The sequence below is a fragment of the Lithobates pipiens genome, unplaced genomic scaffold (genome assembly GCF_037356315.1).
Source record: "Lithobates pipiens isolate NorthernLeopardFrog02 unplaced genomic scaffold, aLitPip1_a1.2 Scaffold_16, whole genome shotgun sequence".
Lineage (NCBI taxonomy): Eukaryota > Metazoa > Chordata > Amphibia > Anura > Ranidae > Lithobates > Lithobates pipiens.
Genome location: NW_027507748.1, coordinates 494,462,265 through 494,534,353, shown reverse-complemented (window position 1 = coordinate 494,534,353; position 72,089 = coordinate 494,462,265).

Here is a 72,089-nt window from a genome sequence, read left to right as displayed (position 1 = left end):
AGTGACCTGCCAATGTGGCAGATGGAATTTTAGTTCACAATGGAAACCAAGTGCGATGATCAGCACTCTCTCCAGCTCCACAACTGAAAGCCCTACAGAGGTACGGACAGATAGCTGGAGGAAGAGACTGCAGGAGCCTGGCATTGCACCTGCAATTTACTCTTTGCAGGCTCCTATGCAAAAAAAAAATACATGTGTTAGTAGGTGATGGTCTGCCATACACATGACCACTGCGAGCAGCCGGAACTTGCCTAACAGACTAAACATTTCAGGCCACATGGGACCTTGATCTGCAACTCTCCTCGATGCGTGGGTGGCAACTGGAAACCAGACACCCTCTCCACCCTCCTGGCTATGTGGCTTTACCTGCTCCCTCCCAGGGGTATCCAGATGTGGGCTCTCATCCTTCTCTGGGTCAACAGCCAGGTTACATCAATAATAGCTTCTCTCTCCAGCTCTACTGCAATACCTGGATAAATGCACATGGAGGCCGCATGTAGATGAACTTCTTTACTAAAGAATCTGGATTGGTGATACAACCATCTTGTGTTTCAGACCCACAACATACTTAACCACTTGCCTACAGGGCACTTTCACCCCCTTCCTGCCCAGACCAATTTTCAGCTTTCAGCACTCTCACACTTTGAATGACAATTACTCAGCCATGCAATACTGTACCAAATGAAATTTGCCTCCTTTTTTTCACACAAATAGAGCTTTCTTTTGGTGGTATTTAATCACTAGTTGTTTTTTTATTTTTGTGTGCTATAAATAAAAAAGGACTGTCTGTTCATAAAATTTTACAAATTTCTAATTTTTATTCATAAATTTTGGCCAAGATTTATACGGCTACATCTTACATCTTTGGTTAAAATAACCCTAATTAGTGTAAATTATGGGGTCTTTATGACAGTTATAGAGTCTACAAGCTATGGTGCCAATCATTGAAAATTTATCACACCTGATGTACTGAAGACCTATCTCATTTCTTGAGACACTAACAAGCCAGGAAAGTACAAATACCCACAAAATGACCCGATTTTCGAAAGCAGACGCCCCAACATAGGATCTATGAGGCATAATGAGTCTTTTGAACTGTTCATTTTTTTCCAGAAGTTTTTGGAAAATATGGGAAAAAAATCAAAATGCATTTTTTTCCCACAAAGTTGTCAATTTTTAAGATATTTCCAACACATAGCACATACATAGCAAAAATGACACCCCAAAATACATTCTGCTACTTTTCCTGAGTACGGCGATACTACAAGACTTTTACACAGCCTGGCCACATACAGAGGCCCACCAGTGAGGTAGCACCTTCAGGCGTTCTACAAGCATAAATTACACATCTCATTTCTCAACCACACCACAACTACACTTTTGAAGGCCCTGGAGCACCAGGACAATGGAAATGCCCACAAAATTAAATAATTTTGGAAAGCAGACACCCCAACGTATAATCTATGAGGCATAATAAATCTTTTGAACTGATAATTTTTTCCAGAGGTTTTTGGAAAATGTGGGAAAAAAATTAAAATGCATTTTTTTTCACAAAGCTGTCAGTTTTTAACATATTTCCAACACATAGCATGAACATAGCAAAAAATTACCCCCCAAGATACATTCTTCTACTCCTCCTGAGTATGGCGATGCTACATGTGTGATACATTTACATAGCCTGACCACATACAAAGGCCCACCATTCAGGTGTTCTACAAGCATAAATTACACATCTAATTTCCTGACAACCTATCATTTTTGAAGGCCCTTCATATTTCTAACACATAGCATTTACATACCAAAAATTACACTCCAAAATAAATTCTATTGAGAAAAGGGTAAAAAAAAAAAAGTATTACCTGTGGTTTTAATATGCAAATTCCAGGCAGGTAGTGTTGTGGTTGGGATTCGAACAAGCATCCCTTCTTACTGCTAGGTGAGAGTGCTAAACACTACACCACTGTGCCACCCTGTGCAGCCATATTGGATTGGCAAGACCAGCTGGAAGATGTATAGTGGCCCTGGCTCTTGGCACTCCAGCACTAGTAGTTGGGGGATTTGAAGTTCTTGTGCTGGCATTTGCGCATGATGCTGAGGCCTGGGAATATGAGGGGTATATTGCTGGTGGCTGCCTAGTTTCCAGAGCGCTGTTCCCTTTTAGGAGGGATCTATTCTTCCTCTGATTCGTTTGTCGTTTGCCGATCCACTACTATCAATCGGTTCTAATGCTGAATTTGATTTACAATCGGAATTGGCATTTGAATCTGATGAGAACTGTTCCTGCTGCTCTCATCAGTCATGGAGAGGATCTGCAAAGCCCCCTTACTTGTATATAATCTTTTGGACATTTTTCTGATGGGGTGTGCGACGGGTGACAGGTGATGGTCACTGATGGGTGACAGGTGATGGTCACTAATGTGCAACAGGTGACGGTCACTGATGGGTGACATGTGACGGTAGCTGATGGATGACAGATGACGGTCACTGATGGGTAACAGGTGACGGGTGACGGTCACTGGTGGGTGGCAGGTGATGTGTGACAGTTACAGCTCGGTGACAGGTGACAGTCACTGATGGGTGACGATCACTGATGGTTTGCAGGTGACAGCTGACATTTGACAGTCACTGATGGCAGTCTCTGATGGTGACTGGTGCACTTTATGGGACTGATAGGTGACAGATGAGGGTCACTGATGATGGTCACTAATGGCGGTCACAAATTATGGTCACTGGCGGTGGTCACTGATGGGTGACAGGTGCACCACTGACGAAAGTCTCTAATGATGACAGGTGCCCTTTATGGGCATTGATGGGTGACAGGTGCACTTTGTGGGTACTGATGGGTGACAGGTGTACTTTTATAAGCACTGATGTGGTGACTGTTGGGTGACAGCTGTTATGGGGGGGGGGGGGCGATGTGACAGGTTCTCTTTACTGTGGTGTTGGTGCAATACACTACAATACATAGATCGGTAACTCACTGCTCCTAGCTCTTCTCTCCTCACACTGGGAATGGTGTGTGAGGAGAGAAGAGCTGGTAACAGCTAGTATCCAGTCTATGTTTACATTTAGTGAATGGATCACAGCCGATCACTTGGTAAACAGCCGCCAGCCATTGGTCGCTTACCCTTGTCGGTGACAAGCAGTGTTCCTGGGGACACGTTGCCACCGATATGACCTTGCTGTGCGTTCCAGATCGCGCACATGCGCAGTCTTAAGCGGGGAATACCGATTTGTGATCAGCAGTGACGTAATCGTGGCTGATCACATGGTGAACAGCCATGCCCAATGGCTGTTCACCCCTGTCGGTTGACAATCTGTGTCTCGGGGACACACTGACAGTGCAGGGCTGCATGCCCGCGATCGCTCGCATACCCTGTGCTAATGGAGCTAATCATATGATGTCAGGCTGCTGCAATTTGGTGGTGACACAGGCTGCTGCATTTGGTGTGACACGGGCTGCATTTTATGTGACACAGGCTGCACATAAGTAGAGACTCCACTGGGCAGCAGCATGTGTCTCACCAAATTGCAGCAGCATGTGTCACCATCAATTGCAGCAGAATTTGTCACCATCAATTGCAGCAGCATGTGTCCCACCAAATTGCAGAAGCATGTGTCACCATCAATTGCAGCAGCATGTGTCCCATCAAATTGCAGCAGCCTGCCTGTGTCACATCAAACCCCCCTCCCCCGCTACTTACCTTGCTGTGTGTTGTATTCTCCAGCGGTGTCTTCTGTGGAGAGGTCCGTCCTCTCATATTTCCTCTTTCCTCTCTCGTGGGTGCAATTGCAGAGAGAAAACAGGAAGTGACATCAAACTTAGATGTCAATCAAACCACCCGGCCGTAGTAATATATATTACGAATGGGCGGAAGCTACTTGGCGTTTCAGAAAGCAAAAGCCCGCGAATGAAGCGCCATGTCGTGATTGCATAGACATGGCGCTTCCCATAGGTGCACTGTGTCCGGCATCGGACTATGTCCAACGTCCGAAAACAGTGCACTTAAGGCCGGTTTTTGTAGTATATATATATATATATATATATATATATATATATATACAGTGCCTTGCGAAAGTATTCGGCCTCCTTGAACTTTTCAACCTTTTGCCACATTTCAGGCTTCAAACATAAAGATATAAAATTTTTATTTTTTGTGAAGAATCACCAACAAGTGGGACACAATTGTGAAGTGGAACGAAATCTATTGGATTTTTGAAACTTTTTTAACTAATAAAAAAATGAAAAGTGGGGTGTGCAAAATTATTCGCCCCCCTTGCGTTAATACTTTGTAGAGCCACCTTTTGCTGCGATTACAGCTGCAAGTCGCTTGGGGTATGTCTCTATCAGTTTTGCACATCGAGAGACTGAAATTCTTGCCCATTCTTCCTTGCAAAACAGCTCGAGCTCAGTGAGGTTGGATGGAGAGCGTTTGTGAACAGCAGTTTTCAGCTCTTTCCACAGATTCTCGATTGGATTCAGGTCTGGACTTTGACTTGGCCATTCTAACACCTGGATACGTTTATTTGGGAACCATTCCTTTGTAGATTTTGCTGTATGTTTGGGATCATTGTCTTGTTGGAAGATAAATCTCCGTCCCAGTTTCAGGTCTTTTGCAGACTCCAACAGGTTTTCATCCAGAATGGTCCTGTATTTGGCTGCATCCATATTCCCCTCAATTTTAACCATCTTCCCTGTCCCTGCTGAAGAAAAGCAGGCCCAAACCATAATGCTGCCACCACCATGTTTGACAGTGGGGATGGTGTGTTGAGGGTGATGAGCTGTGTTGCTTTTACGCCAAACATATCGTTTTGCATTGTGGGCAAAAAGTTTGATTTTGGTTTCATCTGACCAGAGCACCTTCTTCCACATGTTTGGTGTGTCTCCCAGGTGGCTTGTGGCAAACTTTAGATGAGACCTTTTATGGATATCTTTGAGAAATGGCTTTCTTATTGCCACTCTTCCATAAAGGCCAGATTTGTGCAGTGTACGACTGATTGTTGTCCTATGGACAGACTCTCCCACCTCAGCTGTAGTTCTCTGCAGTTCATCCAGAGTGATCATGGGCCTCTTGGCTGCATCTCTGATCAGTCTTCTCCTTGTCTGAGCTGAAAGTTTAGAGGGACGGCCAGGTCTTGGTAGATTTGCAGTGGTCTGATACTCCTTCCATTTCAAAATGATCGCTTGCACAGTGCTCCTTGGGATGTTTAAAGCTTGGGAAATCTTTTTGTATCCAAATCCGGCTTTAAACTTCTCCACAACAGTATTACGGACCTGCCTGGTGTGTTCCTTGGTCTTCATGATGCTCTCTGCGCTTTCAACAGAACCCTGAGACTATCACAGAGCAGGTGCATTTATACAGAGACTTGATTACACACAGGTGGATTCTATTTATCACCATCAGTCATTTAGGACAACATTGGATCATTCAGAGATCCTCGCTGAACTTCTGGAGTGAGTTTGCTGCACTGAAAGTAAAGGGGCCGAATAATTTTGCACGCACCACTTTTCAGTTTTTTATTTTCTAAAAAAGTTTAAATTATCCAATAGATTTCGTTCCACTTCACAATTGTGTCCCACTTGTTGGTGATTCTTCACAAAAAATAAAAATTTTATATCTTTATGTTTGAAGCCTGAAATGTGGCAGAAGGTTGAAAAGTTCAAGGGGGCCGAATACTTTCGCAAAGCACTGTATATATATATATATATATATATATATGTATAAAATATATGAATGAATGAATAAATAACTTGTATAGCGCTACATATGCAAATTAAATCGCCTCAGGGAGCTTTTGCTGCCAGTGTCCGTCTGGGTTGTCAGAAGAGATGGGTCTTAAGCTTCTTCCTGAAGGCCAGATAGTTTTCCTCCGAGCGGATGGCTGCGGGTAGAGCATTCCATAGCTGTGGTCCTCGTACTGCAAACCTTCATTTGCCTTTTAATTTGTAACGTATCTTGGGGATGTGGAGGAGGTTCTGGTTAGTTGACCAGAAAGTGTGACCTGGGGTGTAGTGCTTTATTTTGCCGTAGCGGTATTGCGGGGCTTTTCCTTGTGCACATTTGTGAATGAGGCAGAGGGTCTTGAATGTAAATCGATCCTTCACGGCTAGCCAATGGAGGGTCCTCAGGGACGGGGTGATTGATTTCCATGTTTTTTTTCCAGTTACCAGTCTGGCTGCTATGTTCTGGACAGTTTGTAGACGTGAAATTTGGTATTTTGGAAGCCCAAGGTTGAGGGAATTTGCATAGTCGAGTTGGTAATTGATGATTGTTCCAACTACTGCTGCTGTATCTCCTTCCGGGATGAAGGGGATGAGTCTACGCAGTAAGCGAAGAAGGTAATGGGATCCACTGACTACTGATCCTATTTGTGCATACACAATGAGTCAAAGATCTTTTATGCATGTTTGAGTCAAAGATGACTCCGAGGCTTTTGGCTTTAGTGCAGGGGGTGATGTGTTGTCCGAGGATGGTGAATGATGTGAACATCATGCCAGGGTTTTTGTTTTGGTTTGCGTGAGGGAAGAGGAGTTCTGTTTTGGATTCGTTGAGTTTAAGGGAGCTCTCTGTCATCAAATTGTCGATCAATGAGAGACAGTTTTCGAGTGCCTGGCATTGGTCTTTTTTGTTGGTGATGCATAGGTAGAGTTGGATGTCATCCGCGTAGGAGTAATAAAGTAGATCCCGGTTGCTGATGATTTTGAGGAGTGGGTAGAGATAGATATTAAAGAGCATGGGTGACAGGGGTAATCCTTGAAGGACTCTGCATGTAATTTTTTGTGCTTCCAAAGTGAACGTTCCTAGTTTCACTTTCTGAGATCGGTTTTCTAGAAAGGATGCAAACCAGGGTAAGTCTGAGTCTACAACTCCAGCTACTTCTGTGAGACGAGTGGGCAGGATTTTGTGGTCTACTGTGTCAAACGCTGCACTGAGATCCAGCAGCACCAGGAGACACGATTCTCCTTCATCTGCTGCTTGGGATGCCACTCGAGGGTGTCATCCCAGATTTTGAGGAGTGCAGTTTCTGTCTCGTGGCCAGGGAGGAAACCCGATTGTAGTGGGTCCAAGAGTTTATGGGTGTCCAGATGGAGTTATAGCTGTTGTACTACTGCTTTCTCGATAATTTTGGAGAAGGTGTTGAGGCTTGTGACAGGTCTGTGGTCGTTTGGGTCTTTGGGATCGAGGTTAAGCTTCTTTAGGAGGGGTTAGATTGTGCCTTGCTTGAGGGATGTCGGGACAATTCCTTCTTTAAATGACTGGTTTATGAGGTATGTTATGATAGGTGCCAGGATGTCAGTACATTCTTTCAGAAGTTTTGTGGGAATTATGTCGTTTGGCGATGTGCTGTCTCAGTGGTTTCTGATGATGGTTTTGGTGGTGTCAATGGTGGTTGGGACCAGAGTAAATCTCCGTGGTTGTAGAAACTTTGTGTGTTTTTTTCTGCTTGTTCTGGCCGAGTGGGGTTATTTGCTATGTTATGCTGAATTATTTCCTGAATGGTTGCAATTTAGTCAATGAAAAAATCAGATAACTCACTGCAGAATTCTTGTGTTTTGTTTGCTGGAGACTCTAAACAGGTGGGGTTCATAGTCTGGGCGACTAGTTTGAAGAGTGCTCAAGGGCGGTTTATGGCTTTTGAGATGGTTTTGGAGACATTTTCTTTTTTTGCTATGAAGATGGCTTTGTGGTATCTTGTGGTGAGTGATTTGTAATTTGTGTGGTTTTCCATTGTTGGGTTCCTTCTCCATACTCCTTCGGCTCTTCTGCGTTCTTGTTTCAGTGATGTAAGAGAGTCATTGAACCAGCCCAAATTGTTTTTGTGGGTGGGTGCTCTGCGTATTGGTGTGACTATGTCTACTGTCTGTAATAATGCTGTGTTAAGGGAGTTGAGTGTGTCTTCAGTTAAGTAGTTTTGGGTTAACGCCGCTATTTTATTGGATAGTGTAGTTTTGAAGAGTTGTGAGTATAGTTTCTTCTGTGATCTTGTCCAGTGTATTGTCGTTGAGTGTGTTGGTATTTGGTAAGTATCTATCTATCTACACAGTGTCTATCTATCTATCAATCTATCTATCTATCTATCTATCTATCTATCTATCTATCTATCTATCTATCTATCGATCTATCCTGTATATATATATATATATATATATACATATATATATATATATATATACATATATATATACATATATATATATATATATATATATATATATATATATATATATATATATTATTATTAATCCCCTGCACACTCCACAACATATACTCCCCCTACAACCCAAACTAGCTTATTAGTGACAATTGAACCCTCGTCTATTTTGAGTGTAAACGTGTAAACCTGTAATTGAATACAAAGGTGTAATCTTTGCTAGCTAACTGAATATATATCCAAATATTTTTACAATATCATCTATATTTAGACTTTTCTGTTTTCATCAGTATGTAAAATGTTAGTGTCGCTTTAAAGCTGACAATGTAAGGATAGATCTTTTATTCAATTTATTTTACAGATTTCTCTACTCTCATACCAATTTCTGAGCACCTCAAGTCATCACAGTGTTTCTTTCCTTCTCAATCAATTTTTACACACATTCAGTTAAAGTAATGTTCTCTTCCCTGGGGTAAGAGGGAATGATTCTTAACCAGCAGTGGAGATTTTCCAGCATGTTGAAAAGCCTCAGAGACTAACACGGTTGATTTTCATCACTTCATAAAATGTATAACTAATTTTTCACTTCAAGAATACTCCTCTTGCTTAGATCAGTTACATCTGTACTTAAAAATCAGGTTTATAGTAAGTTCTTATGAAGCACTGTAATATGTGTTTTTGTCTACATTATTTTATGCAGCAACAAGGAAATTTTACAAATGTTTCAATATCTAAATAACTTAAGTCAGTAAACTTAAAGTGCTCAGCCTATTGTATTAGGGTGTGTACGCCAAAGCTCAAACACACATGCTTGTACATATACAAATATACAGTATATATATATATATATATATATATATATATATATATATATGTATGTATTTACAGTATCTCACAAAAGTACACCCTTCACATCTTTGTAAATATTTTATTATATCTTTTCATGTGACAACACTGAAGAAATGACACTTTGCTACAATGTAAAGTAGTGAGTGTACAGCTTGTATAACAGTGTAAATTTGGTGTCCCCTCAAGATAACTCAACACACAGCCATTAATGTCTAAACTGCTGGCAACAAATTTGAGTACACCCCTAAGTAGGGATGAGCTTCAAGTTTGAGTCAAACTCATGTTCGATTCGAACATTGCCTGTTCGCCGAACAGTGAACAATTTGGGATGTTCGAGGCAAATTCAAAAAGCCGCGGAACACCCTGTACAAGTCTATGGGAGAAATCTAAAGTGCTGCGTTACATCAGAGGAGGGCGGGGTCACCCACACATCATTGGGGAAGCCAGGCTTTCCCCCCTGCGACAGAGGGGGGCGAGGTCAGGTGACAGGTGGCCCTGCCCTCCTCATATAAGAAATGTCAGGCTGCCGGGATCCCCACAGTGTCTCTGCCAGTGGAGACAGAGGATGGATGGACTGCGCTGCGCTGGACTGGAAGGAGAGATCCCCCGTGCTGGATCAGATCAGCCATCACTGGACCCCGGAGAGTGGATTACCACCGCTGGAATCTTTTTTTAATTTTTAATAAAGGAATTTTTCAAAAGTGTGTTTGTCTTTTTTAACATTCTTTTACACTTTCTTTGTGAAACGGTAAGGGTACTTTTGTACCCCCTTACCATTTCAAACAGGGGGGGGCCAGGATCTGGGGGTCTCCTTGTTAAAGGGGGCTTCCAGATTCTGATAAGCCCCCCGCCTGCAGACCTCCACAACCACCGGCCAGGGTTGTGGGGATGAGGCCCTTGTCCTCATCAACATGGGGAGAAGATGCTTTGAGGGGTCACAGACCCCCAAAGCATCCTCTCAATGTTGAGGGCATGTGGCACCCTCTCGTCCCCCCCTCTTTTCCTGCGGCCTGCCAGGTTGTGTGCTCGGATAAAGGGTCTGGTATGGATTTTTAAGGGGAACTCCATGCCATTTTTTTCTAAACCCAGGTCCCCAAACACTCTTTAGGACAATAACTTGCATATTAGCCTTTAAAATTAGCACTTTCGATTTTGAAAGTTCGAGTCCCATAGACTTTAATAGGGTTCTAAATTTCACACAAAGTTTAGGTTTTTTCGCAGGTGCTGGTGCAAACCGAATCAGGGGGGTATTCGGCTCATCCTTACCCCTAATTGAAAATGTTCAAATTCGTCCCAAAGTGTCAATACTTTGTGTGGCCACCATTATTTTCCAGCACTGCCTTAACCCCTCTTGGGCATGGAGTTCACCAGAGCTTCACAGGTTGCCACTGGAGTTCCACTCCTTCATGATGACATCACAGAGCTGGTGGATGTTAGAGACCTTGCACTCCTCCACCTTCCATTTGAGGATGCCCCACAGATGCTCAACAGGGTTTAAGTCTGGAGACATGCTTGGCCAGTCCATCACCTTTATCCTCAGCTTCTTTAGTAAGGCAGTGGTTGTCATGGAGCTGTGTTTGGGGTCATTATCATGTTGGAATACTGCCCTGTGGTCCAGCCTCCGAAGGGAGGGGATCATGCTCTGCTTCAGTATGTCACAGTACATGTTGGCTTTCATGGTTCCTTCAATGAACTGTAGCTCCCCAGTGCCAGCAGCACTAATGCAGCCAAAGACCACGACACCCCCACCACCATGCTTGACTGTAGGCAAGACACACTTGTCTTTGTACTCCTTACCTGATTGCCGCCACACACGCTTGACACCATCTGAACCAAATAAGTTTATCTTGGTCTCATCAGACCACAGGACAGAATAGAGAGTGATATATTTCAAGCATTTTTTTCTTTTAATTTTGACGATTATGTTTAATAGCTAGTGAAAACCCAAAATTCAGTATCTCAGAAAATTAGAATATTGTGAAAAAGTTTAATATTGTAGACTCCTGGTTACATAGTTACATAGTAGGTGAGGTTTAAAAAAGACACAAGTCCAACAAGTCCAACCTACAGTATGTGTGTGATTATATGTCAGTATTACATTATATGTCCCTGTATTTTGCGGTTGTTCAGGTGCTTATCTAATAGTTTTTGGACACTATCAATGCTCCCTGCTGAGACCACCGTCAGTGGAACGGAATTCCACATCCTTGCCGCTCTTACACAGTAAAGATCCCTCGATGTAGTTTAAGATTAAACCTCTTTTCTTCTAATTTTAATGAGTGGCCACTTGTCTTGTTAAACTCCCTTCTGTGAAAAAGTTGTATCCCTATTGTGGGGTCACCAGTAGGGATGGGTCGAAGGGACCCCTGTTTGGTTCGCACCAGAACTTTCGAACACCTTGAAAGTTCGGACCCAAATAACGAACCTCATTAAAGTCAATGAGACCTAAACATCTAAAATCAAAAGTGCCCATTTTCAAGGCTTATATTTAAGTAATTGGGCATGCAATGGTTATAGGGGTGCCGTGGGGGACATGTATCAATAAAAAAAAGTTTGTGAAAAACATAATTTTTAAATGAGCAGTGATTTTTTTATTTTTAAAGTGAAAGCCTAAAAATGTCCCCTTAGTCTACCTGTAAACTGGCAGATCTGTACCATGTCTAGAATCTGCTGCAGCAATAATGGCATTTATAAAGCAAAAAATTAGATTTTCCCTGCAAGCTGCCTTTATTTTGCTCAGCAACAGCTGGGGAGACAGTGTGCATGATGAGGCCACAAAGTAGTGCACTGGGAACAAGATTAGACATTTTTTGGATACATTCTGGTGTCACTTTGACTTTGTATAGAAGTAACGGGTTCGTAAAAATTTGTCTTTGGGTGTCGTTGGCGCCTTCCCACCATAATCCTATACAGGTACGCTTGATGAAAGCAAGAATTGGCCTTGCTGGAGAAAAATTGCAATGATATGTACCTGTCTAACAGGTGCAGAAAAATTACTCTTTGGGTGTCGGGGGCGCCTTCCCAAAGTAACCCTATAGAGGTGCTCTTGATGAAGGCAAAAATAAATTGCAATGAGATACATATGGTTGGTGTTTTTGCCATGTTTTATGTCCCTGAGACACAGTTTGCAGATAGAAACAGTGGGATCTGCTGCAGATGTGCTGAAAAAGCCCCAGACAGCTGAGCTTTGGGGAGTGGGCCAGAAGATAACAGATGCAGAATGTGATGGAATAGGGTGGCTGCTCTCTACTGTTTCTTGATGCCGGCCTCCTTGTGGTTGTGCTGCCTCACCTTCAGTTTCCTTCTCTGCTCTATCTGGCACCCAAGTTGCATCAGTGACCTCCTCATCATCATCTCCATCTCCTCCATCTTCATCATTACCACTGAAGACAACTTGGCAATACGCTGTGGCTTGGGGAACATGAATGCCAATTTGTCTACCAGTGTTCCTCCCTCTCTCTAGGCTCATGTTCCTGTTATCCTCAACCTCAGAACCAACATCTGAATCCAGTAATGGCTGGACATCATCAAGGGGCAAGTGGCTGACGCTGTGGTCAAATAACTCAGCTGACTCGTCAATGGCTGATGTTGAAGCTATGGCAGGAATAGATGTGGACAAGGAGGCAGGTTTATCCACTCTGGAAACTGTAGGGGACTGCACACTTGTCTCTGCTTGTGTGATAGAGGATGAGGAGGATGAGGAAGGTTTAGTAAGTCAGTCCACCACCTCCTCTGCATGCTGTGGCTGGATAGCACGGCAAACTCACTAAACAGAGGAAATGATGCCCTGCCTGAGGACTGACCACCACGTCCACCTTTGCCTGTGGACACATGTGTTGCTGGCCCCCTTAGAGTGCCAAGGGAATGTCTGCCTTTCCCTATTGTCCTCCCAGACATTATTGTGAAGGAGGGGGCGGTGCTTATAAGCAAATGTAAAGAAGAAGTTGAAATCTGAATGTAGATGCACTTTAATCAATATAAAGAGGTGTTTGGTGCACTTTAATGTGAGTACTCATACTACACAGACACACTCCACAGATACACTATAATATACTGCAATATAATGTACCAAACCTACAGTGACGCACAGAACTATATGGCGTTAAACTGGCAGTAATGCACACAGAACTAATGGTGTTAAACTGGCAGTAACGCACGCAAAACGATATGGCGTTAAACTGGCAGTAATTCACACAAAACTATATGGCATTAAACTGTCAGTAAAGCCCCATACACACTATCAGATTTTCTGAGGATTTTTGTCTTCAGATTTACCAAAACCATGTAGTGCAGGGGCCTGCCTGATTGCATACACATTGAAACTTCTAAGGTTTGACCTCATATTATATGGTTTTGGTAAATCTGAAGGAAAAAATCAGCAGAAAATCTGATAGTGTGTATGGAGCTTAACGCACACAAAACAATATGGCGTTAAACTGGCAGTAATGCACACAAAACAATATGGTGTTAAACTGGCAGTAATGCACACATAAGTAAATGACGTTAAACTGACAGTAACACACACAGAACTATATGGCGTTAAACTGGCAGTAACGCACACAGAACTATATGGAATTAAACTGGAAGTAATGCACACAGAAGTAAATGGCGTTAAACTGGCAGTAATGCACACAGAAGTAAATAGCATTAAACTGGCAGTAACGCAAAAAACTAAGTGGCGTTAAACTGGCAGTAACGCACACAGAAGTAAATAGCGTTAAACCGGCACTACACTGACGCTACCTGAATTGTCCCTACTCTAGCTATACAATAATGTAAAGATTACTGACACGGTCTCACTACACTACACTAAAACTATATGAGCTGTCCCTACTCTACACTAATGCATGTATGAATGACACGGTCTCACTACACTACAGTAAAACTATCTGAGCTGTCCCTGCTCTAGCTGCACACTATGCAAAGCTGAATGATGGTCCTCCTCACTACACTCACACTATCACTAGACTGACAGTAAACTAATATTCTACACTGACAATTAGGGATGAGCCGAACACCTCCCAGTTTGGTTCACACCAGAACCTTCGAATGCACCGAAAATTTGTACGAATTTTAGAACCCCATTAAAGTCTATGGGACTCGAACGTTCAAAATCAAAAGTACTAACTTTAAAGGCTAATATGCAAGTTATTGTCCTAAAAAGGGTTCGGGGACCCGGCTCCTGCCCCAGGGGACATGTATCAATGCAAAAAAAAGTTTTAAAAATGGCCATTTTTTTCGGGATCACTGAATTTAATGATGCTTAAAGTGAAAAAAAAAATGAAATATTCCTTTAAGTATCGTGCCTGGGGGGTGTCTATAATATGCCTGTGAAGTGGCAGGTGTTTCCCGTGTTTAGAACAGTCCCTGCAAAAAATTACATTTCTAACGGAAAAAAAGTAATTTAAAACTGCTTGCGGTTTTAATGTAATGTCTGGTTCTGGCAATACGGATGAAAATCATTGAGAGAAATGGCATGGGTAGACCCCCCCCCTGCCCATTACCAGCCCCTTTGGGTTTTGTATGGATATAAAGGGGAACCCCGTACCCAAATTAAAAAAAGGAAAGGCATCGGGCCCCCAGGCCCTATATACTCAGAACAGCAGTATACAGGCAAACAAGACAGGGACTGTGTAAGTTTGTTATGTTAAGTAGAATCTGTTTGTAATTTTGAACTGGTAAATTTTTAAAGTGTAGCTCCAGTCAAAAAATTTATTTTTAAGCTTTTTGGAAAACATAGGGAAGGGTTATCATTCCTGTATCTTTTTTTTGCCGTCCGTCTTTTTTCACCTCACTTCCTGTTGTCTCCTTCCGTTTGCAAGTAGGAGATGTTTGTAAGTTGGATGTTTGAAAGTAGGGGCCTGCCCCATATGCTCTGCAGAAATTTGGGCCTAGGGTGTTAGTGTTGCCACAACACTGTAAGCTCTCTAAGTGACTCTTGGTGGGCGCTGGAATGCTCTGCTGTGAACTATTTTATCAAGAATTGTAATTACATGCCATTGTTGAACAATGGTAGAAAAATTGGGCCTTTGGTGGTGGTGGTGGTGCTGATGCTATAACACTGTAAGTCCTCACAGTTACTCTCGGTGGGCACTGGAACGGTCCCTGCTGTGAAATATTATATCAAGAATTGTAATTACATTAATTACCTGTTAAACAGGGGCTGAAAAATTGGGTCTTAGGCACTGGTGCCACAACACTGCAACACCTCACAGAAACTCGAGTTGGAGAGCAGGAATGAGCCCTGCTGAAAAGTATTGCATCAAAAATTGTAATTACACGCCCCTGTTAAACAGGGGCTGAAAAATTGGGCCTTAGGCACTGGTGCTGGTGCCACGACACTGCAACCTCTCACAGATACTCTAGTTGGAGTGCAGGAATGAGCCCTGCTGCAAAGTATTGCATTAAAAATTGTAATTACATGCACTTGTTAATCAGGGGCTGGAAAATTGGGCCTTAGGCACTGGTGATGGTGCCACGACATTGCAGCCACTCAAAGATATTGTAGTTGAGTGCAGCAACGAACCCTCCTGTGAAATATTGCATCAAAAATTGTAATTACATGCTCCTGTTAAACAGGGGCTGAAAAATTGGGCCTTAGGCACTGGTGCTGGTGCCAATACACTGCAACCCCTCACAGATACCCTAGTTGGAGTGCAGGAATGGGCCCTGCTGCAAAGTATTGCATCAAAAATTGTAATTACATGCCCTTGTTAAACAGGGGCTGAAAAATTGGGCCTTAGGCACTGGTGCTAGTGCCACGACACTGCAACCCCTCACAGATACTCTAGTTGGAGTGCAGGAATGAGCCCTGCTGCAAGGTATTGCATCAACATTTTTAATTACATGCCCCTGTTAAACAGGGGCTGAAAAATTGGGCCTTAGCCACTGGTGGCGGTGCCCAGAACCAAAAATGTTCTTCCAAGCTATCAGCAGGATCATTGAGGAGGAAGAGGATAGTCAGTCAGCATAACAGGATAGTTACTCAAAATCAGCATGGGCAGTCTTGAAGAGATGTGACATTTCAAAAAAAAATTGTGATGTGATGTGATCAGTTACAAAGTCTCCAGCAGCATTGAATGTGCGTTTCCGAAAGAACGCTGGATGCAGGACAGGCCAGTAGCTCAATTGCATACTGTGCAAGCTCTGGCCAGTGATCCATCCTCAAGACCCAGTAAGCCAGAGGATTTTCAGTGGGAAAGGTGTCCAAGTCTGACCTTGCCCCTAGGTATTCCTGCAACATGTAAATCAGACGCTGGCGATGGTTGCTGGAACCGATCATACCTTGGGGCTGTGGATTAAAAATTGTCTGAACACATCGGCCAGACGGCCACCTTCTCCACCGATCCTTCTATGATTGACCGAAGCCTCAGCAACGCGTTGTCCAGGACCAGGGATTTGTAACCTCCCAGTCTCTGGGAACGCGTTGCACAGACCTTTCTGTAAGGCCTCCCGGAGATGTCTCATTCTCTGCTCCCTCTGCAACGGCAAGATAACATCCGCAACCTTACCCTTGTACAGTGGATCAAGGAGAGTTGCCAGCCAGTAATGATCCCTCTCCTTGATCCGCTGAATACATATGTATATGTCTGGTCAAGCATGTGGTGCCCAAGTGGGTGATGTTTTGGCCATGTGAGATATGCTTGAGACATATGTTGCAAATAGCAGTGGTGCGATCTGATGCACTCTTCTCAAAAAAGGCCCACACCAAAGAACTTTTGGAATAACGCGCAGAGGCAGCACCCTGCACAAGCGGAGCTCTGTGGTGTGATTCAGTCAGTGTGCTGCCTTAAGCTGGTCCCTGGAGGGCATCCTGCCTCGTTGAAGATGTGCCTCCTCCTCTCTCCTATCACGCACCCACATGGAGTCAGTGACCTCATCATCTCCTCCCTCTTCCTCACTGGAGCAATCCTGGCAATATGCTGCAGCTGGTGGAACATGACTGGCAGGTTGCTGTCCTTCTTGAGCATCCCCTCTCTCGGGGCTCACGCTACTGCCTTCCTCTAGCTGGGTATCATCATCAGAGCTTTCAAAACACCGGGCATCCTCCTGAAGCATGTACACAACACTGTGCTCAAACAGTTCAGGGGACTCCTCAGGAGGACATGGTGGGTCTAGGGAAGGAGTGACTGATGCCATTGAGATGAGGGAAGAGGTCACGTTGGCAGCTGCTTTACCAGTACCCTGAGCCTGGGTGAGGGAGGATGAAAAGGGCTTGGTCATCCACTCTACCAAGTCTTTGGCATGTTGCGGCTCAACACATCCAGCTGCCGAAAATAAGGACAAGCGTGTCCCATGGCCATGTGCTGATGGCGATGCACCGCATCCACGACCAACACTGTTGCCTCTAGACACAGAGCCTGCTTGCCCTCTTTTATTGGCTTGTGACTGTCTGCCTCTCCTTTTTTGTCTTCCAGACACACTAATGGCCTGCAAGGAGATGAAAACACCAGCAATTTGGGTAGCTTTAGGTGCACACTGAGCAGATGACACAGTACATCAACTGTAATTACTGCAGCTGCCTGCCTGTGGTATAAGATCTGAAGAACACAACCAATTGGGGGTAGCTTCAGGTGTACACTGTGCAGGTGGCACAATACACCGACTGTAACTGCTGCAGCTGCCTGTGGTATAGGACCAGAACAACACAAGCAATTGGGGGTAGCTTCAGGTGTATAATGTGCAGGTGGCAAAATACACCGACTGTAACTGCTGAAGCTGCCTGCCTGTGGTATAGGATCTGAAGAACACGAGTAATTGGGGGTAGCTTCAGGTGTACATTGTGCAGGTGGCACAGTACACTGACTGTAATTGCTGCAGCTGCCTGTGGTATAGGACTAGAACAACACGAGCAATTGGGGGTAGCTTCAGGTGCAAACTGTGCAGGTGGCACAATACACTGACTGTAACTGCTGCAGATGCCTGTGGTATAGGACCAGAACAACACCAGCAATTAGGAGTAGCTTCGGGTGTATACTGTGCAGGTGGCACAATACACGGACTGTAACTGCTGCAACTGCCTGTGGTATAGGACCAGAAAAACACCAGCAATTGGGGTAGCTTCAGGTGTATACTGTGCAGGTGGCACAATACACCGACTGTAACTGCTGCAGCTGCCTGTGGTATAGGATCAGAACAACACAAGCAAATGGGGGTAGCTTCAGGTGTATACTGTGCAGGTGGCACAATACACCGACTGTACTTGCTGCAGCTGCCTGTGGTATATGATCAGAACAACACCAGCAATTGGGGTAGCTTTGGGTGTACACTGTGCAGGGGGCGCAATACACCGACTGTATTACTGCAGCTGCCTGTGATATAGGACCAGAAAAACACCAGCAATTGGGGTAGCTTCAGATGTACACTGCGCAGGGGGCACAATACACCAACTGTAATTGTGCTAGGTTCACAAGAAATTAAGACACTGTCCATGCCTATCTGTCTCTCTATGAACGTCGCAACACACTACACAAGGCCGCCGTGCAGGTGGCCTTATCTAGTGTGGGGCATGTACTAAACCCCCTGAGCTATAATTGGCCACAGACATCCTGCCTGTGGCCAATTATGGCTATCCTCGCTGCGGGCGCTGTGATTGGCCAAGCATGTGGGCCACAGTGCATGCTTGGCCAATCATCAGCCAGCAGTGCACTGCGATGCATTGTGGGCCGTGAGCGCCACATGAATATGGCGCGAACGGCCCACAAAGTTCTGGCTTCGCCGAACATGCGTTCGACTCGAACACCGAGCTCATCCCTAATGACAATTAAAGAAAAATAGCACAATATAGCACAATAACTAACTAATAGCACTGAAGACAGCCCTGTTCTATCTCTCTCCACGCTGAACTCACACTGGAAATGGCTGCCATTGAAAGAATACTTTTATACTGTGGGCCATGATTGGATAACGTCATGATGACAGTGTCCAATCATGACTTTGACAGTGCCCTATGCTCTGATTGGCTGAAGCTTTCACTGCTTCAGCCAATCAGGGCTTGCAATGCACTGTTCAGCACTGCAATGCATTGTGGTCAGTTCGGGTGGCCCGAACAAACGGTTGAACGACTCATTTGTTTGGGTGTTCGGCAAATGTCCGAGCAGCGAAAGTTTGGCCTGAACTTATGCTTGGGCTGAACTGTTTAACCATCCCTAGTCACCAGTACAGTAATTGTAAATTGAAATCATATCCCCTCTAAGTTCAGTGCTCACAACCTTTCCTCATAACTAATATCCTCCAGACCCTTTATTAGATTTGTTGCCCTTCTTTGTACTCGCTCCATTTGCAGTACATCCTTCCTGAGGGCTGGTGCCCAGAACTGGACAGCATATTTTAGGTGCGGCAAGACCAGAGTCTTGTAGAGTCGGAGAATTATCGCTTTATCTCTGGAGTTAATCCCCTTCTTAATGCATGCCAATATTCTGTTTGCTTTCTGAGCAGCAGTTTGCCATTGCATGCCATTGCTGAGCCTATCATCTACTAGGACCCCCAGGTCCTTTTCCATCCTCGATTCCCCCAGAGGTTCTCCCCCCAGAGTATATATTGCATTTATATTTTATCCATCCAAATGCATTATTTTACATTTTTCTACATTAAAGGGGTTGTAAACCTTTGTGTTGTTTCACCTTAAAGTGGAAGTAAACCCATCGATTTAAACAGTTAAAAAAAAAGGCATGCTGGGAATGCTAAGTGCACATTGGCTGTGCTCTCAGCCAAACTATCAAACCATCCAATGGCTGGTGTCATAGCGAATCACATGTGCAGCACCATAGCAGTTAAAGATTAAACAGAGGCAAAGATGGCAGCTTCCTTGGCTGAAAACGATAGGGGAGTTTACTTCCACTTTAATGCATCCTATGCATTAAATGTATCTGGTGATCACTTTCAGGCTGACTTCCATTTAGAGTGGTGTTAAGGATGCCTTTATAGGATTTAAAACATGCTGACTGCCATTTCTCCAGATTCCAATGAAATTGAAGGTCAGATTCCCAGGCCTCCATGAAGGACGTTTTAGAGGTAGGAGAAGTAAGTGACAAATAGATTACTGAGATCCCCCCTCCCCCCTCTGGTCCATGGCCTGACTGCACCACAATTCATAATCCATAAATTTTGGAGGTAGGGGGTTGTCTTTACATAGGGAGTGTAAGAAGAGGGATATTTGGCGGAGCCTATATTGTTCAGAGTGGGGGAGGACAAGCTTTTTGATGCAGTGCAGTGCTTTAGGGTGAAAGGGCCGGCAGCTGTGAAAAAATGCCCTATCCTATAGAGTCCTTTATCCACCCACCATTTGAAGGCTAAGCCATTTTTCCCAGGGGGGAAGTTTGGGTTATTGTATATATGAGTCAGAGGTTTATAGGCTGATACTAGAGTCGGTGACGAATGTAAGGAGTCCCAGAGGGCAAAGGAGTGAGACAGGGTAGGGACGAGGATCGGGGGTCTATTTTTCCACGCTAGCGTTTTTGAGGTGCTTGCATCACATCCTGTACACTTCCTGGTATTTTGTGGGTGAAGAGACTGAACAAAGAGAAAATGGAATTTACTGAGCTGCTGTTACTTTTTGTGCTAATGTTTTGGGAACATATCCTGAAAGGAACTATTGGATCCATCCTGTCCTACAAACACTCCCGCTTTAAGAGGACAATTTGTGTTGCTCTATCAGGATTTGAGAGAGCACCCAGTTAAATTCAGAAATTACACATGGATGAGCATGGCAACATAAGTGATAATATCCCACCCCCACTAGTTCCAAATCCCTAACCCTAATCCCACTTCTACTAGTTCAAAATCCCTAACCCTAACCCTAATCCCAACCCCGCTAGTCCAAAATCCCTAACCCTAATCCCTACTCCCACTTCTACTAGTCCCAAATCCATCACCCTAACCCTAATCCCACTTCTTCTAGTCCCAAATCCCTAACCCTAACCCCGCCCCCACTAGTCCCAAATCCCTAACCCTAATACCACTTCTACTAGTCCCAAATCCCTAACCCTAATACCACTTCTACTAGTCCTAAATCCCTAACCCTAATCCCACTTCTACTAGTCCCAAATCCCTAACCCTAATACTGACCCTACTAGTCCCAAATACCTAACCCTAATCCCTAATCCCACTTCTACTAGTCCCAAACCCTAATCAAACTTCTACTAATCCTAAATCCCCAACCCTAATACTAATCTGATTTGAGTTAGGATTGTCATAGAGGAAGCATAAGGTTGGGCTTTCTTAAATTAGTATAGGGCTATCTGTATGATTAGCATAAGGTTCATGTTAACGCAGTGTTGTGTTGGGATTATGGTTAGCAGTGGATTTTTTAACGTTTTAAAAAAAGAATTCCTATTTCCTTTACCAGATTTGACTTTCTGCTTGACATCTTAACCCCTGACTTGTTAAGACAGGATACCAATTTTAGGGTGGCAATATCACCATGTGAACATTTACTTATAACACTAAGGTAAGTATATATGAATAATTAATAAGTGCCCATTTAAACACATAATAAAATGGGCATCAAAATATTTGTCAAAAATTATATATTTATTATTGTATATATATTAACAAAAATGCACAACATGTGCAAAACACAAAACGTTTTAAGATATACCATCAACATGGACATTTTTACGAAAACGGTCTATTGACCAATGTAAAACTTTACAAAAAAGGTATCAAACAAAAACTGTCACAGATTATGATAGGTGGGAGGAGGATGGTGTGTCTCCTCTAGAGGTGTGAGAGGGGGAGGTTGAACATGTTGAAAATATTGATGCATTTCGTAAGCTCCTCCATGAAAATGAGGTTGGTTAAACCTTTGGGACATGATTTGAAATCTGGGAGCTGCAAGAGATGGGTATGTGTGTGAGCGTGAGGTACCTGGACCATCGTACCTGCCTGAAAACGGATTAGTAATGTTTCCCTCATACAGTGCATCTCTATTTTGTGCAGATTGCTGCTGGTAGTACTGAATGAGACGCATTACTTCAGAGCACATCTCACATTGATAATCAGATGATAATTTGGCCATTTGAGGAACCAGGCTTCTGGCAACGTACTCCAATTCTGATCCATCTTTTTGTTGTTTGGTAAACAATTGTTTAACAACTTCTAGGAAGTCCTCTGAGAGTTGCTGCTTTTTTAGTTTCCTTCATTTTTCTCTGTTGGGGGGAAATGTTGCTTCTGGTGTTTCAGCTTCAGTTTCATTTATTTGCGAATTGTCTGCTGCATCTAATTTGTCGATCTCCTCTGCATCCTCAGGGTCCTCTTCACTTTCAGAATCCATATTACTTTCTGTACTGAAAATAGAAAAATAGACAATTTGTAAAACTTGGTAAAAATGTTGTTATACCATGCACTCCTAAAAATAAAAATGTAATATTAGACAATTCTATCTAAATAATCAAATTTATCAAAATGTTGTCTCATCTCTATGACGGGCTTCAGGAACATGAGCTCCTCATAGTGACAATACACTCTCCCTTTTCTCTTTCCACCAGAACCACTCCGTATCTTAGTTTGTAAATTGTGTTCTCTCCTATAGTTATCCCTCATAGTCTTCCACCTTTTCTTTATTAGTCATACTGAAAAAAATAATATTTTTTGTTTTTATTACAGATATCTTGCCACAGAAAATACCTATACATCATTACACTATGAATTCAGAACAGTAATATCGACAATGAGAGAAATTGTGAAGCTAACATGTGATGCTATTTGGACTTTGTAAAATACATTCATGCCCATTCCAAATAAAGAGAAATATCGATTCAGAATATTTATTTATTGCTATATTGGTTAAAGACAATAAAAACATGTTTACTTTGATGTTGTTTCTACTTTCTTTAGCTGTTCAATAATAACAATAATATACATAAACTTACAATGACTTTGGTTTGGAGATTTGGGACTACCAGGACTGGGATTAGAGTTAGGCCTCTTTCACGCGAATGATCCGTTCAGGACCTGTCATCTTCCTGCTCAGCGGGGATCGACGGAGCGATTCCTGCTGAGCAAGCGGGTGTTCACGGGGCGGATCATCACAGATCCCTCCCGTGTTAAAGAGACCTTAGGGTTAGGGATTTGGGACTAGTAGAAATGGGATTAGGGTTAGGGATTAGGGGCTAGTAGAAGTGGGATTAGGGTTAGGTTAAAGATTAGGGACTAGTAGAAGTGGTATTAGGGTTAGAGTTAGGGATTTGGGACTAGTAGAAGTGGGATTATGGTTAAACGTTTGTGTTTTGCCACTATTCTGACTGGAATTATAGTTAAACTTTTGTGTTTTTGCATTATTCTGACTGGAATTGGGGTTAAACCTTTGTGTTTTGGCACTATTCTGACTGGAATTAGGGTTAGTTATGGGGTTTTGGATTAGCAGGAGTGGCAGTGAGAATCACACTCCCGCTTATCTGACAAGGATAATGGGATTGGTACTCACTTTTGGCAAATTTTTGTTTTTTGTAAGGTCATTCCAGTCCTCAATATGACGTTCAGCAATGGAATACCATCCTAAAGACATTTTGCTGCGATTGGCATACCAGGGATTTTTGGTGTCCCAAAGTTCAGGGTGGTCCCGCACTAACTGAATAAACTCCTCCAGTTCTATTGCTGCTGAATTTAATCTGAATGGTCTTGCCACATTTTCTCCACTATCTTGCATCTGGTTATCTGCAGCATCCATGTTCTCTTGTCTCTCCTTAACACCTCTCAACAGAATTTCCTGGATTCCAGCATCCTACACTGCACGGCGGTCAAGTGACCTTCCCACAGTTTCAGGGCGGTTTTCAGCACCTTTAAAGTGCTTCCCATTCATTTCAGTGGATTTGGGCGTTTTTTAAGCTTTTTTTTAGCTCTACAAACAAGCTCCAAAGATGCTGCTTGCAGGGCTTTTTTCAATGCCTCGACAGCACAACACCCCAGTGTGAAAGCATCCATTGAGATGAATGGTAGGCAGTTATAAGGTGCTTTACAAGAGCTATTTTCTCCTCAGTGTGAAAGCAGCCAAAGGCATTTGAATGGCTATTGAAGTTAACCATCCTCACCTGTGATCTGTTTTCTTGTAATTAGTGCATAACAGGTCAATGAGTTTCTGGACTCCTGACAGAACCTTGCATCTTTCATTCAGTGCTGCACTGACGTTTCTGGATTCTGAGTCATGGGGAAAGCAAACAAATTGTCAAAGGATATGCGGGAAAAGGTAGTTGAACTATAAAAAACAGGAGAGGGATATAAAAAGATATCCAAGGAATTAAGAATGCCAATCAGCAGTGTTCAAAATCTAATCAAGAAGTGGGAAATGAAGTGTCCTGTTGAAACCAAACCATGGTCAGGTAGACCAACTAAAATTTCAGCCGCAACTGCCAGAAAAATTGTTCGGGATGCAAAGAAAACCCCACAAATAAATTCAGGTGAAATACAGGGTTCTCTGAAAACATGGTGTGGCTGTTTCAAGATGCACAATAAGGAGGCAGTTGAAGAAAGATGGCCTGCATGGTTATGTCGCCAGAAGAAAGCCATTACTACGCAAATGTCACACCGTATCCTGCTTACAATATGCCAAACAGCACAGAGACAAGCCTCAAACCTTCTGGCACAAAGTCATTTGGAGTGATGAGAGAAAAATGGAGCTTTTTGGCCACAACAATAAACGCTACATTTGGAGAGGATTCAAAAGGCCTATGATGAAAAGTACACCATTCCTACGGTGAAACATGGAGGTGGATCACTGATGTTTTGGGCATGTGTGAGCTACAAAGGCACAGGAAATTTGGTCAAAATTGATGGCAAGATGAATGTAGTATGTTATCAAAAAATACTGGAGGAACATTTGCATTCATCAAAAATTGAAGCTGAGCGTGGGACGTACTTGGACATTCCAACATGACAATAATCCAAAACACAAGGCCAAGTCAATCTGTCATTGGCTACAGCAGAATAAAGTGAAGGTTCTGGAGTGGCCAGCTCAGTCTCCTGACCTAAATATAATTGAGACACTCTGGGGAGATCTCAAAGGTGCAGTTCATGCAAGACAGCCCAAAAGTTTACAGGAACTGGAGGCTTTTTGCCAAGAGAAATGGGCAGTTTTGCCATCTGAGAAGATAAAGAGCCTCATCCACAACTACAACAAAAGACTTCAAGCTGTCATTGATGTTAAAGGGGGCAATACACAATATTAAGAACTGGGGTATGGTCATTTGGCTAGTTTCTGTTGTCATTATGATTTGTCATTTGTCATTTGTCATTATGATTTAAAAAGAGTAAACACAGTTCATTGATAATAAATGGCTTCAGCCAAACACTAACCATGAGTGAAAGAAAAGTTTTTGTTTTATCATTCATATTCTCTGAAAAATGGCAAACAAATCATAAATTCTGCCAGGGTATGTAAACTTATGAGCACAACTGTAATTAGTTTCCTTTCCATGTATGTGGCAAATTCCACCATTGCTTCAGCTCATTCCTGGTATAACGAGCAATTGGAGGAAGTTATACTGCAATATGTTGGTGGGAGGTATATTTCCAGATACTTGAGTCTTTCTGTTACCCATTTAAATGGAAAATTTAGTTATACACAGAAATTCAAGCTTCTGGGATTGTTAAATTCGTTGCCTCAGATTTTAAGTTAATTTCAGAATTTGATAATTATGAATAGCAATCAAATTCTTTGATTAGGTTAGGTAGGGATATTTCTGGGTTGGTAATAGAGATTGGCTTTATGTTCGGGTCAAACATGAGTTTGACTCAAACACTGGCTGTTCGCCCATTCGCCGAATAGCGAACAATTTGGGGTGTTTGCGGCAAATTCGAAAGCCGCTGAACACCCTTTAAAAGTCTATGGGAGAAATCAAAAGTGCTCATTTTAAAGGCTTTTAAAGGCTTATATGCAATGTATTGTCATAAAAATTGTTTGGGGACCTGGGTCCTGCCCCAGGGGACATGTATCAATGTAAAAAAAGTTTTAAAAACAGTAGTTTTTTCAGGAGCAGTGATTTTCATAATGCTTAAAGTGAAACAATAAAAGTGTAATATTCCTTTAAATTTCATACCTGGGGGGTGTCTATAGTATGCCTGTAAAGTGACGCATGTTTCCCGTGTTTAGAACAGTCCGAGTGCAAAATGACATTTCTAAAGGAAAAAAAAAGTAATTTAATAACAGACATACGCTGGCTATAATTGTCAGTCCAGCAATACACATAAAAGTTCAATGATAAAAATGGCATGGAATTTCCCCACAGGGGATCCCCAAACCAAAATTTTTTTTTAAAAATGGCGTGGGGGTCCCCCTCAAAATCCATAGCAGACCCTTCAGGTAACGGAAGCACAAAAACCAGTTGTGCTGCAGTTCTCAAAAGCTAACAAGGAACATGCTTATAGGAGGAGAAAGCAAAGCAACAGAAAGTTTAGCTCATTAATGTGCTTCTTCTCCTTTTACTGTCCAATAAGGATGAGCGTGTGTTGGTTCAGAATCAGGTTCAGGTCCACACCTGGAAGTCAGCTGGTCCAATGAGCTGCAGGTGGAGTATTCCCTGCCCTACAGCTACTGTTAAAAAGGAACCGGGATGCTTGTGAAATCATTGACCCAATATTGCTACATGGTCATATTAGGGCCAGTTCACACCAGAACACCATGCAGGAAACCTGCCTTCAGTGCACATTTCCTGAACTGTGTTCATAGTGCACTGCACTTGTGATCTGCAGCAGGTGTCAGTGTTAACTTAAATGTATCCGAAACACAGGTCACAAATGTGGTGTGTTTGCCTGCGCTGGATTGCCATTACCATAGTACAAAGTACAGAAGTACCATGCAATCTGGTTGCCGTGTATTTTGTAAAGTAATGGATGCACTACTTTTGGTGCAGCCAGGCACATTAAATTGCATTGTACCCTGATTGCAAGTGAATCGCATAGGAATGCACAGCGTGTTCCTGTGCGATTCATGGTCTGAACCAGCCCTCAGAGCTGTCATTCCCTAGCTACTATACGATCTGTGCTTGATTGGCTGCACTGGAGGACAGGGAAGATGCAGCTGCACTGGGGTCTCCTTAACCACTTCAGCCCCGGAAGATTTTACCCCCTTCCTGACCAGAACACTTTTTGCGATTCTGCACTGCGTTGTTTTAATTGCAATTACACGGTCGTGCAATGTTGCACCCAAACAAAATTGACGTCCTTTTTTCACACAAATAGAGCTTTCCTTTGGTGGTATTTGAGCGCCTCTGCGGTTTTTATTTTTTACGCTATAAACAAAAAAATGTATGAACAGACAATCTTTCTGTTCTCCCCTCAGAGAACCGGAAACTGTGTGTTTACACACACAGATCCCGGTTCTCAGTGTGCCCTGAGCGATCGCAGGAGCCGGGCAGTGGGCGAATGCGTGCCTCTGGCGGCACGCATGTGCCCCCTAGTGGCCATCTATGGTACCGACGTACTATGACGGTGATTCGCGCAGCCGGGTCATGTTGCCGCAGTATATATGTGGTGGCTGGTTGGCATGCAGTTAAAGAAGACTTGTCACCTGCCCAGTGCTATCACATCGCATGTTAGCCCCCTAGTGATAACAAAAGAAATAAAGTAAAAAAAAATTAAAAAGTGTTAAAGAAAATACATTTTAATCAAATAAATGCAAATGTGTACGTAGGTCAGACATTTATATCTAAACAATGTGTGCATCACAAATGTGAGGTATGAACATCAGAGTGAAATCAAAAATTCCAGGGCCATAATTCAATGTAAATTCTAAACTGATTACCTGTAAAGACTTTTAAAGTGTCACCTATGAAAAATGTTAGATACCATGTTGTCATTTTACAGGTGCATACATGGACTTGACATGCTTGGTATCTATTTACTTGACGCAACCCCATCTTTTATATTTTACAAAATAAAATTTATTTTTGTGTATTTTATCCTGAAATTTTGCGTTTGACAAATGGCTGTGAAAATATTGAGCAACATAAAAAATTGCAACCATTTTATTCCCCGTGACCTATGCTTTCAGAAGATATATAATTTGTGGGGATGTTCTAGCAAAAAAATGCTGATTTTTGCATATGTGTGTGAAAAATGAATAAATTGGATGCAAGTGTTTTTTAACCCTAGTCTAAGCACAGGTGCTCTTTAGGTTCCTATCTTTGCTTTTTGCATCACAGATCACAATTCCTCATGATGAAGAAGGAGGATATTAAGAATTCATTTGTACTGACCATACTGCCCTATACTTTGTTGCATTTTTCTAGCAAAATACATGAATAATGGAAATTTCATAATTGTTAATGATGACTATTTCCACCAAGGTACTAGGTTTCAGTGTATCAAAGCTCATTGAAATGGAAGTATTAAACACATTCTAGTAAATTCAATTTGTGTTGCAGTACATTTTTCCGGAGCATGCTATAAGAATATTTATTCTGCTATATAAAAATACTCACAAACTATATATTTTACCAAATGCACTGTAACAGTTAAAAGGAATTTAAAAAATGTAGCGCAGTACAAAAATGGACGCTAACATATCCCAATGGACATGCATTATCACATCACTGCCATTTTGGCGCAAAAGTACTTCCGCAAACTTCAAAGACCCAACAAGTAAGGTGAGACAACTTACAATGATAGTTGAGGAGAGCTGAGAAATAGTGCTGTCAGATTCCCTAGAATAAAAAATCCCTGAAATGAAAAAAATGAGTGAATCAACTTGCCAGCATGTTCTCAAAGGTGAGACATCAGTTTTGGGTTTACTAACCTTGTAAAGTAATAAACTTAAAGTGTGAGTCAACATTGTGTCTTAAAAGGAAAAATGATGCAAACATGTACTACTATTTTTATCTCACTAAATTTAAAATGGATACATTGAAGTCTTTACAAGAGATCATATGTGCAATTTATTCCATAATTAGCAGACAACACTATATAAATGCCAGATTCAGGTAATTTAATCTGTACATCTATGTCGATCCAAATTAGGCCAAAGCTAGCCATACACGGTTAGATTTTTTTTGTTCAGCCTGTGGAGGTACAGATTCTTTCATCCACGCAAAGAAGGTAGATGGAGAAATAAATGGAGGAACAGTGGCACCCACCACAATCAGAAGCTGATAGGCTGGCTGTAGGCACTGATTTATGCAAAATGTGTGGGCTCGACAAAATAATTATGTGGAGCACACACACGGATCTAAATTTCAGTCAGTCTATGGCCAGCAGTTAGCCACCATTTCCACATAGCTGTTTCCAATAACAATGCAACTAACTACCCACAGTTATTGACTTTGGAATGCTAAAGGTCGCCATAAAACCAAAGACACATGTCGAGCAAATGATTATGTGATTTTAAAAACACCAAGTTTGTAGAGGCTTTTAGAGATTGTATTAAAAAACCATTACATGCAAAATTGATATTTTTAAGAACCTTATGATGGATTCCAATTCCCTTTTGGATTCATTTGTTTTACATTATGGAGAAGTGCTACAACAAGTATATAGGGAGATGCTGAAAACTCTCAAGTGAACATGGTTACGGATTATTTATGGAACATTAAAGCAATTTATAGTGCATGGCGAAAATATTCAGCCTTTTTGGTGTTTTTCCTGTTTTTATAGCAATACAATCTGGAATTAAAATGTGCCATAAAATTGGCATATTATCTGTCACTTGATGATATTATAAATGCAAAACACCTATTCTTAAATACAAAGTAGGCAATATCAAAGGCAAAAAAATCTCCAAACAGATCTGAGACAAAGTTGTCTATGGGCATTTAATATTTGTACTCTTGTGAGTATCCCTTTTAGATCTATTTTAATGCGCTCAAATAAATATTTGGCAATGCATTAGGTGCTTGTGCCTTCTTGTTTCTTTGCTTTTGTAGTTCCAATTTGGATTCCCCATCCATGGAACACTGCATCCGCCAAGCATTTGTATTTGTCATATAGTCCTATCCAACTGTGGAGGACCTCTTAGCGTTGGAAGTGATTGTTTTGTGTTGTAGAGAAGTAAAGATTAGGGTTCGGTTATAAAAAAACAATATTCCAAAGTTTGACTTGATCTCAATGGACCACTATTAAAGTATTTGTAAATCCAGTAGATTAAATTGTAGAAGAAAGACAGCATACCCAAACCATTTGTACTTTTATAGATTTTACGTTGTTACTCCAGCTATTATCCAGCAATTACATGACCGCACAGCCTCCTTCTTGTCCTCCCTCCTCATAGCAGGAGGGGTATATACAGCAAGCAGGTTGGCATAGTGTGATACTACACACAGTGGGGCAGTATATTACTCATCAGTGTGCATGCGTCCCAGAAAGAGGATCTATGCTCCTACCTGCTGCAGCTGCAATACCTCAGGGCTGGATTGGGGCATGACCACAAAACTGACTACAGGAGTGCCAAGGGCACAAATTGATCACACCAGCATAGATCTGTTTCTGTATTTGGCATGGTCAGTTTGATAGAGGAACGAAGGGGCACTGCAGGGCCACAAGATTTAGTGGCAGGGCCACAAGGTACCGGTATATAGCATCAAAATATTGTAAAAGATTTTTACCGGCTATGTTTTTGAAGAACTATATGCATAACACAACACATTTAGGAAATCTTGAGTTTTGAGGTAACATACACTTTAAATCCATTATAACAAATTAGAAAGAACATGGCACAACTATAAACTTGACAAGAGAAGGTCGCCCACCAAAACTCTCAGACCAGACAAGAAGGGCATTAATCTGAGATGTAACACAAAGATAACATGAGTGAGTTGCAAAGATCCACAGTGGAGATGGAACTATCTATTCATATGACCACTTTAAGCCATACATTCCAAACAGTATGGCTTAATGGAAGTGTGGCCATAAAAAAGGCCATTGCTTAAAAACATAAAATAAGAAGAAAACGCATTTTGAATTTACCAAACAGCATGTGGGAGACCCCTCAAACACACAGAAGAAGGTTCTTTGGTCAAACAAAAATTTTACGTTTTGTCTATCATGGGAAATGCTTAATCCCAACACTTCCCATCACCCTGGGAACACCATAGCCACACTAAAGCATGGTGAAGGTAAGCATCATGCTGTGAGGATGCTTTTTATTCTTTTTTTTTGGACGGTATTGGAAAACTGGTTTGAAGGAAAGATGTATGGCACTAAATACAGGGCAGATCTTGAGGGAAACCTTTTTTAGTCTGCCAAAGTCTTCAGACTGGGATGGGGGTTTACCTTCCAACAAGAAACTGACTTTAAACACTAAACATATTACTAAAGCTACACTTGAGTGGTTTCAAAGGAAATATTTTTACTAAATGTTTGTGTAACAATAAAAATAGTTTGCACTAAGTGGTAGGCATGTTGTGAGCATCACATGGTACAAAGTCTAAAAAAAAATCAATTTTTATTCCAGGTTGTAGGAAAAACACTAAGTGGGTCAATATTTCCATAAGGCACCGAAAAGGAACTTTTTATCAATCTGGTGTCCTTAGGTCTTGTCTCTAATCATTTAGATATTCATAACACGTCCATAGTCAGCTGTTGAGTATAGGCAATAATATATTTTGTATTGTACATCTGTATGAATTATTTTATCCATCAGACTTAGTTGATAGTTCCATTTTCTTGACTATTCTGAACAAATATACTCTTAATCTTTTTCATTAAACATAAAAAGAAGATTTGTTTGATAGAACAAGGTTGGAATTCTGTAAATGGCATGATTCTTTGTTCTGTATGTAGTGGCAGTTTGCTGTTCAAGTGCCAATGAGATTTGTTCTGCCTTGCTGTTGAATTAAGTTTGTGAGAATGCTTGACAGCTGTTATAAACAGAGGATGCCAATTACATGCTAGTATTTTGAAACATGCTTTAGGAAAAGTAGGCTTGTTAAAAAAGATTCTGTCTTTACTGGCCAACGGGTCTTGCATTTACCATTGATTGTATCATCTTTTTAAAACACTTCTTATATTTGTACCAAATGTGGATTTTATTATTTTTTCATAATTCTGGCTATTGTAATTGCTAGTATTTACACAATAGACATTTATTTATACTGAGATGGTCATAGATGCTCAGAAAAGTAGTGGTAGCTCCATAAACCACTGCCCTCACCTTTTCATTTTGACCCTTTCTGTTGTTGGTAAACCTAAAGATGATTTACAATTTTATTGTAAAAGTCTGGTAAACACAAATTCCAACATTATGAAAAATAAATAACACCATATATTTTGGCTAAGTCCATAAACAGGCCCTACAAAATATTCACTTGACAATTTTTAAATATCCTTTAAACCAGATATAAGAAAAGGTTGTTAGTCTAAATGTGTTTATTCCACAAAAGGATCAATATACATAAAAGTTTACCAAGACTGAAATGAAAGCAAAACATCAAAGAAGCAGTAGCCATTTGAATGATGGTGACATTGTCCAAAAATCAAATGACAAACATATATAGAGCACCTGTGTTAGCAACTTCAAAGATAGATGCGTGCCATTTGTGACTCAAGGCCATTGTGTGAATATCATGGCCATAAAGTAGGCTATGAAGAAAAATGTCCCACCAGTCCAGTTTAGTCAGTGCTTTCTCTGACTAAACTGGACTGGTGGGACATTTTTCTTCATAGCTTACTTTATGGCCATGATATTCACACAATGGCCTTGAATCACAAATGGCACGCATCTATCTTTGAAGTTGCTCACACAGGTGCTCTATATATGTTTGTCATTTGATTTTTGGACAATGTCACCATCATTCAAATGGCTACTGCTTCTTTGATGTTTTGCTTTCATTTCAGTCTTGGTTTCCCTTTTCCTCAGGTTCCCTCACATCTTGATGACCAAGTTAAAATGGAACAGTCTGTCTTGGAGTCATCTTATTTATACATATGCCCAAACCATTGTAACTGTGAAACCTGTATTATGCCTTCTAAAGGAGCCACAATCAAGATCCACCTGATGGTCTGGTTCCTGATTATGTCTTATTTAGTCTTTTGTTCCACTTACCTGAGACAGTGTATTTTCATTCACTAAAATCTACTTTTGTGTTTACTGGAAAGTGTTTATAATTAACAGATGTAGGTAGGTGCAGTGGAAAAATAGAATTACAATAATTCTTTCTCATAAAACCTTTATTTGAAGTATATTATCATTTAGTTTTGAATCTAGTTCTTTTGCTTTCTTTTATAATTTATTTTGGAGGTTATAGGGTATCAATCTAGACACAATGAGGGGGTGTTGTGGGTAATAAGTGTAATGGTTTGTTCTTTTGCCTTGGAGTACTGGCTTCTGGGTCCATACTCTACCAGGGACTCTATCTACCTGAAGTTTTCATGTTTTCCCCATTATTTTGTGGATATTCCCCACATCCTGCATCTTCCTTTTACATTGTGCTAGCAAATTAAGTGATAGTATATGGGAGACCATATAGGGTGGTAGGGATGATAGCTTGTGACCTCCTTAAAGGCACAGAGCTTGATATAAATGGTTCAATGTAAAATGCCACAGTGCTATACTGTATATATGTCAACATATATACTATAAAATAAATTATATTTAAATTAACAGATGCACTTTATTACATTTACATACATCCAGGGCTATTCCAAATTATATCTAAACCCAAGAACAAAAGAATATATTTACTAGTACCTAAATATGGTAACAGAGATGAGGAAATGGGGAGTTGCTTGTAGTTCAAAACAGAAGTGCAGCCTAGGGTGACAGCACTGCTTCTCCACTGATACAGTCCAGTGATGAATAGTTTCATCCTGAGACAAGAAGTATGTTATTTGCAGAATCGCCTGTTGAAAATAAAGGAAAAGGAGCCTGGCCTACTATGCCATACTTCTACTTGACAAGCATCTGTGTGTCTCAATTTTGGTTTCATTTTATTTAATACAGTCAAGAACAATGCAATTGTGCAAAGTGTATATATGCTAAATATAACAAGACTCTTGTAGCATATTGTAAATTTCCTATATTAGGACTTCTGGTAACATGGCAGTGTTCTAAAATGACTATTTATTCTCAAAAAAATGAAAAAAATTACATGGTAAATATGAAGATTTTACATGCAATTTTTAATGGGTTACATGCCAAATAAGAGCTAATCACCTCTTTAAATAAACCATAGACAATAAAGCTAAATATATATATATATTTGGAAACTGGATTAGTTATAGATATAACTGGGACAGATTTTTTTTCCTCAAGAAGTCGAATTATAGCCTGAGAGCTATACAAATTGAGTGATGCTGAAATTGTGTGAAAATACATGAGTCTTATGCCCTGTACACACGGTCGGACTTTCCAACAGAAAATGTGTGTGTGATCGGATCTTGTTGTCGGAAATTCCAATCATGTGTGGGCTCCATCAGACTTTTTCCGTCGGAATTTCCGACACACAAAGTTTCAGAGCAGGATGTAAAATTTTCCCACAACAAAATCCGATCGTTTAAATTCCGATCGTGTGTAGATAATTCTGACGGACAAAGTGCCACGCATGCTCAGAATAAATTATGAGATGAAAAGCTATTGGCTACTGGCCTCTTTATAGTCCCGTCGTACATGTTCTACGTCACCTTGTTCTGAATGATCAGATTTTCTGACAACTTCGTGCAACCATGTGCATGCAAGACAAGTTTGGGTCAAAATCCGTCTGAAAAAATCCAGATTTTGTCATCGGAATGTCCAACTGTGTGTATAGGGCATAAGGTAGAGACATATTTTTTTCCAGTTAGCCATCCATGCTGTTGGTAAAATTCTTGTGAATCATTATGGTGCTGTTTCTTGTGGTCATTTGGGGAATTGCAAAAGGTGGTTGAAGCCAAGTAATAGCTATAGTGTATAATAATGCTTATAATGTATACACAACTCATTTTCTGTGCTTTTGGAGCAATAAAGGGTAGCACATCGTGAAGCGGGGCATAGAGGATTTCTGGCTTAGTGGTAAATTATACAGTGATGATTATCACATTTTGAACATCTCTCCAATGTGACTGAGCAGTCTGGCAACCTTCTAAAACATACAACGGAAATAGCTGAATTCGTTTTGTGTATATTTTTACATTATTAAAAAGGTTTTTCTAACTTAGATGCTACGGTACACCTCTATGTGTGATAAAAATAACCTTTTCCAACAATCTATCTCTAGATTTCTAAAAATATCCTCATCCAATGCTTTCATAAATGTTGTTTTATTTTCTGTAATGATGTTAATAATATAGGAGTAAAAGAAGGAGATACATGTTGGTCCCAGAGCTTCTTTGCTTTGTTTTTCATTGACAGTGCCTAGGAGATTAGAGATGCCAGTTGGGGCTGTAATGAAGAACTGTCTAATTTGCTGATATCTGATATGTTTAGGTCAGGCATATCCCTGCTATAGCATAGAGAGGAGAGTGGGATACATTTACCTCCAAGGTAAAGAGAATGTGCTGTGGAGACTGTTGCTGTATACACTAGTTAATTACAGTGTATTGTAGGAAGGGGGTGGGTGATTTCTAATAAATGTTTGCAATGGTGAACATCATAATATTAGCATATACCTATGCTTACAGCCAACAATGTTCATCAATGTCATATTTATTAAATTTGTAACAATGGGTTGATTTTGAAGGCCAACCAATTGAACTATATATTGAACTATATATATATATATATATATATATATATATATATATATATATATATATATATATATAATCAAAATGGTGGGTAATGTAGAACTGACAAGTAAACACAAATATTGTAATATAAGTGGAACAGTCAAAAAAAGAATTCAATAATGCTTTTACATTATTTCTGATGGTTTGTATGTGATGTTTCCAGCATAGCTTATGACAAACTATGCTGGAAACATCACATACAAACCATCAGAAAGCCATTTTTTCTCCACATAATATCCGGATGAGCGTTGCCCCGCTGTCCAGTCGGTCTTTTTGCATCCAAGATGCTGTTTTGGCACTTCTTCCATTGGAGGTTTGTTTAGTGGCCATCCATAATACTCCTGGATTCAACTTTTGAGGTCCTGGACCCTTTGGAGTTCCATGTATCCACTGTTTTCGGCACCCTGCCTGTATGACTCAGTCATACGTCTATTTCCCAAAGACAACCTCTGGATATGACGCTGAGCACGTGCACTCAACTTCTTTGGTAGACCATGGTGAGGCCTGTTCTGAGTGGAACCTGTCCTGTTAAATGGCTGTAGGGTCTTGGCCACCGTGCTGCAGCTCAGTTTCAGGGTCTTGGTAATCTTCTTATAGCCTAGGCCATCTTTATGTAGAGCAGCAATTCTTTTTTTCAGATCCTTCAGAGAGTTCTTTGCCATGAGGTGCCATGTTGAACTTCCAGTGACCAGTATGAAAGAGTGAGAGCGATAACACCAAATTTAACACACCTGCTCCCCATTCACACCCGAGACCTTGTAACACTAATGAGTCATATGACACCGGGGAGGAAAAATTGCTCTTTTGTTGCCAGTGGTTTAGACATTAATGGCTGTAAATTGAGTTATTTTGAGGGGACAGCAAATGTACACCATTACACAAGCTGTACAATCACTACTTTACATTGTAGCAAAGTGTTGTCACATAAACATTTACAAAAATTTACAAAAATGTTTGTGAGATACTGTATATGTATAGCCATGGATAAGTGTCACTGGCTATATATATAATACAACAGCTTTCAAAAGACTGCTATTTATAGCCACACATAGAATCATATGAAGAAGAAAAAAAGAAGAAGAATATATTTTTGGAGTTCTGTCCGATTTTTATTTTTTGTTTCTCCACTTATTTTGTGTTATACCAATACAAACAAAAGAAACAAACATGAGAATGCCTAAACATTTGTAATTGCAACAATTTTCTGGGTGAAGTGGTGCATTATCTGACAGAAACACAGAGGTGCCCATATTTTTGGCCATGACTGTAAGTATATGGTAAGAGCCATTATTGCTTATTACATATGGAAGTAGTGCTTCCTGCTTTCAGTGTTCCACTATGTGTCAGGGACTCATGAATGGCACTCTATTTTGTATGTAGAGCTGAACCTCACACAATGGCAATACAATGTACTCTCCATGTAACTAGTATCTTACCTTATCTTGCCGATATTAAGGTGCATCTCTAAGCAAATTATTTTTTGTTTGGGGGGCTGTACTTTTATTGACCACTAAAAAGGAAGTAAGGTGAACTCCAAAATTCTAGTGTTGTCCCTAAAACAAGAGGTAAGGGGAAATCCTCCATTAGGGATACCTCTTTTGGGAACAGCTGTCTAAAGAGATAATCCAATTCCCATAGTGTCTCTGGGAAAGGAAGCAAAGTTAAGTTTCTACAATGGTGCACAGATAGCAAAAATAAAACAAAACTAGGAGTTTTCCCCTTCCCTAAGCTCTAATGCCCTGTACACACGATCAAAATTTCCGACAGAAAAAGTCAGACGGGAGCTTTTCATCATATTTTTCGATCATGTGTATGCCTCATTGGACTTTTTAAGTCTAAAATTCTGACGGACTTAGAAAGAGAACATGTTCTATATTTTTCCAATGGAACAAATTCCCATCGGCAAAACCGCTCATCTGTATGCTGTTCCGTATGCTGTATTCTGTACCAAACACAACGCATGCTTTGAAGCAAGTACGAGATGGTAGCTATTGGTTACTGGCTATTGAACTTCCTTTTTCTAGTCCTGCCGTATGTGTTGTACATCACCATGTTCTTGACGGTCGGAATTTGGTGTGACTGTGTGTATGCAAAGACAGCTTGAGCGAAAACCCTTCGGAATGCCATTGGAATAACCTTCAGCGTTTATGCCGATGGGGAAACTGGTCGTGTGTACAGGCAATAAGACTACAAAAAACAATTTGGCTGCACATACTTTAAGCAGAGGGGTAGAGTTATTGCAATGATTTAAACTGTTCTATATTTAATATAACAACAAAAATATGGATGAGCCAGCATGCTCACGTCTGCTTTACAACACATTTTATATTCACTAAAGGTACTGCATTCAATTAATTTACTGCTTCCAATGCAGAAAATTACTTGACAGCTTTTAAACAGAGGTGAGGAACACTAGTGTAGCTGATAGGTATTTAATACACTGATTATATGCAGGTGAAAATCACTAATGATTAACTGTACTCTGCAACACAATGATAAAAATGAGACCCGGAGTACACACAACTTAGAAACACTAATTGGTGTATTTTTTAATACATTTAATTAAATTTAAATTTAATTTTTAATAAATTGTTTATCAGTCTTCAGCATCATGGAATATAAAACTGTTGGCACTTCTATGTTTTGCAAACCTCTCTTGCCTCGACATGTTTAATATCTCTATTGTTGGGTGTTATAGAGTTATCTGCCAGAGTATTTATTAACCAGTGTTGTTGGAGGGACTGTTTGCATCAGCTCATCAGTAAACAATATACACAGTTCTATCAAATCATCTCACATTAGTTAATTCGCACACAGGCACACTAGTTAAGTTGGTTTACTCTCTTTACTCTTCACCATTCACATCCAATACAAACATGATCGAGCTAGAAGTTGTAGTAGCTTGCTGGTTTATCACCTAGAACTAGAAGCAGCCAGTTTATGGAGAATTCGGGCAAATTAGTCAATATGTTTTTGAAGATTCATTTTCTTTTTGGTCCCTGAGCAAGTGTTTATGTGCTAGATTAAAGTGTGCAAACAGGAATACAGTGGATGTGACCAATGTGTATGCAGTTCTAAGAGTAAAGAGCAAGAGTTAGAAGGTGCCTGAGATTGTAAACCTACCTACTGCAGCCACTGTACTTATATGTTGTATTCACATAAATGTATTAACCTCTATGCCACAGACTAGATTTCCATATACTAGAATCACACACATTTCAGGAAAAATACATTTTAAAATACTTGTGTTATATGCCTATTTATACAGAGATTATAGTCACTGAATGTATTTTTTTTTTCTCTTTTTGTTTTATTTCACTTTCATCTTTCTCAAAGGTAAATCAACTAAAAGGCTATGTAAGGTAAATGGGAACCTAAAAACATTATCAACGAGTTTCAGATTCCAAACAAAAATTGCCTAATCACGGCCCTTATCTACTTTTCCCTGATATCTCTAACCTTTTAATTTATAGATATTCATTACAAATCAGTTATATTGTATTACTTATTCTTAAATCAAAGCCCAACTCTGTGCTCAGGACACCCCATTTTCCTTCTCCCTCAATATGTGCAGTCACTGATTCTAGAAAAAAACTCAAACTTGTACAAACAAAATTGTAGTGTTGGTGTTCGGAATTTTAATGGCACCAAATGTAGTCCAAAGACATGAAATGTATGCAAAGATAATTTATTACATCTTTTTTTCAACAAATAAAAGTAAAATATCAAATGGAGGCTTAAAACATAGAGAAACCAGAAAAAACCCACATACTCTCATAAGTTAAAGTGGTTGTAAACCCTTACAGACCACTTTAACCTACAGGTAAGCCTAGATTAAGGCTTACCTGTAGGTGCAAGGAATATATCCTTAACCTACACGATTAAGGAGATATTTTCCAAAAAATGGGCACTGATGTCTATGGCACATGTGCGCTGTAGAAAATGGCACAGGCGCACTGAGCATGCCATTAGTGAAGGCGATCATGCCGTCACTGCCGGCTCCTGTGTGCAGGCTAAACCTCTGTTTTAACGCATACTGTTAGATAGGTTGATTCAGTTGTCAGCGGGCTGACAGGTGAGTAAAGCTTGCTTTTTTTCCTTGGATCTATCCTTGGGATTGTTTATATCATTTGTAGCCTTCCTATGCTACTCACTGTAAAGGCCAATTATAGATGGGGGTGGTGGACACCTTTTTTGTTGTAGAATTACTGTTATACTGGCAGCGCAATGACACCTTTGCAGCCATCGTGGGATTTGCTGGGTGTTCAGTGTGCTCTTGTACCTTTAAGAAGGGGTGGCTCCCTTTAGTCCACCTGACCACCACCTATCAATCAGAATGCATGTGCTCCCACTATGGAGTCTCTCATAAGTTAGAGATAGGACCACAGATACCAGGGTGCCTTGATGAGGCTCTGTGGCTTACGCATGTATTTGCAAATGTGTGCAGACTAAACCCCTGTTTTTTTTTATTATCAAAATGTTATTGATTTTATAACAATTCCATTAATATTCCACAATATATCACATTTCCAACACTTTCAAATATAAAATCCTTTTACAAGTATACCATATCCACCCCCTGCCCAAAAAAAAGAAAGAAGAAAAAGAAAGAAAAAAAAGAAAGAAAGGGCTCCTCCTCTCCTCCCTCCCTCCACATCTCCCATCTCCCTCCCCCTCACTTTCTAAAAAAAAAAAAAAAAAAAAAAAAGGAAAAAGAAAAAAACCCACCCACCCTAAACTTAACTTAATGTGTGAGGCTCTAAAAAGCCCCCATACCTACACTCGGTGTACCAGGCTTCTAAAAAAGCCATATTAACCTCAATAACCACTCTCTCCCTCTTACGTACAAAAAAAAAGGGAAAATCGATATGAAGAAAAGAGAGAGAGAAAAAGAAAAACACAAAAAAAAAGAAAATAAAAAAGGGGGAAACCCCTCTTCCTCCTTTCGTTTCATTAACCCGCAGTCTCTACCACTCTACAAATTATACATTATTCAATCTCTTCTGCTGAGCAAAGCTCCCACTTTGTCCATATTTCCCTAAACTCCTCCTTTCCTTTCTATTTTTAACCATGTGTATCCAACTTTCGGCCTCCATTATTTTATCAAGGCCATTGCCCTATAATAGAGCCTGACATCAGGTAGTCCCATACCACCTTCTGACTTCCCTTTGCATAAAATATGATAAGCAAGTCTAGGGTGTTTGTTATTCTATACAAAAGAGACAAAAGCCCTCCGTATATTTTTGAAGAAACTCTGTGGAATTGAAATTGGTACAGTATATGAGATATAAAACCCCTGTTTTAATGCATACTGTTAGATAGGTTGATTCCGTTGTCAGCAGGGTTGGCCGGTGAGTAAAGCTTGGTTTTTTCCTTGGATCTAGCTTTGGGTTTGTTTATATACCACATACTCTCATGAGTTAAAGTGGTTGTAAACCCTTACAGACCACTTTAATCTACAGGTAAACCTAAATTAAGGCTTACCTGTAGGTGCAAGAAATATCTCCTTAACCTACACGGTTAAGGAGATATTTTCCAAAAAACGAACACCGATGTCTACGGCACATACACACCGTAGACAACAGCACAGGCACACTGAGAGTGCCATTAGTGAAGGCGAGCATTCCATCACTGTCGGCTCCTGCGCGCATGTGCTGGAGTGACGTCATTGCTAATCCAACCAGATACAGTGCCAGAGCAGCGATATCCAGAAGTCCCTCCAGGAGCTATGGTGGTGATGGAGGAGGTGAACGAGGGTCACTGCGGGGGCTTCAATCTCAGGTAAGTAATTCATAATGAGCTAGTATGCTATGCATACTAGCTCATTATGCCTTTGTCCTACGGGGTGTTTTTTTTTTTTTTTTTTTTTTTAGAGAGGGTTTACTTCCTCTTTAAAGGGGTTGTAAACCATCTTGTTTTTTTTTCTTCTATGCATTGAGGTGAAAAAAACTTCTGATTGGCCCCCTAGCCCTCCCGTTTTATTCACCTGAGCTGTTCGTTCCATTGGCGGAGATGTGCTTACCTTCTCTGCCCGGGGTTCCCGACTCTTGATTGGATAGGTTGATAGCAGCGCAGCCATTGGCTCCCACTTCTGTAAATCAAATCCAATGACACAGGCGCCAGAGGGCGGGGCCGAGTCGGGCATTCTGTGTCTATTCACACAAATGCTGGACTCAGAAGCATGCCTGCAAGGTTTACCGATGCGAGGAGGAGCTGCGAGCGCTGCCTGGGGACCCCAGAAGATGAGGTTCTGGGCCACACTGTGCAAAATGAACTGAACAGTGGAGGTAAGTATAATATGTTTGCTATTAAAAAAAAGGAAGGTTTACAATCACTTTATGATTCAACAATCTTAGTCATATGATATGTTGATTCTGTCCGACACATTTTGAGTATCACTCTTTATCAGGGGAATAGCTTAAGCCTAATTTGACAAAAATAAACATCAAAATGGAATAGCTTTACAATAGAAAGATATTATATAACTAAACTGAATGATAACCAAAAACTCTTATAAACTCATAGAGAGATTTATACCTTAATACCTACAGAACATAGTTATAAAATAATGGTGGTGTTGTCCCATGATAACAGGGTCCCAACTGGGAAAGGGATAGCTATAAATGCCGAGATCCCAAAGGCAGCTTAAAGATCTGGGGAAAGAAAAAAAATATTTATGGACCAAACACAAGAAATTGGGGGTGGGGGGAAATTAAAAAAGAATAAAGAATGCAGAAAAGGTGGTAGAGTGTCTCCTATAAACCAAAAAACACAGTCTGCCACAACTCCTGCCCATACCAATGGATCCCTCACCCTGTGTGTGTAAGAACCATTTAATTGGAAATGACCTCACCATGGTGATGGCATGTGCTGGCCATCTTGGAACACCCAATTGTGCTCCAGACAGTTGGAAAACCGTCAGGCCAAAGGAGAGGACAGGTCTTTAGTCCAGTCATGTGACATCACAGGTCCTCCTTACCCTTCTATTTCTCCTGTGGCAAAAGGATCCTAAACGTTGCACACATATTAATGTGGTTCCTCTTTCTGCAGCATTCTTGTGTGAGTCCAAGACAGAAAGGGCCCCTTGATACCCTGGGCTTAACAGCAGTCTCCACCTCTCCATTTTTCTTAAACTTTCTGGATGTCCATACATTTTATTCCACTCATATCATGATTAATCCCAATCGGGTACACTTTGATCTGTTTTCCCTCGTTTCTCATGTTTATTTTTAGATATTTTGGTGCTGACACTGCTAAGTTTGAGCCATGCATTGGGGCCTGAATCTACATTCAAGGAGTTAATGATATTGATATTGTTAGTACACAGTAGAAAATCCCTATTTTCAAATGCTCATTTAGTTGTGTTTGATTGGATCTTCTAAATACTGTTTCTATTATTTCTATCTCTCTTTCCTTTTTCATTTTCTCTCCCCAGTAAGAAAGGAAAGTAGGGGAGTTTTCTTTTCCTGCACATGACTTTTAAATATTCCCCCAGGAGTGAGCCCTTTCAAAAAAATGTCCTAAGTATCAGGGGTAAGACATCCTTTAAAACTGGGTCTTTCCTGACTATAGGCCAGTATTTTCTGATGTAACTAATGACCTTCCTTTTGTCCTCACTTAAGTGTAGAATATACAATGGGACCGCCTTCTGCTTTCTTTTCCTTTCTTTCTCTTCCAGTAGGTCACATCTTTCTCCTAAGGCCTAGGAAAAGGCTTCCATCACTATCTTTTGATTTTACGTCTTCTCCAAAAATCTCAGTCCTTTAAATTGCTATATAAATCAATTCCCTCTATGAATTAAAAATTCTTCTTTTGGGATGCATTTGGTCTATGGCCTTTGATGGGAACTATCTACAGGCATAAAGCTATTGCAACATTGCAGGTCTTCTCCATCCTCAGCCTTAATATTAAAATCAATAAAATTTTACAGGGCAGTATGTGAACACTCCCATGCAGCTTAAGAAGGGTGGTTGTGGAGTGGTAAAATGCATCTCAATCACGTTTAGGGTCTCTTTTTGTGTCAGTGCTCACAGAGTAGCATTCAACCCAAAAAAAGGGTGGTCTAGCAGCGCAACTTAAAAAATATACTGTATATACTATGTGCAGTCTCAACAATTGGTTTTAAGTAAACAGTATGTAACCTACTAAAACTGGATGGTGACTTAATTTATCTGGATCAACTTTTTAATTGCCTTTGTATGCAGAAATTGCTCTTACGACCATTACAAAGTCCCATTTAATGGTGGTAAAAGCAACTTCTATATACAAGGTCAAAGTCCTTCAAGGATTCAATAAACAGGGACAAGACCCTACTGAGAACATTCCATATACCTCTTATTATTATATTATTATTTCTACTGTTGCCAACGCTACTAATACTGCGTCTAATACATTTTTCAACGGAGAGTAATAGTGCAGCTATTCTCATCTCAGTTGTAGTTACTACTATTATTTTTTATTATTATTATACAGGATTTATATAACACCAACAGTTTGTGCAGAGCTTTACAAAATGCTATTATATAAATGTCTTAACTTGTTGCAAAAGTAAATCATTCATACATGTTTGCAATTCATCAGCTCAATTCAACTTCCAAAACAAAGGGGTTAAAGTGTATTTATTTTCCACTTACAAAATGAAGTGTTGTTTCCGCTTAAACGTTAAGGCTTTGGGAAATGATGACACGCATTTTTAGTTCAGCATAGAGCTGTTAACAAAAGTAACAAGCCCGGACTAGAAACAACTAACAAAGTGCGGATATCACCTAATATTTCTAAATAATGTAGCACCAACAAGGAAGTGGTGATATACATAATTAGCTCAAGTATGTGGGTCAATTCAAAGCTTAACCATGTGAATGCTTTGGTTGGCTGCAGTGCTTGGCCTCCAGATGCCTTTAAAGCAGTTATCAGAATGGAAGGTGTTAAAACACAGCAAGGAATGTTGGACTACAATTTAGTTCTCACCCTTTTCGTGTTTCCCAGGGGGCTTTTTTGTCTATTTTTCAGCATGACATCCAGCATCCTGCTACATGGCCTGGCAGCTGCTTTCTGTTTGATGTGTGCTTTTCACCTTAAGGCAATTAACTCAATACTGCAAACTACATCTGCAAGTTCTGAAGACATCCTGTAACACTGAAATAGTTTAAATGGGGGGGAAATAAATAGAGCTAGAACAATATTCATCGAAATCCAATAACAGAGCTGTTAGAAATAAAATACACCAATTTGCGGAATGCAGGTGCATCCAGATCTACTTGCGGAAGATTGAAAATTATAAAAAAAAACATAGACAATAGTTTTTAATTGAATTAAATAATAATGACGGGTTATATTTTTTTACAGAATTGTCATTTGGCTCTGGAGTTCAGAGATAAATCAGGGCACTAGCCACATGTAGTTTTTACATTTTATGCCATTAAAGACTGGAATTTCACCAAGGTTTTTGGTTTTCTCCCAAATGCAACAAAGACCACTGGCAGGTTAACTGGCTTCTGCCTGATTTAGCCCTAGGGACAGCTGAGAGGGACACTAAATATTATGTAATGCAAATCTGTCATTACCTATCATAAATATAGAGCACTTTATCTAACTTGCATACATCTGTTCAAAATATAAACATTTCCACATGAAAGAATTACCACGTGAAAATTACAATGCATAAAATGGTACATAGTTATACTAGTACCAATGTAGTACTACTCATATGAAATTAACCCCTTTTCTGCACTCCTAAGAACCCAACAAATAGAATGTGAACCTTATTGCAGCTGCTGTTTTCTAACATTACATTAACTCTTGACAGATTACAATTTACATATTGTTGGTAGTAATGAGCACTGTTTTAAAGTAAATTGTACAGCAATATTAGAAAAGAGAAAACAAAATTTGTACAATTTCCTATTTTAGGAAAGTATTACATAGAAAATCAGTTTTGTATGGTCCTAGCATAACTTAGCATATTGAGAACATGGGCAAAATAATACAAGATTACTGCATTTCTACTAATCATGGGACAAACTGCAGTCAATAGCTATTCAGAGAATGTCATATTCTTAACTCTGCTGCACATAGGTTTAGGCCAAGGGTGTCCAAACTTTTTTCAAAGAGGGTCAGATTTGATGAAGTGAGCATGTGTGAGGGCCGGCTACTTTGCCTGACATTCTTTGAACCATTAAAATTCGGTCTAAGTGTGTTCATCCGAGCACTAATACACTGCCCAACAAAAACTTCCTTTGTGGCTGTATGGTGAAGAGATGAGATCGGACATGTTATTTGAATATACTCTATATATTGGTGTATAACACTCACCTTCATTTTATGAGGGAAGTTTCAGGAAAAAAAACTATATTTTAACCACTTTCAGACCGGACCAATTTGCTGGTCAAAGACCAGACCACTTTTTGCGATTCGGCACTGCGTCGCTTTAACTGACAATTGCGCGGTCGTGCGACGTGGCTCCCAAACAAAATTGACGTCCTTTTTTTCCCACAAATAGAGCTTTCTTTTGGTGGTATTTGATCACCCCTGCGGTTTTTATTTTTTGCGCTATAAACAGAAATAGAGCGACAATTTTGAAAAAAACGCATTATTTTTTACTTTTTGTTATAATAAATATCCCACAAAAATATATAAAAAAACATTTTTTTCCCTCAATTTAGGCCGATACGTATTCTTCTACATATTTTTGGTAAAAAAAAATCGCAATAAGCGATTATTGATTGGTTTGCGCAAAAGTTATAGCGTTTACAAATAGGGATAGTTTTATAGCATTTTTATTAATAATTTTTTATTATTTTTTTTTTACTAGTAATGGCGGCGATCTGCGATTTTTATTGTGACTGCGACATTGTCGGGGACCCATCGGACATTTTTGACACATTTTTGGGACCATTGTCATTTATACAGTAATCACTGCTATATAAATGCAGTGATTCCTGTGTAAATGACACTGGCAGTGAAAGGGTTAACCTGTGGGTGGCAGTGTAGGGGTTAAGTGTTCCTAGGGGTGTGTTACTAACTGTGGGGGGGTTGGGCTTTCATTTAGTGTACACTGATCTCTGCTCCAATCACATGGACAGAGATCAGCGTCACTAGTTGCTAGGCAGAATGAGAAAATGTTGTTTATACAGCATTTCCTCCATTCCGCCGCTCCGTGAGACGTTCGCGGGGATGCCCGCGGCGATCGAGTCCGCGGGTCCCGCGACCGGACTCACGGAGGTCCCGACCAGCGCGGGAGCGCGCCGCCGGCGGCGCGCTCCCGATGGCACGGCGGCAACGAATATTGGACGTACATGTACGCCAATATGCCTGCCCGTGCCATGCTGTCGCCGTACATCGTCGTGCGCTGGTCGGGAAGTGGTTAAACAAATAACTGTGAAGCAACATAAGGGTCAGTGCCCATCCATGCAGCCTAATCAGTGCCCATCTGCAGCCTAATCAGTGCCCATCTGCAGCCTCACCAATTCCATGAATGCAGCCTCACCATTGTCATGAATGCCGCCTCTGAATGCAGCCTCAACATTGCCATGAATGTAGCCTCTGAATGCAACCTTACCATTGCCGTGAATGCAGTCTCAGAAGTGTCATGAATGCAGCCTCACCTGTGCCATGAATGCAGCTTCACCAGTGCCATGAATGCAGCCACACCATTGCCTTGAACGCAGCCTCGAAAGGGGACAGGAAGGGGGAGGGATGAGCGCCCACAGATTAAATGCAGGAGAGTCTCCTGTTTACTTGGACAGATGACAGAACAGCCCAGGAGATGGGACTTCCTATTACAGATGTAAACAGGAGATACTCATGTATATAATTTGATGGCACTCGTCCTGTCTCCTCCCTGCCCCCCCCCCCCCCCCAGGCAGTGCTGCTAAACACTGTATGTATCTTTTGTGGTCCTGGAGACCACAAAAGATATATATATATATAAATTACCGGGGGTCCATATTAAACTGGAATGCGGGCTGCAATTGGCCCGCGGGCCGGACTTTGGACATGCCTGGTTTAGGCCTACTATACTGAAAAGGAAATTGGGCCCTTAATATCATTGCACTGTAAGCCCTTTACAATATTTGTTGTCATGAAAATGATACCAATGATACCACCGCATGTCTTCATTGTGAGGGTCACCAAAATCCCAATGATACCAATGATTCCAATGATACCACCGCATGTCTTCATTGTGAGGGTCACCAAAATCCCCTGGAAATAAAACGTAACAATGTGTGTACACTTCCTAATCCTCATTGGAGTTGCATCGTGGGCCCAGTTAGTGTTACTGCATACCCTGCTGCCCCCATCATACTCTATAGCAGTGGTCTTCAAACTGTGGCTGGTCCTTGGGGAACCATTCCTCCAACTGATACCAATAATCGGGCACTATTCCACCCACTGACACCATTGATGGTGCACCTTTCTTCCACTGACACTAATGATTGTAAGCTCTAATGAGCAGGGCCCTCTGATTCTTCCCATATTGATTTGTATTGTAACTGTACTGTCTGCCCACCCCTCATGTTGTAAAGCATTGCAAAACTGTTGGCGCTATATAAAGCCTGTATAATAATAATGATTGGACACTATTCCTCCTACTGACACCATCAAAGGGACACTATCCCTCCTACTAAAACCCATGATGGGACATAGTTTACTGCCACTGACGCTGGGTAATTTTCTACTCTACACTTTAGAAAGTTTGGAGACACCTGGTCTATAAGCATTTTAATCTGAAGCCTTGTTTAATAGGTAACTAAGCAAATAGTGAATTTACTTGCTAAAAACTATTTCCAAATACATAGACTATTTTCGGAATAATAAGCACTGCTCTGGACTATCCATGCAACTAAGTCTCCAAATGTCTAGAGTATGATGTACCCCCATCATATTCAAGAAGCTTTGTGAGGTGTAGCCTCAGTAAAATAGGTAATTAGGCAAATAGTAAATTTGCTTGCTAGAAATTATTTGAAAATGCATTAGTATTTTCTTAATAGTAAGCACTCCTCTGGACTATGCATGCAACTGAATTTTCAAGTGTTCTGCGAAATATAGATCCCTTCTAGTACCTGCATATTTTACCAATTAGTTACAATTTATATAAGATACACAATATTTCTTAATCTGTTTGCACATTTATGCCTTTCCTAGGAATAGACCGAAGTCAGATACGTCATTGATACCACCGCAAACAAAGAATTGTCAGCACCATTAATTTCTCTGTGCTGCTTTTTATTAAAGAATATTCAAAATACATGCAGTGAAACCCAACAAAATGTTGGCTGCATTAACAACATATTTTGGTGCATGAATGTGCATAAAAATAATGCTATAACAGACATTAACAATGCATGTAATGCATGGTATAAATCCAGCTTTCCTCATTACAAGGCCTATGTAATATAATAGAATTTGATTTGTCTAATGCACAGTAATTTGGGCATTTACATATTCACATCAAACATATGGCTTAATCTAATTGTGAAGAAACTCTGTGATACTTGATGATATTTTAATAGAGTCAGAACATCATGATTTTTATATAATGTGTACATAAGAATTTTCACAGTTTTAGTGAAAGAAATTTAGCAAAAATGTTGCTACTGATTTTCATCCTTCTAAAAAACTTAAGGAACAGGCAGGATTTCTAATGCAGAAAAAACATACTATGTTTCTTCTGAAATAAAGTTTCTTACCTGCCTATACACTGAGTAGTGCACATACATCTCAGTGAACAATTTTGGCAATGTTTAGATAAATGAACACCCATGCACAAAAGCACAGGACTTACGCCATCTGGGCTCGGCCAATAAACACAGCCGAAGATGGGAACCCAGAAGCAGACTGGTCAAAGATGTCAGTGGTCAGCAGGGAGCTCCAGGACACCACAGTGCTAAAGTGAAGGCAAGCATAGTTCTGCTTTAAAGTTCAAGTTCAGCTATTTATTTACTTATTTATTTTTTGATATGCAGCATCATAGACATAGTTTACCTCTAAAGAAGTGTGTTCCATGTCTGCTTGGCTGCTACATAGTTTAGAAATCTTCTCACCACTGCAACCGGTTCCTTTGGGAACACGTTAGATGTTCCACCCTGTTTTTATGTGTTTGGAAATAGTTTTTAGCAAGCAAATTCACTATTTGCTTTGTTACCTATTTAAATGAGGCTGCAGATTAAAATTCTTATAGACCAGGGGTCTCCAAACTTTCTAAACAAAGAGCCAGTTTGCTGTCCTTCAGGCTTTGAAGGGCCAGGCTGTGCCCAGTGGGAGTAAAAAATTACCCAGCGTCAGTGGCAGTAAACTATTTTCCATGATTGGTTTTAGTGGGAGGGATAGTGTCCATTGATGGTGTCAGTAAGAGGAATAGTGTCCAATATTATTATACAGGATTTATATAGCGTCAACAGTTTGCGCAGCACTTTACAACATGAGGGCAGACAGTACAGTTACAATACAATTCAATATGGGAAGAATCAGATGCCCTTGCTCATTAGAGCTTACAATCATTAGTGTCAGTGGAGGAAAGGTGCCCAATCAATGGTGTCAGTGGGTGGAATAGTGCCCAATTATTGGTATCAGTTGGAGGAATGGTTGGTATCAGTCCAGTGGCTGGAGCCAGTTCACACTTGTGGGGCAGCCATGGTGCGTTTTAAAAAAGGGTGCTGTGCAATTTTGGCTCTGGTTCAGGTGCAATTCAGGTAAAAATTCACACTTGAGCCGCACCTGAACCGATGAACAGAACCACATCAGTCTTCCGTACTGAAACTGTGGCCCCATATGTGTGAACCCATCCTTAAGTAAAAGCTACAGAATAAAATATTGAAAAATACTTTTAAACGTTAAAGATTCAGTGACAATTTAGTGGTTGGATTTACATATACTGTAAATAGTATTGTGGGTCTCAGGTTCAGCATTTTATTACATCTTAAATGTTTCTATACCTTCTATCTTTTTTTAATTTAGGGAGAAATATGTGCTATAACTTTAACTCCAAACTTTTTTGAATCACTGGAATATCAAACCTGTTTATATCCAATATACAATTCTTTTATTTTCCCTGCATCTCTTTTGCTAGAGTGTGCTTGGATATTTTGTTAGACTAACATCAGTTGAGATTTCTTTTACAAGAATAAAATACAGATATCAGTCTGCAGTGTTAGCCCACAGAATCAAAGATCTGTTTTAATATTGGTCTATGGCTTTTAGATTGTTAAGAAGCCAGGCCCATGAGTCATTTTGTAAAGAATCCCTTGAATCCCTTGAACTTCACATAATAGCATGTAGTATTTTGGTCTTCAAATGCTGGATTAAAGAATATTGGTGGCCACTCTAGAGATATTGGAAAGTAGGCTCGGAACTCACCGGGTGACTACAGTTACATACACTTTTTTCCTACTTTAAAATAAAGTATAAAATCTAAAATTTCAAAATGTACAGTGTCATACGTTTCTAAGTGATGTACTGTATAAATAGCAATATTATAGTTACTGGCTGTCTTTTTATATGTGGGGATATACTTAGATTTGGCTTACTGTAGAAAAGACAACCTGAGCTGTGGAAGATGTGCCCAAAGAAAGGCATGCAGAGGACAGTCACTGATATTGCTGGTGTTTTCTCTGCAACATTTTTACCATTACTGACATACCATGCCTAGGATTACACTCTGTAAAGGTAAAGGTATCTTGGTAAAGGCAGCTCCTTGCTTTCTCATATGAGTGCTGACCCCTGATGACTGGTGATTTTATAGCTGTTAGAGTATGGATCAAGAAGAAGCAGAAAATTATCAGAAAAGCACAGATACAGAAAATTATTGGAGAAGCAGAAGCAGGGTGATCCTTCCACTGTTTGTCCTCATGTACAGCTTTCTTTCCAGCAAGCAGAACAATGAATAGAACAGATGAAGAAATATACAGACTAGCAGCCACAGCCAACAGTGCTTTAGATCTCACACTGCAGATTAACAGCTATGGGGCTTTAGGAATAGGAAGTACACTGCTATTTTCTAGAGAAATTTAGTACAAAAAGGTAAAATGTTTAGGGTAACTCGTAGGCACAATTAACAATTCCAGATTTTCTATATAAAAGAGCATGTTGAGTTTAAGATGTATAATTGTTTCAAAGGGCCAGTCCACTCAAACACTATAACATAATTATATCGTGTTCTTATGTATGTTGGAAATTTCAAAAAGATCTCACTGCTAGAATTTCAATGTGTACTGTTTGTATTTAAAAAAAAAAAAAATATATATATATATATATATATAATATGGGGGCAGCCGTATTCTCTATGTGAAAATACCCAGCTGGTAGTCAGAAATTATTATTATCCTTATTATTATAATACAGGATTTATATAGCACCAACAGTTTGCGCAGCGCTTTACAACCTAAGGGCAGACAGTAGAGTTACAAAACAATTTAATACAAATTTTAAGCATTCTTTTGCTGAAAAAAAAAAAAACAGACCGCGTTCAACAAAATTAATGGTACATGTTTTCTTTTTTATTCTAGCTTGCAATAAACTGTATCAAAGCAGTGAATTTATTACCCAGTTTTAACTTCACAATGGACTGAACTCATGGATGGTAGCAGTGGCGGCCAGTGGTCTATTTTCTTGGGGGGTGCGGCTAACAGTGCAGAGCCACAATTTGGGATTAGTCGGTCGGTCACCGCAACACTTACCCCAGGCAGCGCTTCCCCTATGTTTCTTTCTCAGCATCACGGTGGTATCCTCACCGTGCATCTCCTCCTCGGCACTATAGACGTGTCCTCATTGTGCATTTCCTCCCTCCTCCTCCCTCGTCCAATAGGGTAGTTTCTCCTTTTGGCCAATTGGGAAACGGGTCTCAGGACATGCTTTCTGATTGGCTGGGAGGCAGAATCAGTGTTACAATAGCGAATATTCACCTACTTCAAACCCCCTTATGGATGGGTCGCCACTGGGTGGTAGATCGCTTTGTTCCATTCTTTTGGTCTTATTTGTTAATCACATTAGATCAAAAATGGTTAAAATTGACTGAAACTGCTGCCAGCTTTAGGATTACTGCACTATGAATTTTACATTTATTCTAAGAAAACTACAGGGTGGTCAGGATGCACTGCTTCTTATTTAAGCACTGAGCTCAATCGTGACTATAGTAAAGGCACAACCTCCCACCTGGTACACATTTTGAAACAATTTAGCAAGTGCTCTAGAATGGCTTATCTCATCTGCTTATCGAGATGATTCTATCAAAAAAGTTGAAAAAATCCTTGCAAACGCATAGTATAGGAAATGTGGGTAAAACTGACAGCAGATGTTACTTTACTGCAAGACAATTGTACCAAAATTGAGTAGAATGTTGAGGTAACTCTCAAACAGATTCTCATCAACCGTGTTGTAAAAACTCAAAAAGTGGGTGGTGACACTAACCCTATCCACCGTAATAGAAGCAAAGGTAGTACCCATTTTTTATTGAATAAACATTTTTTATATAACGGTAATACACTATGTTGCTCCATTCCCTCCTTTTTTGGTATATGTAACCTGGGAGAGACTCACAGTGTATACCTGGCTACTATATTTCGGATCCCTTTACAATCCACTGGATGGATTGATTTAGACTCTTCCAATGGAAGTCTAAATCAAATGTCTGATGTGTATGGAAGTTCGGAGGACATAACATCCCCAGGTGTGATTACACCGTTAAGCATTAATGAGTGGGCATAAGCCTAGTTGGGTTCATCGCTTCCGGTAAGCCTCATTCCATAAGATGGTGGTTATCTTCAGACAAATCACTTGTTTTTCCAGTATCTACGGCACTCTTTGGACTCTTTGTGGACTTATAGGACTTTTTTTTTTTTTTGCACCATTGCTTCTATTACGGTGGATAGTTTTAGTGTCACCACCCACTTTCTGAGTTTTTACAACACTTAGGCCGCGTACACACGGGCGGATTGTCTGGCCAACTAAGTTCGTCAGACAATCCGACAGACAGTCCGTCCTACTTTTGAATGAACGGACTTGACCACACACGATGAACAGACAGTCCGCTGAAAGCTTGCGTGATGACGTGTACAGCACGTACGACGGGACTAGAAATACGACGTCCAATACACTGCAATGCAACCTTCGGCCGTGTAAATCCTTTCTGAGCATGCGCCATACTTAGTCCGTCCAACTTGCCTACTCACGAGCGGACTGTCCGCTGAAACCAAGTTTGGACGGACTGTATTACGGAAATTCCGAAAGACTTAGTCCGCCAGACTGTCTGCTGAAAAAGTCCGCTGAAGCCCACACACGAGCGGATTGTCCGCTGAAACACGTTTCAGCGGACTAAGTTGGACAGACAGTCCGCCCGTGTGTACGCGGCCTAATTTGGATTTTCTGTGTACAGATGGGACTTTATATTCTTTGCACAATATATATCATTATTGATTATTGTTTAATTACATATTCATATTTTGATTATCACTGTTTATATTTACATAGATACTTTGTTTATTTGGATTATCACAGTATATATTTATACAGATACTTTGTTATTGCATACAGTCTTTTATTGGTTGTAGCACTTTACCTATATTTCATTAACAGCTCCGTACTTGAACATTACTTTATATTGCTTTTACCACATAGATTTTCCATTGTGCAGGCAGATAATTGTGGTTGTGTTTTTTAGACAGCACGGTTTTGTCTTTTTATTGGATTCTCATCAACCCACTGTCAGAGCCCATTCACACAGGGGCAACACAACTTCCAGCGAGACTTTGGGAGGCAACTTGGATACGACTTGAGTATGAATAACAACACAACTTGAAGTTGCTTCCAGGACAGAGGACTTTGCCAGTGGCCAATCAGATAATAATCAGCTCTGTGGGAGAGAGGGGTTTGCCTAGAAAACAATTTTTACTTCCTGGAAAGTTGCTTCAGTTAAGACAGGGGATCCAACTTGGAGGCAACTTCTATTGAAATCAGTGGGTAAAAGTTGCCTAGAAGTCGGATTGAAGTCATACAGGAACCTTTTCTGAAGTTGGAGCGACTTCAGTAGTGTACATTAAGACGGCTCTCATTCACTTACATTGATTTTATCATGTTGCGCGACTTGAGGCAACTTGGGACGACTGCAAGTCGGATCCAAAGCTGCCCCTGTCTGAATGGACTCTCACTGGTAGGAGAGTCTACTTGTGAGTTCCAGTGTTCCAGTGTTTATCATCGGAGTTCCATCTCCTGGCCCCTTCAGCTTGATTGACCAACTGCCGCTGGCATGTGTGTCCACATCGTCTGGTAAAAGTGTTTACCCCCTACCCTGGGTGGAGGATGCACCGTCACCCTGGTGATTTTGCTGCGGTTGTGGTTACTCTGTTTGTTTCCATATTGGATTGCATCATTGAGTCTACCATTCAGTGTGGATTGTTTCAGCATATGTTGTCATCAATTCACTAATTATTTTTAACTTTTGTCACCTTCATGGTCCTATTTCATCTGGTTCTGACCAGTGGAATTTGTACCTATTAACACTTTCATTTTTCTCTGTTGTATGACCTACATGCACTTTATGATAGATTTCCACATGATTTTTTATGTCATCATTTTAGCGCTATACTTTGTTTTATGTTCAAACACATAGCACAGGGTTACTATGTTTTATGATCTGTTGAACATATTACCAGTTTGCAAACGTAAAATAAAACTCTGGAAAAATGTATGGTGAATCAAGAATAATAAATATATTGGTTCTTTTTTTTTAATTTTTAATGATTATGAATAGATTAGAGAAACTTCATCTGTCTTCATCAGTTTACTAATTTCTCCAACTTACTGTATACAGTGTGTAGAATTTCTCCCATGAATTCCTTTAACCCTCAGCTCTGTTATACCATGGGGAGACTTACCAAAACTGGTGCACTCAAAATCTGGTGCAGCTGTGCAGGGTAGCCAATCAGCTTCCAACTTTAGCTTGTTCAATTAAGCTTTGACAATAAAACCTCGAAGCTGTTTTTTTTTTGTTTGTTTTTTTGCAGAGCTGCACCAGTTTTAGTAAATCCCCCTTTTGCGCCATTCCTGCTCTGACCTGCATCTCCACCCACACATAACTGTGTAAGAATGGATATGTAAGAATGTCTTCCCATTAGCCTGCCACTGTATCACTAGCTTGATATTTAGTATGTCACTCCACCTTTATTATTATTATACAGGATTTATATAGCACCAGCAGTTTGTGCAGTGCTTGTTACATAGTATCTCTTACTATCTTGTGTCAGTGTCTCACTACACTGATACCTTGCATGTCTCACAACTTTGATACTTTGCATCAAGTGTATCGCTACCAGGATACCTTGCAGGTCTCACTAACTTCTGTCTAGTATCTTGGTATGTTGCTTGGCTGCCTTGCCTTGAGAATCTCCTTGATTTTGTTACCTTAAGGACTTTACTACTGTGTCATCTTGCATCTCTCCACATTTATTTATACTTATATATTATACATTCACATCAGTCCCTGCCCTCAAGAAGCTTACAGTCTAAGGTCCCTAACTCACATTCCTACATACACATAGTAGGGCCAATTTAGACAGGATCCAATTAACCAAGCACCATGTATTTGGAGTGTGGGAGGAAACCAGAGTACCTGGAGAAAATCCACGCAGGCACAGGGAGAACATGCAGACTCTAGGCAGGTAGTGTCATGGTTGGGATTCAAACCAGTGACCCTAGTGCTGCTAGACAGAAGTGCTATCCCCCTTAGCCACTGTGCTGCCCATTCAAACTTAAGCACCTGAAATTCCCTGCCCTGGTATATCCGATCAGCCCCTAACCTGTCCACCTTTAGGAGATCCCTGAAAACTCACTTATTCAGGGAAGCCTATCCCACACCCTAACAACCCCATCAAATCATTCCCCGCATCTATTACCTTTTGTACCACCACTCCCTCCCTTTAGAATGTAAGCTCTATGAGCAGGGCCCTCCTGTACCTTTTGTATTGTACTGTAATTGTGCTGTCCCCCCTCTACATTGTAAAGGGCCCCGTAAACTGTTGGCGCTATATAAATCATGTTTTTTGCACGCATTTTTAGGCTTGAGCTTTTTCATTTTGGCCAATTGAAAGCTAATTACTAGGAGAAGAGGAAGGTTGTTCAGAGTTATACTAATTTTTCAGGTGTTTTTAAAGAGCACCCATTCAAGTCTGGGGAAAAAAACATGGAAGGGGCATTTACAGCCCCCTTCCTTTTCTGAATGGACAGAGTCAGTGATTGGTACCAAACATAGCTGAGGCATAGTAAACTGTGTTTACTATACCTCAGTTTGTGAATGAATTGGAAGCTCTATACAGAGCTGTTCCTGTCCATTTATTCTGTGTAGCTGAGGCTGCATAGATGGCGATTCAGGGCTGTGTCCTCAATCTCCTTTCTCTCTCTAAAAGGTGAAACATCAGAGGTCTGTTTAGACCCCTAATATTTCACCAACCCCCCCCCCCCCCCCCCCATGGGGCATCTAGAAAATTGTAATAAAAAAATAAATAAAATTGAAGAAAAAAATAGTAAGAAATAAAAAAAAACTACTGACACCGGTGGTGGAACTACCAGGGTTGCAAAGGTCACACTTGTGACCGGGCCCTGATGTTCTACCACCATGTTTGGAGGGAAGGGCCCTGGCTAGGGGTCAGGAGAGCCCTTCATGGATTCTTGCCCCGGGGGCTCTGAAGGTTCTAGTTACCCCCCGTCCACAATCTTTCCACCAAGGCTTTACAAGACTAATAACATTCTATGCAAGTACAGAAAATACTTGCTGACCTTTCCAGAAATGTCTGTCACTTTCTGTGAGCTGTAAACCACTTGTCGTACCAATACACCATGTAACTGAAATGACCAAAGGCAGACCTGTTTGAATCCTACGGAAGGAACATGTGTGACAACCACGACTCCTTCCATAGATACAACAGGGAAATGAGTTGTAGCGGATGACATTTTGGACAAAGTGCCATTCAATTGTAAATTTAGTTTTTGTCTCAGAACAGGGTTCTGAGGGTTAATTATGTAGGTTAACTTTGACATCAGTGTGGCTGAACTGTGTTACAGTTCTGCCTGGTCATGTGTACAGTGAGGTGCACATGACAGGCCAGAACCAGGCCTGGTTGGACGTTTTGGATATCAGCTTCCTCTGAGCCAATCAGTGGGTGTGCCGGGCCCCGCTGAGGAGTCTGGGGAAGGGTACTTAAGATGTTGAAGTCACTTGTTACGGGTGGTTCGTCCGTGAGGCCCTAGCGGTCTGTTCCTGTTTCCTGGACCGGGGTAGCCCAGCGAGGGGTCCCAGCCATGGAGCGTCCGGCGCTCTGCAACATGCTTCTGTTGGCTACCCCCAATAGACCCGCCTGGTCTGGGGTAATGATCCATCTGTTCCCGAGTCTCGGAACCCTCTGGTCCGAGGTGCAGTAACTAAGAGAGGATTCAAGGTGTCCGGGTGTGCTCTCGGCTTGGAGAGGCACCACAGCCCGTGAAGGTTACCGGGGGAGGACTCTTCAGAGGAGGGCCAACAAGCTGGCATCCTGAGAAGTGCCTGGTTACTGAGTTGGGAAGGACATTGACGAATCCAGGCTTTTTCCAGTACTCTCAAGGAGACAGAGAATGTTCCAGGTACTGAGGAAAAAAGTTCCTGTTCACTTTCAGTTACAACTTGTTCAAGATCAGAGATTTCACAAGTTCTGAAACAAAGTGCTGACTGCCATAATTTCTGGCTAGAGATTTGTTCAGCCTTGAAGCGCCCAGCAGTGAGTGGCTACTCCCTGGGTGGTACTAGTGAATTTGTTATGTCTGCAGTTCAAGGTTCCTGAGTTCTTCACCCTTGCCCTCTGTTCCTATATGAGACTGTGTTGTTGGATGTTACCCCTGCAAAATAAAACCTTTCAAAAGGACTTTATTGGTGTCAGCGTCCAAAGTTGTTGGGTGTCAACCCTGGGAACCCCTAGACGTGGAAGAACAAGCCAAGCAGAGGTAACTGGTAAGCCCAAAAAAGTTAAGGCCACCCTGCAAAGGGTTATGGCTGCTACAGGGTGTATACACGAAGAGATGTGAAGTGTGTTATTGGAAAGATTACCAGGTGCTCATAAAGGAAAAAAGTCAGAAAAAAAAAAAACTTCTGCAGCCACCTCAGCACTGGTAAGCTGCAATGTATTACATTTGCATTTTGGGGTTTAGATTTTCTTTAAATAAACTTGTACAACTCAATCTAATATCTCATGGATAAAAAAGGATGTGTACTTGTCAAGAATGCAGAGAATGAATATATTAAATGTTGAATAATATCAGCACGAATAATTTCAAGTATGGTATAGATGCTGCCATAGCGCTTCCCCATATATTTAGACATGAGTCAGTGTGGGAAGCCTATGGGAAATGTTGCAGCAGCTTACTTTTGTGTCTCTTGCCAGCTGATTGCTTGTAGAAAAGGTGTGAGGCTTTCTACTTGGCATTTTGTCAAATGGGGAGTCAGCCAGAGGTGGCAAAGCTTACAACTGACAATTTGCTAAGAACCTTTCCTCTAGCTTGTATATAAACTGCCACATTAAATAACAAATACAGATAGTAATGTATATTGCAGACTATAAAAATTCTCTTCAGTAGTTCCATGCATAAAAATGATTTAATCTGTGGTTTCGCATGGAATGTCAAAAACTGAGCGGAAAGCTGGGCAGGGATATGAAATTCATCCCTCATGCCTAGACTATTTCTTAGTAAAGAGACTACTATCACTATGTTCTGTAACTTTATAGCTGAACCTGCACTATATACTATATTTTGAAAACATGTTCCTGCAAAGTGCTTTCAAAGCATTAGAGTATGTAGAACTTATGTGAATATTATTATTATTATTAATTGTATTATTGATAATGGTCAGTCAGTACTCTTTATATAACCCATGTATATAAAAAAATAAAAATAAATGAAAGCTGGACTTTTATGTCTGCCCTCTGTTCCAGCTACAGATATAGCCAGTGCTTTGGCAGAATTATTCATTGGTCATTTCAAATGAAAGCATAATATATGTTCGCAAAAAAATAAATAAAAATGCACCCGGACACACATTCAATTAAAGCAAAACTAAATTATTAGGAGGGTCTTAGAGTGCCTTGTGTATGAGAACAGAAAGATCTCAATGTATTCACACTACACAGTGGGGGCTAGGAGCACTATTATCTGTATAACAATAGATGATGCAGAAAATTCAGTTACCAGAAATTTAGATTAAGTTTACTGAAATACTGTAGATGGTACAATGTCATCCATTGCAGTGGAAAGAAAATTATATTAGTTTGCGATGCAGTTCTTTACTGTGAGATCTTGTGTGAAATTCTGTTCCAAAAGAACTGGTACTAGGTGACAGTTTATTAAAAAAAAATAAAAATCTAATTTTCACATTTGCTAGAATGTGTGAATAGGAGAATAGGACTAACAAAATAATTTGGGGCAGGTTGTTTTTGTTAATAAAGGACTGTAATGAATCCCTGACCAAAACACCCGATACGGTGGCTGAATTCATTTTCATTTTTAAGGCTAAGAGCAATTTCAGCAAAAAGGTATGGTGAAGGGGTGAGGACAGGTACTCAGGGGCAAGAAGTAGGTGGAAAAGGGAAAAAATCAAAAAAATGCTTTAATTTAGTTAGACCGGTATGTTGAGGGCATATTTTGAACTGCCTAGAACTCTGAAAAACATGACCTATTAGTGGCCCTGTAGTGTAATTGGGTTTTTGAAGATGTTACATCAACCTGGTACCAAGATAGCAATAAGCAAACTTTGAATGCAGTATTAATGGTATTCAAACACATAGGGGTTGATTTACTAAAGGCAAATACAATGTGCAAAAGCAGTTGCTCCACAGCTTGGTAAATGAGCAGAAGCTATGCTGGCTTTCATCATCCAATCATGAGCAAGCAAATGCTGTTTTTTTTTTTTTCCTTGCACATGATTGGGTACACTATGTAAAACGAATTTACTAAGCTATGGAGAAATTGCACTTTGAAAAGGGAACAGTCTGTTTGCCTTTAGTAAATCAACCCCATAGGATCAAATGTAGACACTAGGTAACAATCTAACTACTGTATTTCCCCATATGAGTACACACAGCCTAGTAACCTTGCTACACTACTATATTTAACATTGACACAAGAACAAAATAGAATATAGTAATTTTCCATATCCTTCCTCTTCATTCTAGTTGGTTCTATTACATGCAGTTCCCAACTGTAACCTGAACCTGATAAAATTGCAATTAAACATTGGAAGAATACGGAACTTGATGTGCCCATGGATATTAAAAGGCCTGCTTTTTTTTCATTGTGTTGGGAAACAACCTAATGTCAATGAGCTACCTTCAGACTCTGCTATCTGAGTATTCTTCAGTCTAATATTAAACATACAGGTTAGATGAATTGATAAGCTGATGCTGGAGGTATCTGAGATGTGCCTTAATCATAGGCTAAACACAAGCGGTCACATCAAGATTAGCAATAGTAATAGAAAGTTAGGGTACATAAAATAAACACATTTTGCCCAACTTCAACTTCAATAAAATAATAACAAAAAGTATGCTGATAAAAGTCCCAACATAAAAAATGTAAAGACAATAATAACAGAAAGTATGCTGATAAAAGTCCCAACATCAAAAAATATGAAGACATCTTTTATACATCTTTCCAATCCTTCCTTGTGTATACAACCAGTGAAAACATCAGTCCACCACCTGATTGTAAATCAAACTCACCAGCTGGACTGTTTTATTATAGAAGGCTAGAAGATTAAAAAAAAATTAGGTTTCCAAAATAAATGAGATGATAAAATTCCAGGATTCATCTCAAATGCCAGAGGGTTTCACAATGCATGATTTACAGAAAGGTAAAATGCACAAGCCCCTGGCATGATACTTTTTAAAAAAAAATGTTAAAAACAGACAAATTCACTTGCAGTCAGCATGTATGCAAAGGAACCATGTACTCTACAGTATCTCATGGTAAAATGCCCCATGACCTGGTTCAAAATTCAGCACAGCTGGGGTAGCTATCGATACACTCACTGTCACCATCCCTAGCCAATCCAATCTTTTAGTCGAAAAAAGGGACAAGAATGAGCACTCCTAATGTAATCTATTAAATAAAAAAATCAAATGTTTATTCCATCGCTATGGGGTTTATTTACTAAAGCTGAAGAGTGCAAAATCAGGCTCACTTCTGCTTGGAAACCAACCAGCTTCTAACCTCAGCTTCCTCAATCAAGCTTTGGCAGTAAAAACCTGGAAGCTGATTGGTTTCTATGCAGAAGTGAGCCTTAAGCCTCATACACAAGTTTGTATTTTCCGAATTGGGAATTGTGTGTTGACAGACTGTTGGCCTAAAATCCGACCGTTTGTACGCTCCATCAGGCAATTGCTGTCGGATTTTCCGTGGACAAATGTTGAATGGCAGGCTTATACATTTTCCACGGTCAATGGTCTGTTGTCAGATTTTCTTTTTGTCCACAAGTCCATCAGACAAAAGTCCAAAGTATAAACAAGCATATTGAGATTCAATACTCACCAAACACAACATTAGCAGAGGGTGCCCAAAGGGAGAATAGCTGAAGAAGAGCTGAAAAGCCACGTAGTACGTCACTACGTTCGTGTTTGTTGGCCGACAATTGTGTGCCGTTTGTATGAAAGACAAGTTCCTGGCACACGCACTTTGGACAAAAGTTTGACGCTTTGTCTGCGGAAAATCCAATCGTGTGTATGAGGCTTTACATGGCACTCTGCAGCTTTAGTAAATAAACCCCAATGTATCTGTCATGTTTACTCATTTTCATGCCGCAAATATAATAGTTGAGTGAGGAAGGCTTAAAGTTTATGACCATGTTTTTATTGCTGTCTGTTGTGATGCTGTTGGCAGCAGCACTCCAGATTTCATGTATGGGCATCACAGGGACTAGAATGATGAGAAAAAAATCTTGCCAATGGATTAACAGAATTTTTTACTTTTCTGCACTCCATTCAAAAAATAAATAAATAGTTGCTGGAGTTGGACCTTAATAGAGTTAATACCTTTCCCATGCTGACCCTGTACTCCCAAATTAAGTAAAGCTTCTATCCAGATCCAGATGCAGGTTGTATTTTCTTACGGTTGATAGTACCCCATCTTAACCTCTTACCTCTCTATCCTGGTATGGGGTAAATCGATGTAGTGTGCATAGTGGTGAAGTATTTTGTTGAACTACTACATATTAGGTTTTGCTTGGATCTACTGATGTAGGTATTGTAATGATGTACTGCATTGTACTGATGTAGGTACTGATATAGATAGTACGATATGTAGGAAGATACTATCTACTGACATGAAGACATGTTGCCAGAAACTTACCACACCACTTAACTTACCATTACTGCACTCTAAGCAAGGCTCCAGTTAAACCTAACTCAAACGCTGGATCCACTTTTGGTTGATGTGGGCAATATCCTCATAAGCTTCACTGGATACTTGGGTTGATTTACTAAAGGCAAATAGGCTGGCCACTTCGCAAGGGAGATTTCACTTTGTAAGGGAATTTTCCTTTAACCTAAAAGATATAGTGAAATTCCCTTTGCTAAAGAATAAATACTCAATTATGTACAAGGAAAATAGAAAAAACAGCATTTTATGCTTGCACATGATTGGGTGATGGATGTCAGGAGAGCTTCACCTCATTCACTAAGTTAAGGGTAAATTATCCTGCAAAGTCTGTTCCCAGTATGCACTCAGAAATGCAGACTTCTTGGGTTCAAGGTGCATGTTTACCTGGGTGCATACTGCCCTAGAGCTTGACAGACTGCCTACTGTGGGGCTGGATGGTGCACCTGTGCCCTCTGCCCATAGCTAAATGGCAGAGCCCAATGCACCGGAGCTAAACACACAGTGTGCATGGGGCCTAAAGCTTACATTACAGGTTTTGCTTTCTCAATTTGAGTTTTGCAAATCTCTTTTTGCCAGTGTCATGGCGGGAGCACTGAAGTGGCGCTTTGATACATTAGTAAGCATTTTGGCTCCTGCTTTATGTATAGCTACTATTTCAACCATTATGTCAGTCAGTCAAAAGAAAGGAGAAATGGTTCCATGCTATCTGAGTTACAGGGAGTCCTTTGACTTTTCTTAGCAGACCTTGTATCCTCAACAGTTCTTTCACTGGGTTCACCCAAAGATGTCCACAGATGACAAGTCAAGAAAAAAAAAATATATATATAAATATATATATATATATATATATATATATATATATATATATATATATATATATATATATATATATATATATATATATCAATTAAAATGGCAATGGTAACACATAGACTAGTGCCTCAAATACATTTCTGAAATTAAATATTTTTTGCCTAGTTAAACTGAATACTAAATAAAAACATTCAGGTGCAAAGAAAAAAAAATGAATTAAATATATAGATCAATATCTACCCATCCCCATATATTTGCATAATTACACATTTAAATATAACCTTGTGATATGCATAATAAAAAGCACTGTCTAAAACAATGTGACTGGGCAACTGGAATGTGAACAGGTTGCTGAGGTAACACATTAATCTCGCAGAGTGGAATAATTCAATCAATCTGTCCACACATATCACCTGAAGGCGCCCACCTGTCCTCTTTTGCTGCCAAAAAAAACTGGAAAGGAGTTATCACAGTGCATTTGTAGAAAAGTGCTGAAACTTGCAGTCTCCTGTTAATATCTGTTCTTTTCTACATGTTTACGGCAAATGCTTACATCTCCTTGGGCATTGTTAACATTTAGTTTAGCACTGACACATGGCTAAAACTTGCTCTTTGTTATCAGAACAGTTCACTAATATTCTGTTTGCATTGGCAATATGTTTATGTATAAGAGTCAAGCCTCATACACTAGTTTTTTTTTACCCAGTTAACCCAGCAGGGCTGAACAAAAAAAAACTCACATCTCAGGAGAAGCTGCTGTACTAACTATCCAATGTTAGTACAGAGCTCTCCCCTGCTGTGCTATTGTGTTCTGACAGGGGTATTCCCCCCCCCAGAACAGTCTGGCAGTCAGTGTTGGAAGCCAATCAGCAGTCCTTTTTTGGTCATGAGCCATCGACAGAAGCCAGCTGAATGGCTTCTGTCGAACCGACTGCAGTACATATGGGCTGAATGTCGGCCGGTTTCTATTGAACCGGCCCATGCCGCCCGACATCCGGCCCATGTGTACTAGGCTTAACTAAATGTGCACATGTGGATTATGTGCTGAGAAGGCTCATTTGTAGGTACATATATGAGGTACCGCTTTCATCTTGATCGTTATGCACACAAATTAGTGTGGGGAGGGAGGGCACATGTATACTTGCTCCAATGACGCCTATGAAGGTCAAGTCTTGTTATTTTTTTTCTGCCATTTTTCAAGGCTATTTTGCAAGCTTTTGCTAAAACAGGGCTTGGGGCCCTGGGTACTGCCAAGGAGGGGGGGGGGGGGGTCTACATTGCTGAATGACAATTTCACAGTGGATTTAAATCAGGAAATATTGTTTACATTCTTTAATAGTTTTAGTTTACCTTTTTTTTATTACAGGACTTTTTAACAGGGGATGTGTTTATTTACATTTACATTTTTTTTTGTGAGGGCAAATGAGTAAAATAGGGTTGCCCATACTCATTCCTCTGGGAGTAGCAGATAATTGGGGTTCCTTTTTATAAAAAGGTCTCCCCTGAAACCCTCTACATTTTGGGGGGGGGGGGTGCAGGATGTGGGTCTGTACAACATGGGTACAAGGTTAAGAAGTATGTGGCCTGGTGTGGTTTAGGAAGGTAGAGGGGCACACACTTGCTGCCTTACCTGGCCACCCAGGCTGCCTGCCTGGATAAGAGTCTGGTATGAATTTTAAGGGGGGCCTCATGCCATTTTTTTAAAATAAAGTAAAAATCTTGAAAAACAAATGTAAATGTTCCCTTTAAAATTCATACCAGACCATTGCAGCCTGGATAAGGGAGGACGGGGAGCATGTGACCTCCCTCTTGAACCATACCAGGCTACATGTTTGGTACCTTGCAAGGGGGTAGCAAAGCCTTCCCCCCTTTCAAGATGCCTTGAAAGGGGGGAAGGCTTTGCTACCCCCATGCAAGGTACCAAACATTACTGGAATCTCTAAGCCCTTTTTATAATAAGGGTACCCCCAGATTTCTAGTCCCCCTCCCAGGGGAATAAGACAGAATAAATGATTTACCCCTTATTATTCATTCACACACACAAAAATATAGACACACATTGAACAAAAATCCTTTATAATAAATGCCATAAAAAAAGTAAATATTGCCCCATTATGTAAATCCATTATCAATTACATCATCCAGTAAATGTTTCCCTGCCGCCCTGATAGCCCAATGCTCAATAATGTTGCCTTTCCACATTACCATTACAAAATGACAGATCATCTGCCAGTTCAGTTTGTAAACAATTCTACCTAAGTGTAACAAATGGCATCCGTACCTAAATCCCGGCTTCTGTTTGTAAACAGACCGGCCAGGGATGCTTAGTGATGCCATTGTCCAAATATGACCATAACTACATTTGGTCAATTACATCACTTAACCACTTGACCACTGGGCACTTAAACACCCTTAATAACCAGACCAATTTTCAGCTTTCGGTGCTCTCACATTTTGAATGACAATTACTCAGTCATGCAACACTGGACCTATATGAAATTTTTGTCCTTTTTTTAACACAAATGGAGCTTTCTTTTGGTGGTATTTAATCACCGTTCGTTTTTTTATTTTTTGTGCTATAAAAGAAAAAAGACCGAAAATTCTGTAAAAAAATTAATTTTTCTTCCTTTCTGTTATAAAATTTAGCAGATTAGTAATTTTTTCTTCATAAATTTTGGCCAAAATTTATACCACTACATATCTTTGGTAAAAATAAGTACAAATTGGTGGACATTATTTGGTCTTTGTGAAAGTTATAGAGTCCACAAGCTATGGTGCCAATATCTGAAAATTGATCACACCTGAAGTACTGGTGGCCTATTTCAATTCTTGAGACCCTAACATGCCAGAAAAGTACAAATACTCCCCAAATTACCCCTTTTTGGAAAGAAGACATTCCAAGGTATTTAGTAAGAGGCATGATGAGTTTTTTGAAGTTGTCATTTTTTCCCACAATTCTTTGCAAAATCAAGATTTTTTTTACTTTTTTTTTTTCACAAAATTGTCATATTATCAGTTTATTTCTCACACACAGCATATGCATACCACAAATTACACCCCAAAACACATTCTGCTATTAATCCCGAGTACGGCGATACCACATGTGTGAGACTTTTACACAGCGTGGCCACATACAGAGGCAACATGCAGTGAGCGCCATCAGGCGTTCTGGTGCACCCAGGACAATTCTGACATTTCTCTCCTACATGTAAAAATCATCATTTATTTGCTAGAAAATTACATAGAACCCCAAAACATTATATATGTTTTTTTTAGCAAACCTGGAGAATACAATGGTGGTCGTTGCAACTTTTTATCTCGCACGGTATTTGCGCAGCACAGTTTTGTGCTTTAAAAAAAAAACACAGTAAAGTTAGCCCAATTTTTGCATAATGTGAAAGATGAAGTTACGCTGAGTAAATAGATACCTAACATGTCACTCTTCGAAATTGCACACGCTCGTGGAATGGCGCCAAACGTCGCTACTTAAAAATCCCCATAGGCGACGCTTGAAATTTTTTTTACTGGTTATATATTTTGAGTTACAGAGGAAGTCTAGGGCTAGAATTATTGCTCTCGCTCTAACGTTCGCAGCGATACCTCACATGTGTGGTTTGAACACCATTTTCATATGTGGGCGGGACTTACGTATGCGTTCGCTTCTGCATGCGAGCACATGGGGACAGGGGCGCTTTAAAAAAAAAAAAATTATTGTTCATTTTACTTTATTTATTTTAGTTTGATATTGTTTTCCCCAAAAATCAATTTTTTGATCGCTTTTATTCCTATTACAAGGAATGTAAACATCCCTTGTAATAGGAATATGGCATGACAGGTCCTCTTTACAGTGAGATATGGGGGTCAATAAGATCCCACATCTCACCTCTAGGCTGGGAAGCCTGAAATAAAAAAAATAAAAAAAGATTCTGGCTTTGATCATAATGGCGAGTCGGTAGAAGCACCGGAGGGCGGCGGCAGGGGATGTCTATGGCTGGGTATTGCAGGGTATCTCCGAGTATGGCTGGGTATCTCCGAGTATGGCTGGGTATATCCGAGTATGGCAATTTATGGCAGGGTATTGCAGAGTATTGCCTGGAATTGTACTGCAGAGTATTGGCAGGTACTGCAGAGTATTGGCGTGTACTGCAGAGTATTGGAGGGTAGTGCAGAGTATTAGTGGGTATTGCAGAGTATTAGCTGGTATTGCAGAGTATTAGCGGGTATTGCAGAGTATTGGCGGGTGTTGCAGAGTATTGGCGTGTGTTGCAGAGTATTTGCAGGTGTTGTAGAGTATTTGCGGGTATTGTAGAGTATTTGCGGGTGTTGCAGAGTATTTGTGGGTATTGCAGTGTATTTGTGGGTATTGCAGAGTATTTGCGGGTGTTGCAAAGTATTGGCGTGTGTTGCAGAGTATTTGCGGGTGTTGCAAAGTATTGGCGTGTGTTGCAGAGTATTTGCGGGTGTTGCAGAGTATTTGTGGGTGTTGCAGAGTATTTGCGGGTATTGCAGAGTATTTGTGGGTATTGCAGAGTATTGGGGGGTATTGCAGAGTATTTGCTGGTACTGCAGAGTATTTGCTGGTACTGCAGAGTATTGGCAGGGAATTGAGGGGTTACATTTCGGTGAGCAGCGATGTGGGCACTACAGATGCAGCCTACAGCGCTGCTGACACCGATCTCTTCCCCCTCCACTGTACCGATCGGTACAGAGAGGGGGAGGGAGGAACTGGCGTCATAACATGACGCCGGTTTGTTTACAAGTGATCACACCGTCATTTGATGGAGCGATCACGTGGTAAACGGCTGCGATGATCAGCTGTTTACCGTGATCCGTGATGCACCGGGTCCTGTGGACCCGGCGGTCACGGATGCTCTCGAGGGGGCGCGTGAGAGTGGAATTCTGGGAGGACGTCATATGACGGCTTACCAGAGTTAAACAACCGCCCTGTAGTCGTAATTCGGCTATGGGCCGTTTGTTAAGTGGTTAAGATTCCATATTGATTTATTTACAAATAGGAGCCAACTGGGGATCTTTCATTTAGAGATGGAAATGCTATTGGTGTAGTGGTTAGCACTCTCACCTAGCAGCAATAGGGTCACTGGTTTAAATCCCAACCATGAAACAATCTGCCTGGAGTTTGCATGTACTCCCTGTGCCTGTGTGGGTTTCCTCTGGGTACTCTGGTTTCCTCCCACACTCCAAAGACATGCTGGTAAGTTAATCAGATCCTCGCTATAAATTGGCTCTAGCATCTGTGTATGCGTTTGTAAGCGTGTCAGGACCCTACGGGGTAAGACTGTGCTATATCAAGACTCAACTCAACATGGCAGATCCCTGGCTGGTTTGTTTAAAAATGCAACAGCCAAGGATTTTCATTCTCATGGCAAACTGGCCATGTTTGGCCTGTCACTGGACTACCAGTAGCTCATCCTTACTAAACATAGGCAGTTTTAGGTTCCGCAATGGCTTTACCAGTTGTCATGTTTTATACAGTATATAATATTAGTAGCTTGGTGGTATGTTAAAAAGTATTTTATGGTTGTCCTGTGGGATTAACTTATTATTGCAGGATGACCCAAAAGCAGAGCTAATTAAGGCCAATTATTTTTTTTATTTTGTACAAAGAGAAATTGGTGCAAAGGTATTTCTTGTGCATTCTAAAAGTGGCGCAGAATACACCAAATTCAAGTACATGGTACACGTACATGAATTTGACACGTGCTGCATCAATTTTAGAACCTATGAAAAACACTTGCCCAAAATCTATCTGTGCCAATCTTTATGAATTCCAGGCCGTGTGCTTTATAAGAGAGCAATAGTTTAAAAATCAGTGTGATATAATCCTTGTCATTGGATTTCTACTAGATAGTCTACTGCATAGCTGCATCAACTATCAAGTATTTGTTTAGTTTGCATAGCTTGCATTATGTGTGAGTTTGGTACTTTTTTGAGTACTTTTATTACAGTTGGATCTGTTGTAAGAATCTAATCTTGTGACTAACTTAACTGTGCTTGTGCGATTGCATTTACAAAACATCCTGTTGACCAGTGCAAAGTGTAGGAACAACTGCCAAGAGGGATGGGTGAGAACATCATTCTAAAGCAATCAACCATATCAAGTATGTAGTTGTACCCAGCCATCTGTTCATTGCAATGCTGAATCAATGACTGAGGAATTTAGGTTTAATGTATGGGATAGTAAATGCAACAATAACATAATAAACATAAATGTTTCTGTGCTTGTAAGTCAACCCTTATGTATAGTACTGTATAGGCATCCATATGTGAACTGATTATAATAACAGTTAGCTCCCTTTAAAGAGGAAGCAAACCCTGATGGGTTTACTTACTCTTTGATTCCCTGCAAAGGTAAAGCATAATGGACTACTATGCCTCACATAGTAGTCCATTATGTGTCACTTACCTGACACAGGAGTTAGCTGTCCCCTTGTGTACAGAGCCAACATCTTCTTGGTGGGTCTCGCTGCCCCAATGCTGTCATTCGATGGAGCTGCGATGACGTCACTCCCGCGCATTCGCACGGGAGCCGGCACTCGCGGCATATCGCCGTTAACAGCGGCGCGCTCAGTGCACCTGCGAGCAGCTGTCTACGACGCATGCGCCATAGACAGCGGTGACTGTCTTTTGGCAAATATATCCTAAACCGTGTAGGTTTAGGAGATATTTCTTGGACCTACAGGTAAGCCTTAATCTAGGCTTACCTATAGGTCAAAGTGGTTTGTAAGGGTTTACAACCACTTTAAAACGTATGATATCCACAGCACAGCATCATTCTCCTTCTTCTTCCTCTTTTCTGTGTCCCACACCTTTCCCCACCTGTAAACCCCCTAAGTCCTTCCCTTCTCACCTTTGATTCCTCTTCTCTTTCCCTTTCTCTCTTCATCCTCTCTTTACCTTTATTTCTGTTCACCCTTAAAGAACATTTGATCCCCATGTCCACACTGCTGTAGAGCATCATCTGTTTATTTGGCTAGGCCAGTAGTGACAGTTCTGCCACCTCAGTGATTACTCACTTTAGACCAGATTGTGTTGCACCATGACCTAGGCCAGGGGTGTCAAACTCAATTTCATTGCGGGCCGCTTCACCATTTTGGTCACCCTCAAAGGACCAGTTGTATTTGTAAAGTTGGGCACATACTATGAGAAAATCAGAAGAAAAATTCTGTATGAGGCACAATCGTTCGATTTTCTTATAGTGTGCACACTTTCGACATTCAATTCAGACTTTCCAAACGAAAATTTCCGAAGGGACAAATTCCAAATTTTTCATCTTGTAAGTGAAGAAAATTAAGTTTTCCATTTAATGTGTACTGTTTTCGTACAAGAAAAATCAGATCTGAAAGATTGCTCATTATAAGAAACAATAAATAAAACAAAAAAAACATTGTTTTCGTACATTATATCCATCCTCAGTTTTAACTGTCTGTGAAACAACTAGGAAAACCAGATGATCGTTCACCCAATTTTCTTATAGTGTGTACCCACCTTTAGACTAGATGTCCTGTCCAGAGCACCTCCCCACCATCAGTCAAGAGTTCCCCACCCTCCCTTACATCACAGTGCACCCCCCCAGTTCTGCTGGGAAACAGAAAGTGCAGTGTCTGGAGGAAGACCAAAGGAGAGCTGCCAGAGTCTGCTGAATGCTGAGATCAGAGGAGGCAGAGACAAGGGGGTGCTGCGACTGCACAGAGAGGAGCGGGATCTGTAGGAAGTGTTCTGTCCTCCTCTCTGCTGCTGACTGCTGAAATAAGGTGGGGGTAGAGATGAGGGGGGTGCTGCAGCTGCAGGAGAGGTGTGAGGACCACATAAAAAGGCCTGGAGGGCCGGATTTGGCCCGTGGGCCTTGTATTTGACACATCTTACCTAGGCTACACACACCTACGTGTCTCATTTTTGGTTCACTAGTCTTGTGAATCATAGTTCTGGAACTTGCCCCTGTTCTATACAAAAAAATGTCAATAAATATTTTTTTAACAAAAAAAATTACTAATAAATAAAAAAGGTGAAAAGTCTAATACCTCTCCCAGTCACCGGGGGAGGCTCCCCTCGGTTTACCTAAGCTACCCTGGGGGCGTAGGTGCTCGGGTAAGACCCTGAAAATGTTTATCCATATTGTAATTTTGTTCCTTTGTCCATTTTTGTTCTTTGATTTTATTTTACCTTGTTGCTGTTTATCTAACTGTGTTTCATATATACACTTCTAGATGTATGTATTTCCTGAAGAAGCTGAAAAGCGAAACTAG